The sequence below is a fragment of the Pollicipes pollicipes genome, unplaced genomic scaffold (assembly GCF_011947565.3).
Source record: "Pollicipes pollicipes isolate AB1234 unplaced genomic scaffold, Ppol_2.1 Scaffold_4002;HRSCAF=4701_pilon_pilon_pilon, whole genome shotgun sequence".
Lineage (NCBI taxonomy): Eukaryota > Metazoa > Arthropoda > Thecostraca > Pollicipedomorpha > Pollicipedidae > Pollicipes > Pollicipes pollicipes.
Genome location: NW_023596420.1, coordinates 36,468,145 through 36,538,476, shown reverse-complemented (window position 1 = coordinate 36,538,476; position 70,332 = coordinate 36,468,145). Strand labels below are relative to the sequence as shown.

General features: G+C 56.2%; 1 protein-coding gene and 1 long non-coding RNA gene across 2 annotated transcripts; both read right to left on the bottom strand.

Annotated features, from left to right (window-relative positions):
* Positions 1-27,698: 27,698 nt before the first annotated feature.
* On the bottom strand, positions 27,699-28,932 carry LOC119093863 (uncharacterized). Its single transcript, XR_005093689.1, has 3 exons — positions 28,871-28,932; positions 28,325-28,429; positions 27,699-27,931 (listed from the first exon to the last, which is right to left on the bottom strand). It is a non-coding gene; the product is annotated as an uncharacterized LOC119093863 (long non-coding RNA).
* A 6,109-nt stretch (positions 28,933-35,041) lies between these two features.
* On the bottom strand, positions 35,042-47,477 carry LOC119094434 (uncharacterized). Its single transcript, XM_037217493.1, has 4 exons — positions 47,413-47,477; positions 44,956-45,104; positions 35,561-35,744; positions 35,042-35,163 (listed from the first exon to the last, which is right to left on the bottom strand). The coding sequence occupies exons 2-4, from the start codon at positions 45,094-45,096 to the stop codon at positions 35,042-35,044; spliced, it is 447 nt and encodes a 148-aa protein (XP_037073388.1). The 5' UTR covers positions 45,097-45,104; positions 47,413-47,477.
* Between the last annotated feature and the right edge of the window lie 22,855 nt (positions 47,478-70,332).

Here is a 70,332-nt window from a genome sequence, read left to right as displayed (position 1 = left end):
CCGCTGCTCGGCGCCGCTCGCCGACCTCTTCCGACACGCCACGCTGCTCTCGCTGAGTCTGCAGAACGTGGAGAGCGCGGACAGCGGTCGACCGGCCGGCGGCAGCCTCCCAGCCGTGGAGGAGCTCGACCTGCACAACGCCTGGGGCGGCCGGCGCCGCATCGACGTGGCCGCTATCAACGCCTGCTTCCCGGCGCTGCGGCGGCTGACGCTGCGCTCCGACTACTACCGAGTGGTGCGCGGCGCGGAGGCGGTCGCCGCCGGCTGGTTTCCGCAGCTGCGGGAGCTGACGCTGGTCTCGCTGGCCGAGGAGTTCGCGCCGCCGGCGCCGCTGCTCAGCGAGCCGCTGCCGCGCCTGCGCCGGCTGGCAGTGCGCAGGCAGTGCCGGCTCTTCCCCGAGCTGATCGCCGCCGCGTGCCCGGCGCTGGAGACGCTCGACCTGCACTCGACGACGCCGGGCGCTGCCGGACCGCCGCTGGAGGGCGTGCGGCACCTGGTGGCTCGGCTGTGCGCGCCGGAGGCCATCAGCGCCGTCTGTCGGCAGCTGCCGGCGCTCGCCGCCGCCGAGATCCACCTGGGCTACCTGGACCACGCAGTCGCCGCCGAGTACCGGCGCGTCGTCGACGAACTCGCCGCGCGCGGCGTTGAAGTCACCGTGCTGGAGGAGTGAGCCGATGTCCGGGGCAGGGGACTGCGGTCCTCAGAGCGGATGTGGCGGTTTGAGGTGCAGCTCAGGTGATCACTGACTACGACAAAATGGAACATGGGTGAACGATCGTGATATAACCTAAACGCTTATCATGTGACATGTAAAGGCTTCCGTGGTTACGTGAATAGGTTGTTTCCACTAATATCGCATTAGTGTTCTGCTGTTTGTATTACTGGCCGGGCTCCAACCTCATCGAATGCGATTTGCCACATCGAAAATATAACAACACCAACGTGAATCTCGATCGCAAAATAGCCAGTTGTGTCTAATAGCCACAGAGTTAAACGATTGATTAAGATAAACATCAACATAATATAGTTACAAATAACTAGCAATATGATAGCTTCTCCAGCGAATATTCAGATGCCTAGCCTGCACCACCCGGCCGGAGTGGTGCCATTCTTCGGGACTGCTCTGCACCATCCAGCCGAAGTGGTGCCATTCTTCAGGACTGCTCTGCCACTCCCGGCTTCTATTACTGGACTCACCTCATTCGCATTCGACAAGCCCCCCAGCCGAGCAGGACCGGCTCTACCAAGGTCACCATGACACCTCAGAATCGCAGGGGTCATCAGCACCGATGCTGTTCAGGGACCACAACACAGCGGTGTGTGAGCTCGGGAGGCGCCCCGGGCCTCCCGAGCTGGCCCGTGTCTGGCGTCCTCGGTGACGTGGATCAAGGGAGAGGCACACCACAAGGTGACGTTACCCATTATTGCTGCCTTTTTATTACCAGTCTGGAAGTGTCCCGCCGTTCGCATTGGCTATTTTGGTGGTCTTGCCACTGCGGATTTTATGCACACGTGGCCCAAGCGGAGTGTCTACGCTGTAAGGGGAAGTTTCGGAGAGCTGACGCAAATAGAAAAGCTAATCCGACAGACTCCGTGGCAATTCTCTTGCGTCCACACGAAAACAGCAGTTCATGTGCGCCGTATCTAAATGACGAGAGACTCCGCCGACGTAGCCAAAAATCACGGGATCACCGAGTCCTCCGTGGCCAGAGTCCACTATTGTTAGAGTCCTCTGCGGCCGGAGTCCTCTGCAGCCGGAGTTCACTGTGGCTAGAGTCCTCTGCAGCCGGAGTCCTCTGTGACTAGAGTCCTCTGTGGCTAGAGTCCTCTGTGGCTAGAGTCCTCTGTGGCTACAGTCCTCTGCGGCCGGTTCCGCTGGGGCGAAGACAGTACTGCGAGCGATGGCCGGCCATCGCCCCGGCGCGGCACGACTGCCGGACATCGGTCTCCGTCAGTAATCGGTTGCAACGCACCCATGGCGAGGCCACCCGAACGGGTGAGCAATTGTGAGCAGTTGGGGCGGGGAAGTCGCGGCACGCCTTGCTCGCAGGCGCGCCGCGATCCCGTCACAGACAGGACCAAGAGTCGGCCTTCCAGTTGCCAGCGAAATCAGACGCTGAATTCTCCCCGTGCTTGCCCATCCTGTCGCGTTAAACACGGAGCATCGAGCAAACCAGGTCACGGCAATATTATTCAGCAAGAATATGGCAATAAAACAATGGCGAGCGGCACAGCCTGACTGGCCGGCGCGGGGAGAGACAGCTCTCTCAGACCCATCACTCGTCGGCGCTCCTCCAGCTCCCGCTTCCTCGCCGCCAGCCGGGACGCGCCGGCCGCCGGTCGCTTCCCTTGACTAGACTCCGGCTTGGAGAGGAGCGCGGGCCGCCTTGGTCTTCGCCCGGCGCGGCGACAGATGGCGCGTCATCGCCTTGCAGTCGCCGTTCTGCAGCGCCTGGCGGGCGGCCTCCGGGGCTTGGCCTTCCGCGGCTCGGCGGCGCGGCCGGCCGCGGCCCGCCCCGGCACTGAGCCACGACCGCTCGGCTTCCTCAGCCGGACGGCGCCGGCCGCCGAGCCGGCGGCGAGCAGCGTCCGGCCGCGGTCGCCGAAGCCGGCCGCCGGCGTTACCGTCCGGTCGCGGAATGTCTCGTCGCTGGCGCCTTGCTCGGGCGCGCGCGGCCGCGCGGTGAACGTGACCGGCACCGGCCACGGTACCCGTGGGGGTTACCAGCCTGAAGCCCGCCGCGGGCACGGCAGCCGCCACACCCGTCTTTTGCGAGGGCGCCGGCGCTGGAGACCCGCGCGCCGCCCACCTCGACGCCGCGAGGGAGCGCTTGTCAGCTGCAGCTTGCTTGCGCGGCCAGTCGGGTCCCCCTCCACAGCGACGCGCGTGACGTTGGCGCCCGACACTCGGACAGCACCGGGCAACCGCGAGCTGACTGTCGTGCCGGGCGGTCGCACTACACTCTGCGGCCCCGAGCCGGCATCCCGCGGCCGCCCACTCCGGAACTCCCCTGTCGCCACTCGTAACGCACCGGGCAGGAGTGAGCCGTCCGCACGGCCACGCGCAACGCGCCGGGCAGCGACGAGCCGTCGGCGCCGGAGACGCCAGCGCTGCTCGCGACCGACAGCCGAGTGGCGCCGGGTCCCGCCACCGCACCATCACGCCGCAGGGCGTCCGGCTCGGTCGCCGGCGCGCTGGCGACGGTGGAGTCCCGCGCCGGTCCCATGACGCGCACACGGAGCACGGAGCGCGGAGGAGCGCCAGCGTCGGCGCCGCCAGTGGCGGCCCCTGGCGGCCGGACGGCGCCATCCGCCCGGGGCTCGGCCGCGCCGGCAGGACACAGCCGACGGAGTTTCGCCGGCGGCGGGCGGTCGACGTGGTTGTTGTAGAGGACGCGCTGCGCCCGACCGTCGACCGCCCGCTGCACCAGCTTCACGGTAATCGGTGGCCCGCGTTGGCGTCGACAGCGACGCCGTGCGAGACTGGCCGGCCGCCGCGGCCGGGCGCGCCGCCGCCGTCCCGTTGCTGACCACGATCTTTCAGCCGGCGGGGCGGCTTGGCGGCCGCCGGCTCGGCCGCGCCGGCGCCCTCGGCCGCGCCGGCGCCCTCGACCGCGCCCCTCGCCGGCGCCGACGGCTCCGCGTCGCGGCCGGGCAGTCGCGGAGCCGTCCCCGCCGTCCCCGCCGGCCCGTTACTAACGGCGATCTTCAGCCGCCGGGCCGGTTTGGCGGCCGCCGCCTGACCTCGCGCTGGGGCTGGTGACTCGACATCAGACCCCAGCAGCAGCGGCGGCGGCGGCGGCGCCCTCTGCAGAGGCGGAGGTATCGGCCGCTCGGCGTTCGGCATGGCCGGCGCTCGCCGCAGCGGCGGAGGTCCTTTAGCGCGCGCGCCGGCCCCATCCAGCTGGCCGTCCGGTGAGACATCTGGCGACCAACAAACGAGCACAAGTTTCAACGACAACCGAAAACGAAACAAAACCCATCCCCCGCTTTAGTGAAGGCAGCGATCAGCACAGTCCCACCCGGTAAGTGAGGCTGCTGGCCCGCAAGCGTGAGGTAGCTTCAATCCCATGACAAATGCGAGTAAACGATCCAGCACAAGCTCCCTGCCCCCTGCAGAGTCCGCTGGTTCGCAAGCGTCGCCGACCAGCATACCCGGATAGCGGTGGTCCGACATCGGCCCCCACAGCAGCGGCGGCGGCCCCCAGTCGTCCTCCATCTCCACGGCGCCCGGGCCGGGCCAGTCGATGGTCCTTGACTTTTTGACGCCCTCCACCAGCGTGCGCTCGTACACCAGACGCAGGTAGTGGTGGCACTCCTGGCGACCGGGGCGGCGGACAGGTCAGGGGACAGCCGCCGGCCGCCGGCCGGGCACGAGGCGGCAAACCATCGCAGACAACTACCCGATCTGAGATACGTATGGTAAGCAGTCGGCCTTCTCCGCCTCGCCTCCTTCCAGCAGCACGTTGCGGCGGTGGGATCCCTGCAGCGGCCGGCCCGCCTCCCTCCCGCAGCATGTCGCAGCGGCGGGATCCCTGTGGCGGCCCGCCCGCCTCCCTCCCGCAGCATGTCACAGCGGCGGGATCCCTGTGGCGACCCGCCCGCCTCCCTCCAGCAGCATGTCACAGCGGCGGGATCCCTGCAGCGGCCTGCCCGCCTCCCTCCAGCAGCATGTCACAGCGGCGGGATCCCTGCAGCGGCCCGCCCGCTCACCAGGCAGATGAAGTCGCGCCGCTTGGCGGTCGCCTCCTCCAGGCCGACGCAGGCCGGGTGCCAGAGGCAGCGGCAGGCCAGGCAATGCGTGGTGGGCAGCACGGCCCGACCGCCGGCCGCCGTCAGGAAGCAGAACAGGCTGCACGGCGCCTCCGGCTGCACCTGGCTGCGGGCCGCGCGCAGCAGGCGGCCGTCAGCCAAACGTCCCCGCACCGCTGGCCGCGGCCACGTGCGAGGTGAGGGGTGACAGCGCACACCGCTGGCGTCGCTACTGGGCACGACGGCTCAAGTTGGCCCTATCCATCCACGGAAAGAACAGCCCATTTGGCGATATCACTTTTAACACAACAGACTTTTCACGAAAGTCTGCTGCAAGCAATGTTTCTGAGTGTTAAGAAAGGACCCTGCAGCGACAGTCGGTCATGGAGAAGCCGGTTGTATCATTTCTGGCTACAGGCAGGTGTCTCTAGTCGAAGGAACGCTCGCCCCGCGCCCGCCACCTCCCGCCTCGCGCCCCGCCGGCGGCGGCCGTGCTTACCCGACCATGAGCTGGCAGAAGGCGGCGGGCTTGGCGCCCAGCAGCGCCAGGTAAGCCTGGCAGAGATCACGGGCCGGACTGTCGCGCAGCTCGTGGCCGCCGTCCGGCCCCACCAGCGCCAGCCGCCAGGGCCGCAGCCGCCGCAACCACTCCTCAGCACCCCCCTCCCCACTGGTCTTGCCCTTCACCATGTACTGTAACAGACGGCGGCGGCGGGGGGGGGGGGGGAGATTAGTGTGGACTGAGACAGAGATCAGATGCCCGCCACCACGAACTGTGAGACAGGGCCTGGACACCGTTCGCCGCGTGCTGCAGCAGGGAACGAGATGAGCTCACACCACAGTGCATCAGATCTTGCGCGCCATTCTGGATGACCCTAGCCCCATACAGGCGTCAGAACCTCGGCCGGATCTGACACAGCTGCGGCCCAACCCGTCATAGTTCGTCAGGCCGCAGCAGCACAACCCCAGCAGCCGCCTGCGGGCGTGCAAAATACATGATGGCACCTCAAGAGAGTTTCCTTCGTCACGCGACACACCGACAGGGAGGCCCGCGCCTTTTCAGCCCAAACTAACTGTCCCGCAGCCTTTAACAACGCCTGGGCTCGCCATCACCCAACCCTCTACCACAGCCACACCCTACCCGACCGCACCCTCTCCCGCACCTTGAGGCGCGACTTCGACGGCCACTCCGTCGGCGTCTGCTCCGGTTCGGCTTCGGACAATACCGGCGGCTTCTCGCGACTTCCCTTCAGTCGCAACTTCCGGCTGCGCCGCTCCGGCGAGCCGACCTGCGCTGTCCGAACCGGCTTGCCCATGTGCTTGGATAAGACCACGCGCAGCACCGACCGCCTGGCCTGCTCTATCAGTCGCCGTCCCTTCTTCGCTTCGCGGAACGCTTCTCGGCGCTGAAAACGAAGAGCAGCGTCATTGCCCAAAACTGGGTGGGAGGCAAAGCCGTGCATAGTACTTGCTGGCCGCGGTTGCAGAAGAGTCGCTCCATTTAATCGGACCGCGTCCGACCCTGCCCTCTCCAGGTCAGGACAAATCCTGGATCCACGGGTGCTCTGGAAGGCCTTGATGTCACGCCTCCCATAAACGCAACACACGGCGTTTTAATGTATAAAACAGTCAATGCCATCTGCAAACTGCAAAAGACAGAATATGAGTGACCTCAAAAGATATCAAAATGGTGGGAATATCATTACATTGGACGGCCATTAAAGGAGACAAAATTCACTGGACGTGCTGGGGAGTTGGAACAGTTGCTAGCAGAACCCCATCAGTTGTGCCGCTTGCCAGAAGGTAGCAAAGTACGCTGCAGGCTCATGTCGCCTTAGGGCGGTGTATTTACCACCTCTGCTCACCACCCTCCCATCCCACCGCTAGTCACCCAGAGATCCCCTGCCTCCCTTCTCCAGCGACGCCGCGCCCGAGCGAGCACAGCTCTCCAGCGCGCCTCTCACCTTGCGGGCGGCCGCCTGGACAGAGTCCCGCGCCGTCGGCTGCCCCTCGCCGTCCAGCGGGCGGTGGCCTGACGGCGGCGGCTGGGAGCGCGCCTCGCGCTCCGTCTCCTCCGGCGGCCCGACGCCCAGCAGGCGCCGCTGCAGCGTGAAGCAGCTCGGCGGCAGCGCGGAGCCACTCTCTTCCACTGCGGACAGGGCGTGCGCCGTCAGAGCGGGGCGTGCGCCGTCAGAGCGGGGCGTGCGCCGTCAGGGCGGGGCGGCGCCGTCAGGGCGGGGCGGCGCCGTCAGGGGCGGGGCGGGCGCCGTCAGGGCTGGGCGTGCGCCGTCAGGGCGGGGCGGGCGCCGTCAGGCGGGGCGGGCGCCGTCAGGGCGGGGCGGGCGCCGTCATGGCTGGGCGTGCGCCGTCAGGGCGGGGCGGGCGCCGTCAGGGCGGGGCGGGCGCCGTCAGGCGGGGCGGGCACCGGAGTCAGGGCGGGGCGGGCGCCATCAGGGCGGGGCGGCGCCGCCCACGCGGACCGCACAGCCGGGCCGCGACGGCCGGCACGGGGGCAGGCCAGGCTTCCATTCCGAACCGAAGCCAGGCCGCGCCGCGGGACGGGGTAACACCGCAGACCACCACCGCCGTGACGCCCGCGCGGGTAACCGCCGAGGCGCTCTGGGCGACACGGATCTCCCGCCCGGCGGTCATCCCAGTGATGGCAGCGTCTCCCTGGCACGACGGTCGGGGAAGGGTGTTGCCCGGAGATCGCACATTAATTTCTGGCGGCACGCTGGGCCCGAGGATCGCCGAATGCTGGCAACTCCCGCCTCCCGGCAGCACCCACCATGGAGGCTGGCCTTGTGAACGACGTGAGCCCATGGATGCATTGGCTGCCTGCCCCCGAGTGTCCCGCGCTTCCCGTCCAGCACCACCCATGCCTGCCTTGAGGTCATTCGGGGAGCACCTCGAATGACTGCCGCTGGAGTTTATGAATGCCTGCTATGGGAGACAGAGTACTTCAAGCGCCTGCCCTTGTCCAGAGATAGCTACGGGTGCCGGTCTGGCATGAGTGCCCGGTGAAGCTGGGACTGGGAGCGCCTTTCCGAGAGCGCCACGTGCTGCCTGCCTGGGAGTGTCACGCGCTGCTGGCCCGGGAGAGTCACGCGCTGCTGGCCCGGGAGCGTCATGCGCTGCTGGCCCGGGAGTGTCACACGCTACTGGCGCGGGAGTGTCATGCGCTGCTGGCCCGGGAGTGTCACGCGCTGCTGGCCCGAGCGTGTCATGCGCTGCTAGCCCGGGAGTGCCATGCGCTGCTGGCCCGGGAGTGTCACGCGCTGCTGGGCCGGGAGTGCCATGCGCTGCTGGCCCGGGAGTGCCATACTCACAGAAGAGCTCGATCTCCTTCAGCGAGCGCAGCTTCTTGCCCTGCGGCGTGAAGTAGTAGCAGTCCATTCTGGGCCGGCTCCGGTCGCGGCGCCACGCGGCCGCCGAGGTGCGGTGGACCAGCTCGCGCCGCCAGCCTGGCCGGTCACCGCGCCAGGTCAGCTCAAACCAGTCCACTCGGGCGCGTCTTGCGCACCGACGAATGAAGACAGCGCTACGCCAGGTCTCGTCATGTCACAACATGTAACACTGGGCCGTGCTTCGCTATGACGGGGCCCATTACGTCGCGAAGAGAGTACGCGTGATCCCTAGCCCTAGCAGTCACAGCGCTGCATCCGTGCGAGTCAGGTCACGTCAGTCAAGACAAGGCAATACAAAAGTCACAGCGGCCCATAGCAATGTCTCCGCAACGGTCGACACTCAGTCTGCTCGAGTCCAACTCCGGGATATGTTAACCTCACATTAGGTGATCATACATTAGAAGCATGGCTGTATGCTTTGCTAATCAAGTGCCCAGCTTGACAAGTGGTACGGACGATGGCTCAACCTTCCATGAAATGAGACACAAAGCTCCAAACTTGCGTGCAACTCAATTTACGTGACCCTGGTGAGTGGGCGAGCTCAAAATCGGAGGGAAGCGATGCAGAATAGTAAGTAGCTTCAAACGAGTCCCACATAGGTGCTTATATTAATAGCGTTGACATTTCAAAGCGCAGTTATACCCTGAGGCCCCCTGAATTGATTTGATTATTTCGGGGCGGAACGGCAGCAGCGCAAATGATCTGGGCAGACACGCCGTATGAAAGTTGATCGACCGCCAGCACGTGATGCCGGCAGCAGACGGCAAAATGGAACTTTGTACTGGCCCTGGAGAGCTTCAGAAAACGCAGCAGCCTCACCTTCTTTAAATGGCTTCATGAACTCAGCTTTGTCCTCATCATCGGAAGCCCTATGCTGATCTTCTAGAACGTAAAAGGTATGCATTAGGCATGATTTGTGGCGATTCTACGCACTGCTCGTTGGATGTGATGAGAGTGTAAGATGTCATTGGCTATGGTGTCAGGTCCAAGTCTGCTCCTAAACTAAATACCGCAACCGTAACTTCCTTCAGACTACACGACCAACGACCAGCTAGGTGACCGCTATCCCACCGCCGGGAACTTTCTGAATTAGGCACATGACAGGAGTGGTCCAGCGCGCGTTATCACGCCCAGCTTTCTACCTGCTGTTGTGCATATCACATCCAATGCCCTATCCATCCTCAAGAACTGAACAACTCACATCTGAGAATGCTCCAAGGTTGAAATTAAAGCCAGGCATCTGTGACAATCACCGATCTTGCTCTTAACCTTGATTGTATTCAGAATTGGCTGCAAGATTCAGGCCTCAACATTCAGAATCCTTTATTTTGGTAAATGGTGATAGAAAATAAACTCTGAAAAATCAGCATGCACACACAAACAATGACTGACCTGTGGAACTCTTGAGAGTGTGATGAGCAGACATCTTGGAGTTTTCTCTTCAAATGTCTCAAATGGCACAGCAAACTATGCCCATAATCCACAGTTTGTCACAAACTCTGTCAGGACTTCATGCCAATGGTGTCATTCCCTGCTGTTTCTCCCAAGATTATTCAGCAACACTTGGTCGCAGTTTTCAAATCACGAGACACAGTGGATATTGGCACAGTTACTGCTGTTGCCACATACTAAAAAGTTTGATAATTACCTTATGAAATGACTAAAAACTTTGATATCCATTCAATACCAGTACAGCAACACCTGAAACATAACATCATTATCAAAACATAAAAGTGGCTACATGAAAGTCAACATTTAATAAGCTCACTGTGCACAAACTTCTTTGAAACTTTTTCCAATTAGCAATGATGCATACCACTGCTTGGCAAATCAACATGTAATGCTCAATGTGATATTCCAGGCACAGTCTGTGTCCCCACAAAGCATTCCATGACATAATGATATACTGGTAGCTTTGCCCTGCAACAATTTCCCCTGAAATGCCCTGACATCCACGCAAGTTTTGCAATCTCATCCAGCACCCAGCTGGAAGGGGATATTGCCACTGAGGCCCAAATGGATTGGTTATTTTACTTTTTGTACAAATTCATGGCATGCCAAAACTAATGCCAGCAGTAGGTGTCTCTTTTCCATGCAACATGTTCCTTCAATGACACTGCCAGCAATGGTAGAAATGACCCAGTAGCAGACCTAGTGACACCATAGTATCATCTTGATCTCACACTTGGATAAGCTCATGCGGCTACTACAACTTAAGGATGATGGAAGTGAAGCCGGTAAGCCCTGTTTGCACATTTCCTGTAAAGTTAGCTACCTGTAAATGCTACAAAAGTATTCCATGGGTAGCTCCTGCTTGGCCTTACTACAGGTCACAGCAAATATATGCCACATGTTTTGGTTGTTGTTGTTTATTGGCGTTCAGGAGCGCGCCAACTGTGGTGGTCATTTGGCGCCCAACCACATGTTTTGGGGGTTAGATCAACATGGCCCAGAAACACTTGATTCTGGGCTCTTACAGCTTTCTGAAAATGTCACATCAACTCTTTTAGTACTGACTGGAAACTAATAACCAAAAATGACTAGTGGCCCCTCAAGATGGGAAGTTTTTAGTGCCCCTGGAGTGATCTCCACTGTATTAACAATACATCACTGGCACACTAAACTTCCAGAGTACACAGGTTCAAAATAACACCTTACTGAAATGTTACACATTAAAATTAAAACACTTGCAGCTTAAGACACCTCATGAAACCAGAATAATTACTGCCATTTATTCTGATGCATCACAGAAGCAGTTTAGCTCAGCTTGAGCCCTTTTGTAGTCTTATTTTATTTAAACATCATGCAAGAATAGGTAATGACAAATCTTGCTTTGATAACATTCCAAACAATTGTTCACCCTCACCCAATATGCTCTGAATATGTGGCACATTCACAATTGGCTGCATGTACTGAATTGATCCAAATGTACATTTATTGCCTAATGTAAAAGTTGGCATCAAAGTATTACAATATAACCTCTTAATACACCTGCAACCTTTACAGCATACCTCTACCCAAAACCTGAGTGACCAGCAGATTTGGGGCTCACCTTTTATCCCAATCAATTTGGGACTCACCTTTGGTCCCAGCAGATATGGGACTCACCTTTGGTCCCAGCAGAGTTGGGACCCACCTTTGGTCCCAGCAGATTTGGGACCCACCTTTGGTCCCAGCAGATTAGGGACTCACCTTTGGTCCAGCAGATTTGGGACTCACCCTTGGATTCACCTATCCTTCAGTGAAAGCCTGTGTTGTCAACCACCCTGTACACCACAAAATTACATGAAAATAATACTCAATGGTACCATGCCATCACAAAGCAAATATATACTGAACTACATCCCTAAATTCAATGAGTGTAGTTCACCAAAGTTGTGTAATGCCAAAGGTACTGTAACAAGGACAGGAACAATCATATGCTGCTATAAAATCACAGAGCGATTGAATTACAAGAATAATAAGTACAAGTCTAGTCTAAGTCTTCTTGTCATTTTTCTAAGTTAAAGTTTTTTATAGACCATCATACTACCTCCTAACCTTAACCTAGCCTAACAGGAGTTATGCTAATGCAAGCCCTGCTGTATGAGCACAGGAGACTGTCCAGCATAACTGGCTCAGAGAAACTTCAATTTATTTTTTCCTATACACCAGCACAACCATAAGCTAAGATCTAACTATTAAAATACTGCATATTTGAGCCTATACATTTGTTCCAGCCCTAATGTGGCAGTTTTCATGCTCATGGCAATAAAGTTACAAAATGGGTTTTCCAAAAAGTGTTGGATAACCAATAACCTATAGAATGCTATCCTTAATGATAAACAATGCACTTGAGCCAGCAAAAACAAGTTTGTTGTTAGAGATATTTATGCTAATAGATCGGTTTTCAAAAGAGCGGCTAGGAGTACAAATTTTCAGCATTCACCATCATCAGATGGTGGGTCCTGGAGGGAGCCAGGAATTATAAGATAAAACATGACATGCCCACCCACTGCCAGTTGAGTGCCCAGCCATTCTCACTAATCCTGGCTACAGCTACAATTCTAATAAGCCTGCAACAGCAAAGAGGCCATTTTTGTTACAACCTGACATCATTTCTCCACCACCAGAGCCCTTGGCCCATTCCCATTTGTCACATGCCTGTGGGGTGGCCTGACAATCCAATATCGAAACTGCATTAGCTCCAGGAGTGTGTGGAGCCAGGACCAACACATTGGTTATCCATCTTCTAATTTTTAAGCACTTAAAAACACGCAAAAGGCCTTGTTTTAACCCATAGCAAGGCTCATTCAGCACGCCTTACCCCGAACCCCATCAAGGAAGCCCCCGCCCAACCGTGCGGTAATACAACGTGCAACTCTCACTTTGGTCGGCATGTAGCTATCATAGGAACAAAAAAAAAATAATATCAAAACACCACTTTTACATAGAACGCACCTACGCTCCCACTCTGGCCACCCTACTCACATCAGGGACGTCAACTGACCAGCACGGAACGACGGCACGAGACTGGAATAACAAACCACAAGGCAAACTTCAGCGCAAATAACACAAGAGCGCCATTTTTGCCCCAGGGGCCGCTACCATATTGTGCCTATCGTGAAAAGCTTATTGTTGACTGAAAAGTTTTTATTTGCACCAGGTGATGCGTGGCTGTGGCAATTTCGCATACTCCCTCCAAATCAGAAACTGTGGAGTACTATTGGCTCGTGCTGTTTATTAATGTCAAAACACAAAGACCGGGCAAACTTACACGCAGAATGAACACATGCCTCATTTCACTACAGCGAAATCGACATAACATGTCAGCAGCTCCACAATGAAGTCCACGTTTTTTCGTTCTCCACCAATCTACCGCATGGGGCATGAAGTTGACTCCAATTATGCGTCAGACCCTAGCTTTCCATTCTAGTTCTTGTTGAGCTGAAATTGACTACGGGTTTCCTGAATTAAAGGATCCAACACTGAGTCTACGCGGAGGCGATTTCTTCAAAACATTGCGTTAGCCAGGCAATCGGCCATAAGGTGGCACCATGTTTAACTCACCACGTGCTCAACTAAAAACCAAAATAGTGGTGGATCCAGAGGAGAGGGGGGCGGGGGGGTTCACGGGGCGATGCCACACCTCTGGGGCTCAACATTTCAGCTCAGGGCTCTATGTGTCCACTTACTGGGTTAATCTAATTGCTAATGAGCTTTCCACGTTGCCCTTGATCTGCTTACATTTGCTCCGAGGGCCCTACGCTGTTGTTGGGCCTTTTCTTCTGACATGCCAGGATACTCTAGATCGATCAGGGCCCCTCCATCGATTGCTCCAGTTCGCCTGAAATGCTTTATACGCCATTGCCAGGGCCCCATATGCTAACATGCCTGGGTACTCTCGGTTCCTCAGCGGTCCTGGACAATGGTCTCGGGTACTTTCCACTCGTTCGGAGGCCCTGTGTTATTGCTGGGTCCCATGTAAGTTTACACATCGAGGCTCTCAATGCCAAATGGCCTTGCCGCCAGAAGCCGGCTAACCGTAAATAACCCGTGACTCAAGTGTCAAACTTAATTTTTGTGGCATTTAGCGGTCGTCTTTAACTCATCTTGCCGTATCTTCTCCGAAAAACTTAGCGTTAAAATTACAGAATGCACCACGACCTTCGATGAATGTAGAGAGAGTAGGGAGAGAAAGGGAAGAGTATGGTCGGGGGAGTAGGGAAGAGGGAGTGCCATCTAGGGGAAAATCTAGGGGAGCCTAGGGGAGTCCTTCATACGCACCACACCGTTTGCTAGTGTTGCGTACAGGAACGTAATTTTCCGTATAAAATAGCACACCTTAGCACCTTAAAATGTAATGGCCGATATCCGAAACATTTAGAGGGTACCACAAACTACAGTGAGCGCACAATGTTACGTGCCCCCTTTGGCCATTCCTGGGTCCGCCACTGGACACGTGCTGCTTCAAAGTCCTCCGTTGAACTCTCCAATTACAGTTCGGGTATCCGCAAACAACCAGCCGCCGAGATCGGAAGATTTTTCTAACGTTCTCTCTAGGGGCGCCCTCCGTATTATGGCTGCCCACTTTCCACACAAGCGCATAGGAATATGCCCTCCTGAAATTTTAAGCGTTCGTCAAGCTCGTCTTTCATATATATATATATATATATATATATATATATATATATATATATATATATATATATATATATATATATGCATACATACATATATAACAGGGTCTTCTGAAACCATTGACAACATCGATGTTTCTGAAAAGTACGAAGTTTTCATTTGTTATAACTTCAGTCACATGATCGCTCGTGAATCATTCACTGCTACTATGCAGTGAATGATTCATTCACTGGCTACATTCACGGCTACCTACTATGCAATTCAAACCTCCGTTCCATTTCCGCATTTGTCCCGCCGGTGAGGGAGCTTAGACCGCGTGCAGCATTCTGTGCAAGAAATCCAAGAGCACTGTGCGCTGAGGCCCCTGCCAAGTTGTTGTAACTGTTAGCCTGTCGCCTCTCAAGTGCGCTCGAGGTTAAACCCATCGCCCAAAATAGCCTATATAGTCCAGGATATCAGACGGTATTGCCTCCGGCATTCTTGCAGAGCAGGGCTGCGCCGCAGAACTTACGCGCCGTGCAATGAGATGTGACGCAGCCGACCCAGGCCAGGCTGCATCAACATCATCCGTCTATCTTAGCATCGTGGCTCTTCGCAGGACAGCTTTCATATCGCGAATTCTTGTATGCGGATATCCGCACGCAAATATCCGCAGCCATAAAACTTTACACAAGGGATTTTTCGTATTCGCAATGCTTTGAATGCACAATTTTTGCATTGCACGTTGAAGTAAGCTCATTTTTTAGTGGCGCATTTATTCGATGCACGCATTTCTTCGTGCCTCATTTATTCGGGTGCACACATTTCCTTACGTCGCATCTTTTTTGGAAAGACCGCATAATCTATTCAGCCTGCGCGCCTTAAAACCCAAATCAGCTTATCATCATCATCACCATCATCATCATCGTCGTCGTCCGTCGTGTTGTCTTCATTTGAGCGCGGATTTCTTCTCATCGCGTTGTTCCGGGCGTGCATAATCTCAAGAATGGAGTGGGTGGCGTGGAGAGCTTAAATGCTTGGAGAGGAGAGCTTAAACTTTCAGGATCAGTTAATTCATTATCTTCGCTACATAAACATGTCACTTCGACATTATTTTTTCTTCAGAGGAAGATTTATGAATTGCGTGTGCACACAGACAGATGGCTCAGCTGATTCCGGCGTTTGTCAATGTGGCGGCTTCATTTACACTGTAGCATCATGCACGTACTGACATCGACATCTCACTAACATCATTGCATCCTAACATCCAGCATCTGACCGACTAGCTTTACTTTACGAAATTTCCGATGCCTGTAGAGATTTTTGTTAATTTTGATCAGCCTTAGTCATAGCTACCAGGTACATTCGGTTGTTTACAGTTGGGTAACGAGATCAATGATTTATAGGTATTGAGCAGAGGAAAAATCACATTACGTGGAACACAAAACAGGGATAAATCTTGCAGGTGGACTGTGAGCGATGTCCCACACTTGTGCTTGATGGTACATATTAGGTAGCATTATTCTGTCGATCTCATGTCGGTGGGGTCGGAATGAGTCAAGCTTGCTCGCGCAAAATCCAGGCGGAAGAGGGCATCACGTACATTATAACACTAAAAAGCTCGACTCGGCACCAAAAAGCCGGAGTCGTAAGAATTGCCATAGTATCGGCGGGAAAGCAGGGTGGAGCATGAAAACTGGGATACGATTAACTATGCGAGGAAATTCAATACAAGTTTCATGCATCTGGAAAGTAATGCGTAAACGCAATGCCCCAGTATAAATATTTGTGTCATTGAATAAATGCAATGCAACTAATCACGCTTGCCTGTCACTGTGCACATGGGTAAAGGAACAGGGGGGGGGGGGGGAGGGGAGACATAACCTCCCACTTTTCATGGGGGGGGGGCAGCAATGTCACCTAGCCCTCCTCCCACTTTTTCATATTTACTTGCGTTTAGCTTACTTTCGTACTTCTTTCAACATGTATGCTGATTTACCTAGTTCATCAGCCATCTTCCTCAAAAAGCGTCATATTTTCGTTTGCCCAATGGCCATCGGTCATTGTGACAAACGCGGGGCCGACACTGCGCGGTATCTTGAGACTGCAACGCCGGACGTCACGGCTGCTGCCAAGCTTTGCTAACGGGCTTGTTCAAAACCATGTTATACAATATTTTTCAGCAATCAGCTCTGACTGAATGCTGGACATTTCAAGACGAATATGGACTAGTTAGTCATGTCCATATAAATTTGGGACCCCATTTTGATCTACAATCCACGTTCAGGGGTCCCAATATCTCTGAAGGACACTCACACACAAAAACTAGAACTTGAGTCTATGTGACAATCATTGGACCCCCTGCGGCAATCAGGGATGTTGCTGCGTCAAAGAGGGTTCCTGTAATCAGTCAGAAGGCCTCCGGCGTCAGGTATGGGAACAGTGTGACGTGATGTATCTCTCTAAGGGTCTCCGGATCGACCAGGGGATCCCACCCGTGTCATCAATATGACAGCCGAAACACACCCCGCTTTGGGACAGAAGGGCCCTTCAGCCCTTGACCAGGAATGGTGATATGCCTTTAGTGTTCTACTCAAGGAGTCCTTTGCCCGATAGAAAATAAGGTGTCTTATTGTGAAAAAGACTGGATCGAAATCAGTTCAAATATGAATGCCCCATCCCATGTTTGCCTGAGATCGTTCATTCTGTTGCAGAATCGATTAGTAAAACGAGTAGTACGTTAAAATGCTTGAATATGCGCGCCCGCAATCTCGAGAACAAAGACAGCAATTTAGATGTCCTCCGGACGGATTAATAGTCACAGGAACACAAAAAATAGATATTCTACCTTCACTCTTCCAGTTCCATCACTAGATTCCAGCACCACTTTACGCTGCTGTGAGGGCCAATTCGTTCTTATCATCAATCCAAAAATTGTACAGGTGCAGTATATGCCCAGATTACCTCCTAAATATAAAATTGGATGTCCTAAAATTTTCAAAAGTACGTCATTCAGAAGCGTCATCATTTTCGCCCACCTGTTGGTCAAGACTCAGTGTTAGCCGCCGAGCCGACGCCGCGTGACCTGTGGAGACAGCGGCGTCTAACGCCAATATTTTTGTTGCTCTGATTTGCGATCGCGCGTGTTAAACACTACGTTGCATAATTTGTATAAGCAATCGATTAATGTGTTCAGAGATACTTCTTTCAGGAGCGCCATCATTTTCGTCCAACCGTTGGCTATGACCCAGCGTTAGCCGTTGGGTCGATGCTGCGCAGCCTATGGAGACTGCAACGTCTGGTGTCGAGGTTTTTGTTGCTGAAATTTGCCAGCGCGCATGTACAACACTACGCTACGTTGTTTGTATCACTCATCGATTCTCAATGAAAGTTGAATATTTCTAGGCAAACGTGGCGTGGCCACATTAATGCAAATTGTCGGCCCATTTCGAGTGTACAACCCAGATAAAAATTCTGACGAAGCTTCTGAACTTTATCGTTTCAGAAAGAGCCCACTGAACCCTGGTAAGATAAAGAGCGCCGGTAATTTATTCCATACCGGCGTCCGACACCTGATGTCTCCAGTTTATTGACTTCAAAATACAGGCAGAAATGATCTCGTGGCATGCAGAAAGGTGTAATGGTTGCAAGGTAAAGGTAACAACACAACGAAGAAAACGGTACCCCCTGTCAACCAGTAAGCTATATCCAGCGATGTTTTCTTTAAGCAGGGGGTCACCATCAGGGTTTTTTTTTGTCAACCCAGTGACCCCCTTGGCAAGGCTCTGGATACGCACCTGCCTACATACAAAAGCAGATCGAGTCGGCTTCGTTGAATGATGGGCAATTGAATGTCCGTTGGACCAATTCATGCACAAGGTGGGCAGCTTCCCGAAAGCTTTTTCTGCGGTGGTGAGGTGTGAGGGAAGATAACTCGGAAAAAGACTCTATTACAGGTGTCCAACATTTGTATTACACACCAATAAGTAGCAATGGTGATCCCGAGACAAGAAGCAAAGCATCCACACGATCAGTCCGTAATCAGCCATGCGGGGGACAGCCGGGCTAGGGCAGTGGCCGCCGACGGCGGACGGGAGAAGGGCTCAGATAAGAAATACATGACAGAAGAACCTTCATGTTGTGACTTGGTTCTTGGCAGGAGAACCTCCAGTTGGTTTTTCTAACAATGCTCTCAGCAGTTAGCATTTGAAGCTCCCGAATTAGTTTCCGCCTAAAATGCTGCGACAAATCTTACTCTTGAAAAGCAGCCAGCGAAATCTATGCGCATGAAAACTCTGGCGCACTATGGGCCATCGGCTTGCGTTCAAAATTCTGAGCAGCCTGTGTCCAGGTCGTATTTTGGCCCCTACCCTATGGGGGCAGATGCTTCCCCAGTGACCCAAAATGTCCACCCGCCCGTGGAATTTCGTCTCCCCCGGGAAAACAAGGTTGAAATGGACGTTGAATAATCGTAAGAAGCTAGATAGGCAATATATCATTACTTGCCGAATGGCATAGATAAGTCCAAAAGGCATGTTATGTACTAGTGAGAAACAGCTGTAGATGTATACCAAGCATGGTAGCGATGACATTGAATTATTTTCAAAACATGTTGCGTTAATTAAGCGCGGACAATAACCTCCATCTCTATCCCCCCCAGTCAACACGCCTGCTTCCCAGAGAAAGTTCCGAAGTAAACCCTTCGCCTGCCCCCCCCCCCTTCCTACTCTTTTAAACGTTCTTTCGCCTATGATTATGCATCTTAATAAATGGGTGACGAAGGTGAAGATGTGAGCGAGGCGAATAATTGCGAAGTCAAGGATTACGTATATATACTTGTTCTTTCCTAACAAGTATATATATATATATATATATATATATATATATATATATGTGTGTGTGTGTGTGTGTGTGTGTGTGTATGTGTGTATATACACGTAAGTATGCGTGCGCGTACACAAATTCATTGTACAACTTCGTATGCGATGTTGTGGGCAGGCGTAATTTTTCATTATAACGTTGCCTTAATAAAGTTTTGCGTTTACGAAGATTTGCGCTTAAGAATATTTTCGAGCCAAAATTATACCAAGATATACGATGCAAAGTGTTGCGTGCAAAGCTTCACATGCCTGATTTTGCGTCGGAAGAAACGTGAATCACAAACAACTTTCCTAACAAACGGCGTGTAGGAGCTAACGCATTAAGGCGCAAAATAGTCGGATCAATGTTAACACGCGCACGGGTGGCCGTTTGAATGCGACGCCCTCGGGTTGGGTTAGGTGGCAATTTTACTTGAGATCTCAAGGACCAAGAGACCTGAAGACAACAAATACTGCTGGGAGCGTGGCCATTGAAGGGACCCGAAGCGGCCAACTCTTCCTTCATGGATTGGGACCTCGGAGCTGTCAGCAATCCTAGCCCGCTTCCAAGATTTAGAGAATTACATATTTTTTTAATAATTACATAATTACATAATTACATAATTACATATTTACATAATTTAGAGAATTACATAAAGGAGTTTTGTAGGTAACAGCATGTTTGAATAGTCAGTCAGTTTTCGCTGCGCGGCGCCAGAGGCCGGACGCGCGCGGAGACCGCTCCTGCTCCGCTGTCCGCCGACTCCAGCGTCCAGTGTTACCACAGGAACCAACCGGCTGAGTGCTGGTGACCTCATCCGAACGAGTGCTTCTGATTGTGCGTGCATCAGGGTGATTTGAACGAGCGTGCATGGGTGAGAGTGACACCTGAGTCATCTCCACGGGCGACGCGATCGGCGGCGGGCGCGTGGCGGCGCTGGCCGGCCGTGATCGGCGGGGCGGTGAGCTCATCGTCCCCAGCTGCAGGCGTGCCGCGGCCCTTACTGTCCGTGTGTGCGATGCTCGGCGGTCATCCAGACCTCGAGTGAAGACGTGACGCTGCAGTCAGCATGCATCCTGAACTGTTGCGCTTTCTGATAGTGCTGGCGGTCGTTCGTCTGCTGGTGCTCGCCGCTGCGCCGGTCCCCGGCCTCGACACGCTGTACTGTGACTATAAGTCCCCATGACTGGTCACGTGCTCTAGTGCCGCTACCGGACTACCGACCTGCGCAGTGCGCACTGACGGCCAGATGCTGGCACAAACTGGAATTGACGGAGGCGGATCGACGTCTTCAAAATGTGGACTGGAGCCCAGTGTACGGCGGCATCGATCCCGGAGAGCAGTGGGACTATTTCCTTGCAGTGACTCGTCCTATCGTTGATGCTTTAGCACCGATGAGGCGTTTAAAAGTGTGCAATCCTACAGCACTACATGTCACGGAAGCTACTAAAGACCTGATGGCCCGGCGGCGTGCCGCACTCCGTGATTATGACCGCGAGACGTATAAGGATCTAAACCGGCAGGTCAGGTCGGCAGTGCGTCGTGACACGCGGGAGGAGATTGACAGGCGTGTACGGGAGTGTGGGCTGAAGCTCGATGAGGCGCAGTATGCAGCCTGTCGTCTCATCTAAGCAGCCAACCAGGTCCACGCCTGATGCGGACGCGGACGACATTAACCGGTACTTCGCCAGCATTGGTACCGCGACCGCCCGCCGGGTGGACTCCTCGGGGCCGGAACTGGCGGTACGCCTGCCGCACGTGGCCACCTGGCCGGTTCCAGGTATCACCCGTTACACCGGAGCAACTGTGACGCGTCATAGCCCGCATGCGTAACTAGTACATTGTGCGGTGCAGACGGATTGTGTATCTGGGTGTTCAAACTGTGTATAGACGCTATTTGTCCCGCGATCGCCCATATTGCCAATTCCAAGCCTGACAGCCCATGCAGTTCCCGACTCGTGGAAGCTAACAATAGTACATCCTATCCAAAAGACGCCAAATCCACTGATGTTTCTAATTACAGGCCTATCTCAATTTTACCGACTATCCGTTAAGGTCACCGAACATGTAGTTTACGAGAAGCTGTTTGCATACTTTACCTCTCACCACCTGTTCCCGTCTAGTCAACATGGTTTTAGATCATATCACTCCACTGACACGGTGCTTCTCACGGTAACCGACAAAGTTTTTGAGGCCATGGCTCAAAGGGAAATCACCTTGTTGTGCCTACTGGACCTATCCAAGTGCTTTGATGTTATCCCACATGATGGACTCCTTAGAAAGCTCCAGCTGTACAACGCTGATGTACGTTGGTTTGCGAGTTACCTCCAAAACCACTTTCAGCAGGTTCTCGTCCAGAACCCAGGTGGCGCTTCCTCTCTGTCCGCGGCATTGCACGACCCGATCGGAACCTACCAGGGCTCAGCGCTCGGCCCACTGCTGTACAGCATTTATGCTGATGATATGCCGCTGCATGCTCATAACGCGTGTATTGTGCAGTACGCGGACGACACGCAGGTTTTAGTGAGTGGGAGGCCCGGTGACATTGGTACGCTGATCACATCCATGGAGCAGCATCCTGCACACCTGTCCAAATGGTTTGGCAAAAACGGAATGAAAATTAACGCACAAAAAAAAAACACAGCTCATAGTCCTCGGCACGCGTCAAAATCTTCGAAACCTGCCGCCGACTAGCATCAAATTTATGGGCGCCACTGTAGCCAGCTCTCCTTCCGTTCGAAACCTGGGTGTTGTATTCGACCAGTGCATGACGTTCATTGCGCACACTGATGACGTTGTGCGGCGATGCAGTGACGTTCTTATCGGCCTCAGCCACAGCCGGCACAGTCTGCTCAGGCCACACTCAGTACTCTAGTCCAGGGTCTAGTCATCTCATTTATCCGTTACTGCATCTGTTTGTACAGAACATGTAATGCTACTCAAACATTACGACTGCAGAAGCTGCTGGTTTTACGAGATCTCGAGTGGATGTCTGCTGACAACATGTTCTTATATCATACACTGACACTTCTGAAACGCATCCTGGAAAGATCCCAGCCGGAGTCGCTATCTGATCACCTCATCCATAGACGCCATGTTCACCATCGCACAACGAAGCAGGAGGATATGTTACATGTGTCGGTGATCAGATCCGAATCGGGAAGGAGGCGTTTGTTTACTCCACCGTGACCGCCTACAACGCACTACCGCAGAATATTCGCGAGCTGAGCCTTCCACAATTCAAACGCGAGTTGCGTAGTCATATCCTGCAGCGGCGGATCAATAACGGATAGCGACGCCTACGTCAAATGACTTTAGCGAATGTGAGAGTGCGTTCTGCGTATGTGAGCCTGCGTGTGTACGTGTTTGCGCGAGCCTTCCCTGACCTAGTGTTTTATTTCCATGACACGGGCTCTGTAATAGCCACATTCTGAGTGGAGTGAACTTATGACGTGTAATAAATAAATGCATAGATAAATAAATAGGAAGTGTAGCGGACATAACTATGTGTACGAATTTTCGCGCACGAATGTTTGTGAAATAAAACGGAGATTCGCGTACGAAGTTTTCTTGTACGGAGACCCTCAGTTTTAAAATGTGTGTGTACGTAGTATTGCGTAGAAATGAATTCGGTACAAGTGAGTGAGGCGACTAAGTTATGTCCAATAACGCCCGCTTCGTGATCAAACATGTGTTATCTGCTGCAACCAGTAGCGAACCCATTCGTTGACGGCTTCTAATGAACGGTGCGTGTATGCATGGGATAGATCGGCGCCTGCAATTAATGATGTCTGCATCGGTGGGTCTCACAAAACTTTACGTCCTTGTCCACCTGCGAATATCCTTTCCAAACTTGCTCATGTGCATGCGCGATTCCCTGACACCGTCCGTAAAACTTATCAGGGCTGTCAAGCATCAATGCGACCGAGAAAGACACGCATATGTACTCAATGGAGCGTCGCGGTGACGCATACGTGGAGGACAAGGATGCACTCATGCGGCTGACTGGCTGAAACCATGCAGGTTGTCAGCACTGCGCGATCAAGGACATTCAGACTGTCAGCTGTAGAACAGCTGAAAGCGGCCCGCTTTTCATCGCCGTTCCACATGGGGCTGGGAACAGAAAGCCGGCACGGCATGTGAATTCCAGCGGGGGCAAACACGCAGACAAAACGCGTGCCACGCTATGGGCGGCGCTGATAAATTAATGATGAAGAGCTGTCTCTGGTGGCGGGCGCTTACGAGCACACGCTCGCAATGCGCTTCACGCCAGGCGGTCTGATGGATTGGGCTTACGAACGGAGGCACGCACCACCGGCGACGCGAAGGCGTGGCCTGAGTGGAAGACGTTCGTCAGTTGTGCCGCCGAGGTCATGGCAGTCCGACCTGCTCCGGAGACCTGAGAGGCGCTGAGAGCTGGTGTGCTGAGTGGTTTGATCACCTGGGTGACCGCCGACCTCCTGACTACCCGACCGGTCCCCGCTGCTAGCCTCCGCTAGGTCTCCAGCGGCTAGCCCCATTCGGAGCCCTCTCCTTTCCGCGAGCATTTACCATTCGCGAAGGTAGGGGACCACCCCCACCGGAGACTTCCGAGAGCCGCTCTGACCCGCTCCTTACCAGACACCCTCTCCCGCCGCTGACATCGCCACCTCTCCCCGCCAGCAGCGGCATGCGCCGCCTGCTGTCCGCCGGCACGGGGGAGTCGGCCGCCGTCGGCTGGGCCCGCTTCGCCGGCAAGGCGCTGCTGTACGTTGGCTGCCTGGTCGCCTGCCTCTACCTGGGCTGGCACTCGGTCAGCGTCTACCTCTCCCAGCCGGTGCGCTCCAGCACCCGCATGGTTGGCGCGGGCGCGCCGAACCTAACGGTGTGCCCCGGCTGGGGGCTGGCGGCGCCGGCAGCGGCGCTACGGCTCCGCTGGCGCGCAGGCAACATCAGCCAGGCGGCGTTCGTACGCGCGGCCGACCCTCCGCTGACGGCGGTTGTGGCGCGCTGCCACGCCGGCGGCCGCACCTGCTGCCAGCCGCGCTGCCAACCGGGCACTCTGGTGCTAGGCCGCTGGCGGCCGGTGCTGGTGATGGGCCAGGCGCGGCCGCTGCTCTGCCACAGACTGCAGCTGGACCGCGCCGCCGCCAAGCTCGTGCACCTCAACGGCGGCCTGGCGCTCGACTTCTACGTGCCGGCCGGCGCCACGCGCACCGGCAGCCTGTTCGAGGTGCTGGCGCACGACGGGCCGCGTCCAGTGCTGCGCTACGGCGTCGGCTCGCGCAGTCTGTCCACCTCGGCGGCACGCGACGCCGGCCGACCCAGCCACGTGGCCGTGCGCGTCGGCACCACGCACACGGAGAGCGTGTCGCGCCGGCGTCACCCGTGCAGCGTCGAGCCCGGCTACGACCAGCAGCGGTGCGAGATGGCGTGCGGTCACGCGGCGGCGGCGGCCGCCGCCGGCTGCCGCTCGCTCGGCGCCGGCGGGCCGCCGCCGGCAGCGCCCCCCTGCGGCAGCGAGGCGGCGCTGCGCCGACTGTACGACCTCATGTACCGCTCGCCAGAGGAGGAGGCGCTGCAATGCCGCTGCCCGCGCGCATGCCGCGTCACCGCCTACAGTGGCACGGAGGAGCGCCGCTTCTACGAGGGCGCGCTGCTGCCCACCGTCAACGTGGTGATGGAGCCGAGGGCGAGTCTGGTGCGGGAGCAGCTGGCCTCGTCGCTGCAGCAGCTGGTGTCCGAGCTGGGCGGCCAGCTGGGCCTGCTGCTCGGCTGCTCCGCCTGGACGCTGGTCGACCTGCTGTGGCGCGGCCTCGGCTGGCTGTGTCGCTCGAGCCGCGCGGCGGCGCCGCTGCTCTCTGCGCGCCTCTCCATGTCACCGCGCGCCGCGTTCGTCCGCTCCCGCCCCGCCGTCACCGTCCCGCCGCCGGCGGGCGACCAGGCAGCGCAGTTCCAGCATTGGCGCGAGGCGAAGCAGCCGTTCAGGAGCGGCGAGGAGCGGCCCGCCCAGAGAAGCCCCGGCGAGCGTCCGACCGTCACTATTATCCCGTGAGAGGGCGCTCCCTGCCAGTGCGCAGCGCCCTGTGCAGCAGACAGGCACGGAGCAAACGTGCCACACCCAGTCTCAAGCACAACTGCCGCTGCCAGTGCCAGACCGTGCCGAGAAAGCCGTAAGGACCACTGCACTACCCTGTATGTCATTTGCCGGTGGAATTAACATGGTATATACCAACTGGCATCTAGCAACTAGGACCAACTAGGCAAGGAATCTCTACCGGTCTAGGCTAGCCAGGATTTGCAGGGGACATCGCGTACAGATCAGTTGCTGCCTGTCGGCTAAGTGAAGAGCAGTCGTCTTTTTGCGGTTTAAGAACAGAAACCGACATGGTATGCAACATCATTTCACGACGTCTATAAAGCTGAGCCAGCACACCAAGGGCCTGACAACGCTTGCGCCATCACGATAACGACCAACGTGTCAGCTGCTAATCTTGGTCGTGGGAAAGAAATTGGCGGTGGTAGCCATACATGACATATATAACCGCGCTTAGACAGCAATGCAACCGTCGGGGGTCGTGTTGACAATCAAGAGCTTAAATGGCGCCACCGCAGCACCATCGTCCCTGCACAATGGTGTCGTGTCAACATGGTTGTTACAGACCACCGCCGCCGCGTTATATGATCCATATTGCACGGAACTAATCACCGCCGCTCACCACGTTCACATGAACCTGGACTCATACACAGACAGCACACGAGCGCACGTGAAGACTCAGCCTCACCTGAAGAGGCTCAAACGCAGCTGCATCTTGGGTTCTTTCATCTGCGACTCGCCGTGTAGTTCGGCCCTTATACGCACATTTCGTAGGTCTTGCTGCCCAGGACTAAAGCGATTTCGCAAGGCGCAGTCGACACAATACACTCTTTTAAGCTCAGGTGGCGATCGCGTGAACAGGAGCGATTAGTTGTAGGACGCTTTCAAATAGCACGTTCTTGCTTAGCACGACGGACGGCTGAGTGTTCTTGAAGTGTCCTGTCTGATGACGTCACGTGAGGAGCACTAGTTTCAATAAATGCTATACCGCAAGCACATACAGCCTTTTACCTGGACATGATGGGGAGCCGGCGGTGAAAAAGGAAGAGATGCACTCCCTGTCACCAACTTCAAACCGTTAAGTCACGGGGAGAAAGGGAATGTCTATAGACAAGGACCGCATAACTTCAAAGAATCGGCGCTTATGTTAGCGGCCAGATCAAATTTCAACCGTGACTTTTCGGAAGCCCATAAGCCGTAGCAAAACGAGTTCTGTTACCCATATGTTCATGGCAACTATCACCGTCAGCGACTATGCTTTAATGCTTGTTCCATTCCACGACTAAAACCATAAATAATGATGTTTCACCCAATACCGGTAGGTACTTGCTTCGATACACGTCGGCGATTTCAACGATCAAGTCGTAACTGGAACAATCCGCGACTGTTTCAGTGTAAAATTTATATCTAAGTAAAGGACAAAAAGGCGCCCGGATAGCACACCAAAGACAATCACCGAACAAAACGTTCATAGGGCGTCGTAGGTTCCTCAAGTATCCCAACGCACGTTGCAAACACATTCGTATCTATTCCGAAGATTGGTTTTGGCCTAAATGCACCACTGCTGCTCATGTCATAGCTTTGGTTTTATTCCATCGGTCCAATGGGGCATTTTAATGGCAGCCGATGCCCGCCGACAGACCGGTCACAAACTGCTTCAGCTGCCGCTGCGACTTCCTGACAGCATGCAGAAGCTGATACTGGATACTTACGCAACGTCAGCCAAACGCTCATGTCATCGCTGTCATTTATTCGTGTCAACTCCTCCACATATTTTAAAGCCGTCATCCCCCGCTAGAACGACCGTAGACTGTCCATGAAACGTAAAAAGAACGAGTCACGTGACCTGAGGTCCTCCGACCACACTGACTGCAGCCTACGTCATCATGACGTCACAGCTCTCACGTCACGCGGCCCGACACGCAGCGCTCCGTCCACGACTGACGTGGCCGTCACCATGACGTCACCGTCAGCTGGCGTCGAGCGTTGTTCACAGCAGTCTCGTTAGCGCCGTCGAATCGGTCAGCTACTGGCAGAACACAGCGCGCCTGCTACGCAGACAGGCGCGCAAGGGTGCGTGTGGGGGAGGGGGAGGGGGATGAAACGGGGCGGTGGTGCGCATGGCGGGCATGACGCGGAGGTGACGAGAGCGGCGACCTGCTTTCAGCGGCTCCGCGGCCCGCGCCAGCGGGACCGGGCGCATGGGAAAGCTCCGAAAAGGCCTGGACATCATGGGAGCGGGCACATCGCACGTGCATACACGCATACGCACACACCGGACAGCCGAAGAAGCAGTCGCAACACAATGAACACATGAGATTGCATATGTACCGATATCAGTATGAAAGGCACCCTCCCATAAGACACCAAGCTCAGTAGAATAGCCAACAACATGTTCACCACCGCTTCAATAAATAACAACACGCAGTCACTTCTGCCGCTGTCGCCACTTGCCGCTGCCGGCTGTCGGCTGTCGGCTGTCGGACCTGACCGACTAGCTCGGCTGCCGCCCTGCTCACTCGTCGCCGCACACTATCACAGAGCCGCCGCCGGGCCGACAGGTGCGTCATCTATTTGTACACAGTTCTGGTAAGTTCTGGTTGACGGCGCGGCCGACAGGTGTCGGTAGACACGCACGGTCCGCGGCGTGGCGGACCGCCTGGCTCGCGGAGGGCTCATTCCGCGTCTGGCTTGGACGAGTCCCGACCCGGGGTAGGCGACTCATCGCCGTTGGTGTCTGCAAAGGCAATGCGATATCCCAAACACGTTAGAAGGGGTGTGATATCACCTACATGTTTAAAGTGATAACGGTATGCCCCGATTACAGTGGTAAAGTGGCGAGCACACATGTAATGCCGAGTTCCCATTTCATACGAATGTTTTACAACGAGGCTTGAGGATCAGATGCCTCGATAAGCGAAACTTACTTTGAAGACGCCAACCATAACGTTCAAGGGAGGCAACTCTATTCCGCTGGTCAATTGTTGATCACTAGTTCGAAGGTGTCGCAGCATGGTTTCCGTGGTCGTAACTGGCATAGTAGTAGGGCAATCAGGCAAGAAAAAACTTGGTAACGACCCAAATCAGTCCTGTACTGGACACTCAGCGATAAACTATACAAAAAACTCACCGGGGTCGTCGTCCTTCTGTATGCGAACTATATCTTCCTTGCCTACTTTGCGCTTGCGGCTTCCTTTGCTGAGACCAGTTTCATCTTCCGGTGCCTTACTATCGGCTGAAAACAAAAAGACCGGTTACATGTGCATATAGCTTTATTGAACCCTTTCCCGGCATGCGGTATTCTGGAGCCACAGAAGACAAAACGTACAAACTCTTCTGAATTGCGTGTTAAAGGCTCTTACCGCTCTGGTCGCGTGGTGGCACCGGCAAAATATAGAACAATTCCTTGTCACACGAGCCACAGCATACAAGCAAAGCAAACGAACCGGCAAACCGGCGACTCCTAACCAACCGACCGAAAGTGAGCGCGTCCTTGCCAACGAGCCACAGTAGCGCCTGTCTGCCTGACGCGTTTCACCCTACTTCCGACTGGTCGCCCTCTCTCCTCGGGCCACCCCGCCGTTCCCGCTGGTTCCGGCAGCGGCTGCCTCGCCAGCCCACGTGCCGAGAACGGAGGGGGTGGTTTGGGGAGGGGGCTCGGTCGTGCCCTGCTCACCGGAGGTCAGGTCGGCCGGGGGACCGCGCTTCTTGCCCCGCCGCGGCGGTGACCCGCGGGCCAGCCCCGGCGACCCCGCCTTCACGCGGGCGCCGCTGCAACAGACAGACGCGCTCGGTCACGGTCACAGACGGGGTCAGCGCGGTGGCGCACGCCGAAAGCGGGGGGAGGGGGAGGGGCGCATAACGCCACGCGCATCAGTAAAGCGACTGATACAGCCTGACACAACTGACACGAAAACAGCCGCTAGGGCTGTGAATTGTCACGATGCAGGTGGTGTGAAAATCCATGTGAAGCTACACATCTCTGAGAGCCCTACCAGTGAATGCATTCGACATCTTAGGATGTTTATTTTTCGCGAGAGGTTACCAAACAGAAGTTCCCCGATGTAACCCTTGCGCGCATATTCCACAGATGGCGTTGACTGAGCATCGCTTGGCGTATATTTGGCTATGTTTGGCCGTTACGGTCGACGACATCGACGGCTTTGCGATAATTAACGGCTTTGATGCTATTCACAGTCTTAGCGGGCGCACCGACCGCGTGGCCGGTAGCTGCGATCAGAGCGTCGCAAACACAAATACTCAGGATGGACTCTGGTCACAAGGGACTACGCATGAGTACTTTCCATGGGCAGATCTCCCAAGGCCAATGTGCTGTGTTCGATACCCGGCCCGTATAAGGTGACCCTGGCCGCTTTCCTGTCGATTACTACGAGGCGGACACTTACGAGATCGTTCAGCGATTTGTACACGATACGTCGGCCTACAACGTGCGGTCGATTTCGTCTCTTTGCCTGCCCCAATTGGCGGGATCTGACATCGATCAATAAAAACGCCGCCGTTTGCGCTCGGCGGTCGTGACTGGCGGAGCACGCGGCCCTACTCTCGCCAGTGCGGCTGGCCGTCCTCCTGACAGTCTCTTGAAAAAACGTGCCGGTCTCTTGTGCCCCCCCCCCCCTCCACCCCACGACGCTAGGCCGTCGAGATCGGGGCTTGGTTTCAATCTGTGTCCTTTTTTGCACTGACCGATTTTTTCAGCTTCCAGCTTAATTGAGTGGGGATAGTGAAGGACGTTTCCCTGTTGCCGTAGTAGACGGAAGGATAGGACAGCGATTTGCCCACTACGTGAGGATAGCTTCAAACTGCGCTGTTGCATGAACACCATCCTGACCACACGTCTTGCCTTGCACGTGCCTGAAATCGCACACACCACAAATTCCAAAGACTACACTTTTTGCTGGAGACCCCATGCAACCGAGGCCGACAGTTGTAAAGATGCAATCATTTCTAAGGCGTGATGGCTGAGCCGAGCCGGGTCGTCCAAGTTAAAAACGTTCTCATAGTTGTAGTGAGACTTGCCCGGCCCGGGGCATCGCCAACAAACAGCCGATTTAATCGCATCGCGGCGAGTGGTTCTCAGGTTTACAGTCTCACGTCACAACTTACAGCGTTCCTAAGCCGCAGTGGAGCACGCGAGAGCAATCTGCACATGAATCTCGCCCGACGGCCGCGTCACGTGTAAATAAGCAGGCTTCAGCGCTGTGGGGAGCGCGTGACGACAGCAGCTGGTGTGCGTGATGGGACCAATGCGACTGCGAGGGACGGGTAGATGGCGGCCCGTCCATCCCCCCTCCCCTCCCCCCCCCCCGGCGCTGCCGAGCGATGACCGGACGGGTCGGACAGTACGATTCTTGCTCAGGGAGAGTTGGCCAGACGCCTCGTCAACCTCGTGTCCCTCCTCAAGCAACAGCTGGATCTGTCGGCCAATCGGAGACTCCGCAGCACAACCAAACGCCAGTGCGGTACCGCCGCCCGGCCCACCGGTCCACCGCGAGGCAGGCGCGCAGGGACCCTGAGGCGGGCACCGGGTCGGGCCGCCGACGGGTGATCTTACACAACGGCAGCGGCGGCGGCGGCGACGACGACGGCAGCGCCCGGTCGGTCCGCCGGCCTGCCGTCCGCGACGGCAGCAGTGGCGGCGGCGGCGGCGGCTGAGGCTGAGGCTGAGGCTGAGGCGGCGGCGGCAGCAGACGAGGTGACGGTGGCAGCCGGCGGCTCGACAGCTCTGGAAACGAGGGTCTCGTCAACACATCATCACCAGGAAGAAAACGACCCTAAAACTCCTTCTCCCTGAGACCTCGCACAGAAAGCGTCAGTGAGCGATTTCGCTAGGGCTGCCAACTTCGGCAGCCTGGCCAGCCGCTATCCCAGGGCCGGGACTGACTGCGGCACTTCGTCGATCTATCGGCCTCTGCTTGCCGAGGCCCTTGACCTAGTGCTACTGGCACCGCGCGTGGTAGTCCGCTGCACGCGAGATAAGCAGCGACCCAGAACACAGCGGCGCATGGAAGCCGCACGATGATAACGACTCGAAAGTTGTCTGAAAGCGCTCGTGAACGGCATTAGGTGCACGCCGCCGCTCTGCAAAACTTCGCCACAGACCCGATGCGCAGACCCAGAGTTGGGTCCCAAAGTCACGCCCTCACTATTGTTGCCTTTTGACTATTGAGCCCAATAGAACAACGATGATCCTAACGCATTTCTGTGTGGCACCGGAGCGCTAGCTAGTGCTATGGTGGAAATGAAGGCTTCCATTGTGTCCCCGAACAGATCTGCCATTTGGTAGGTAGGAACAGTCGCATTTTGGACGAAAACACCACCAAACAACCGAGTGCTTTTCAAACAACACACGCAAAAGCCTCCCAAAAAGGAGTTTTGGGTAACGCAGCGCCATACTGCTCACGTAGTGAGAAGCTTGAACGGGTGGTAACGAACTCTTCACATCGATTCACAACCAGGGCGGGTGGGAGCCGTGATAGCATGTCTATTCAGACCACTCTGCACTACACAACGGCTCCCCTCTCATTCGCCCGGCCGCAGTACGCGGCCCTCCCTCGCGTCGCTGCAGCCGCGTGGGTGGGATTTCCCCGGCCTGCCACGTCACGTGACCGGCCGCGGCGCGCGCCGCGGCCGTGTGGGACAACGGACGCTTTGTTGGTGCGGTCCGGACGGATCGTGTCGCCCTGGCTGAGTGGTGCTCGGTCGCCGGCGGGTGGCGAAGGTATTTGTCGGGGAAGGGTATCTGCCAGGGCAAGGTATCTGCCAGAGTGAAGTATCTGCCGGGGAGGGTATCTGCCAGAGTAGGATATCTGCCGGGTAAGGTGTCTGCCGGAGAAGGGTATCTGCCAGGGTGGGGGTATCTACCGGGTAAGGGTATCTGACGGGCAAGGGTATCTGCCAGGGCGGGGTATCTACCGGGTAAGGAATCTGCCAGGGAAGGGTATCTGCCGGGAGGGATATCAGCCAGGAAGGGTATCTGCCGGGGTAGGGTATCTGCCATATAGGGTATCTGCCGGGGAAGGGTATCTGCCAGGGCCGGTGAAGGGTATCAGCTGGATATCTGCCAAGGAAGGGTATCTGCCGGGTAAGGTATCTGCCAGGGAAGGATATCTGCCGGGAGGGATATCTGCCCGGGAAGGGTATCTGCCGGGCAAGGGTACCTGCGGGCAAGGGTACCTACCTGCCGGGTAGGGTATCTGCGGGGTAGGGTATCTGCCGGGGAAGAGTACCTGCCGGGTAGGGTATCTGCCAGGGAAGGGTTATCTGCCGTGGTGGGGTATCTGCCGTGGTGGGGCATCTGCCGGGTGGGTACTTGCCTGGTAGGGTATCTGCCAGGGAAGGGCATTCACCGGGGTAGGGTATTTGCCGAGTATCCACTGCGAAAGGGTTTTCATCTGGAGGGATATTCACCCGGTTAGGGTTTCCGCCAGCGTACGTAGAATATCCGGTTGGGGCGGGTACCCGCCGGGGTAGAATGCTCGCTTGGACAGGGTATCCGCCGGTGTAGAGTACCCCGCTGGAGCGGGTACCCGCCGGGGGTAGAGTACTCGCTTGGACAGGGTAGCCGTCGGGGTAGAGTATCCGGTTGGAGCGGGTACCCGCCGGGGGACAGTATCCGGTTGGAGCGGGTACCCGTCGGGGGTAGAGTACTTGCTCGGACAGGGTAGCCGCCGGGGTACAGTACTCGCTTGGACAGGGTAGCCGCCGGGGTAGGACATCGGTCGGAGTACGGTGCCCGCCGGGTAGGGTATTCTCTGTCGTCGATTCTGGGAGGCTAAAACAACACTATATTACGGGACGTGGATTCTTGAAACAAAGAAAGGTGCGGGGATAATGCTTGGGCCGGGATGCAGTGCGCGTGACTCAACGGATTCAACAAAGCAAAATCATCAACAACATCCCTTCTCTGGATAAGCACCAACTCTGAGCAATCAGGACTACAGCGCTCACCCCAGGCAAGGTCCAAAGATCCGGACAAACGGCAGACGACGAATGCCAATGGCGCAGGCATGAAGTACTGTCCGGCCTATTACATCCATCGTGAGAGGACGGGCGGACTGAGGCCGTTCCGCACCCGTTGACAAACAGGGACGGGGCAGACAGCAGGCTGAATCAGCTCAAGTGGCTCTCCATCAACAACGGACAATGCTAGACAAACCTTAGCAATGCTAGATAAACCACAGCACATAGCTCGGGTCACCAGAGCACTTCGTGGAGAAGAAATGAAAATATGAAGCCGTCGCCCGCCCCCCCCCCCCCCCCGAAGAAACGCTTGGCTATCACATTTTGCCCATCCTGTCTCGCGATCCAATCTCTAGCCAAACATCTGCGCTGCACTGACTAGCGGGGTCTTGTATCCACCGCGACACCACGTGCCGACAGGGCCCTTCGCTCGCGTGTGCCGCGCGCCGCCGGCTCACGCCAGGGTTCAGCGGCCTGGCCGCGGCCCGGCGTCCCCTCCCTGCGCTCTCTCCCCGGGTAAGCTCGGAGAGCGAGGAAGCGGAAAGGAGCAGGGTCCGGCCGCCGGACGGGTGCCGCCGGAGCCGGGCCCCAGAGGCGGCCGGCTGATGGGCTGAGGCACGGAGCAGCGCCCTCGGGGACTGGGAGGAGACCTGCCGACTCGGAGACGGCTGATGGGCTGAGGTACGGAGCAGCACCCTCGGGAACAGGAACCTGCCGACAAGGAGACGGCTGATGGGCTGAGGTACGGAACAGCACCCTCGGGGACAGGGAGGAAACCTACCAACCCAGGGTCGGCTGATGGGCTGAGGCACGGAGCAGCGCCCTCGGGGACAGGGAGGAGACCTGCCGACCCAGGTACGGGTGATGGGCTGAGGTACGGAGCAGCGCCCTCGGGGACAGGGAGGAGACCTGCCGACCCCAGGACGGGTGATGGGATGGGATACGGAGCAGCGTCCTCGGGGACTGGGAGGAGACCTACCAACCCAGGACGGCAGATGGGCTGAGGTACGGAGCAGCGCCCTCGGGGACAGGGACCTGCCGACCCGGAGACAGCTGATGGGTTGGGGCACGGAGCAGAACACTCGGGAGTGGGGTTGGAAAGGGGGGGGGGTCATCTGTCAGCATCGCGACTCCGGAAGGGGTGGCATCACGAGTCATCGCAACCAACGAGTCAGATCCAGTCACGCCAGTCACGAGTCAACACGAAAGCAAGTGATGAAGACCACATTTTTTTTTTGTAGAGAATACGGTCTCCAGAAGGCCATGGCAGAGCCAGCAAGAGCCAAGGGACCAAGCAAGGACAGCCAGGAACAGCACAGTCCAGTTCGTGTTCAACAACCGAAACCGAAAGGATGAAACGGCGCGGTGCAAAGGGTCATGCCGAAGATGATGCGTTGCTGGTGTACCGGACCGGCGAAGCACCACTGCACTGGGAGAACAACGGGCGAAGTTTTTAGGAAGAATGCCGAAAACACCCCTTAGAGACGTCTGAAACGAGAGTGTCGCCGTGCGCTTCTCCTGGGCACATCGATCTATCAAATCAGCCACTGGGGCGACCGTCAGTGCTCACCACGTTCAAGTAGCTATCCTGATAATGGAATTTCACAAATCAGCTCCATTTCACATGCTTTCTATTGAAAATCCCTGTAAAGGCTAATATTTACCTTCGCAGCGATCCTTGTGACCAGCTCCGTCTAGTCCCGACATTCTTTCATCCTAATATAAACACTCAAACGGGCTGCAAAACGTCTGCTGGATTTACACCACGCTCAAGTCAAGACACCCCAAACATTGCAGTCTGAACGGCGCCGAGCCGACCCACGACATCACGCCCCGATCGCCTCCGATCAGACGTCCACGGCTCGACTCACCCGCGCGCTGCTGGCGGCGGCCGCAGCTCGGGCGACGCTGGCCTCCGAGCGTCCATCTCCTGGCGCAGACCCTCGCGACGGGCGGCACCCCCGTCCGCATCACTGTCCATCACCACCACTGCCGGCCGGAGCGGCACCGGCGGCGGCGGCGGCGGCGGCGGCACCGGCGGCGGCGGCGGCGGCGCCGACGGCGGGGAGCGCCGGCCGTGCGCGCCGGCGCCGCGCCGCTCGGCGTCCTCCTGCCGGTACACACTGTCGATGACGCGGCTGATCGTCTCGGACATGCCGATGGTGACCTCGACCACGCCGCTCCCGGCGGCGGCGTCCCCGGCGGCGGCCGGCTGCGCGGCCGGCGGCGGCTCGGCGCCGGCCAGCCGCGGGCTGGCGCTCTGCGGCCGCGCGCCCGGCGGGCCGTCGGGGCGCTGGCTCCTCTCGAACTGGTTGGTGAACCAGAGCCGCAGCGGGTCGCCCTGCCGGCCGCTGTCGCCTTGCGCCTTGGTCAGCATCTTCTCCACCACGTTGTCCGACGATGCGCGAGAGCCGCACCTCGGTGGTGGGAGACGTGGTCAGGTTGAGCGGCTCCATGTCGTCGGTTTGTCGGTGGCGGGCGCCGTTGAAGCCGTTGGCGGCCGGCGGCGCCGAGTCGCCGGTCCGCGGCAGCGCACGATTCGTGAGGTCGCCGGCAGGCGGCGCGGACACCTGCCGGAGGCGGGGGACTCGTGAGCCGGCTGCGCAGACCGTGAGACGTGCTGTACGGCTCAGTCACGCCGGCGGTGCGATCGGGAGGCACAGATTGGTCAGCCATCGACGGGTGCGTGCGGTGAAGGGAAATTGCGACGCGTGTTACGCGAGTTGAGCATCGTTGTGGCATGCCAATGCAGAACAAAAACATAAAAAACAGCTGTTTGAAAGCCACGGACAGAAACGCTACCGCGTTTACACATCCAACAAACTAGGAGTTTTCATGTGCCGCACCACCTAAGCAGCTGTTGCAGCACAAGCAACCAATAAAATACCCCGGGATCAGCCTTCGCTGTTGTGGGTGGGCGAGCACACCACACACCCTGTGAAGTGCGGTGGGCGAGCACACCACACACTACGTGTAGTGTGCTGGATTAGCACAGCACACTCTGTGTAGTGTGCTGGACGGGCACACCACACACTCCGTGTAGTGTGCTGGACGAGCACACCACACACTCCGTGTAGTGTGCTGGACGAGCACACCACACTCCGTGTAGTGTGCTGGACGAGCACACCACACACCCGCGCAGTATGCCGGACGAGCGCACCACGCACCCCGTGTAGTGTGCTGAACGAGCACACCACACACTCCGTGTAGTGTCCTGGACGAGCGCACCGCGCACCCCGTTTAGTGTGCCGGACGAGCACACCGCACGGCCAGCTCGCGCTCCCGGCCGCGGCGGCGCGGGCAGGTCAGCCGGCGGTCAGTTCGGGGCACGAGGACGGCAACCCCTACCTCGGAATCCTTCCTGAACTGGGATCGGATTGAGGTTAAAATCTGGCGGCCGGCTGGGGGCGCTCGATCTATCCGCATTCGCCCAAGCGGCCGTCTGCCGACGGCCCACATTCCTGGCGGCACCAGGCTCTGCCGGCCGTAGTACCGTTCCGCGGGAATAAGCGCTGGTCTAACCGGTCCATTCCGGTCGTTTTCCGGCGTTTCTCGCCGTCCCGCGGGCAACGGTTCGCGGCGGGACGGCTGCATTGGAGCGTGTGGCGGAGGGCAATAGTGGTCACTGCCGGTGCCGGCGACCTGTACCGCACCGAGGCGACCAGCACCCGTTTCGGGGGCGCGCAAACTGCGGTGCCTCTTCCGTCGTTGCGGCACATGGCCGGGCGCCAGCTAACAACAGGGGACAGCTTGTTGCTGCATCGTGTTATGGGCGGCCACGGCGGGTGCCGCGCGGCCTCGGCCTGCAGATGCGCACCATCACAGATATGGCAGCTCGGTAATGTGCGTAACGACGCAGTGTCGCTCGAAATTGCAAAGCTCCCAACGAAGCTTACGAGCGCTTGACGGCAAGTTGTACGCTGTTAGCCTGAGTCACAAGAAAGCGTTACAAGAGATAAGAAGCAAAAACTTGTTGGGATTTGAAATCGGGAAGACAAATGTGCGTCGCTTGCCGAAGACAGTATCTGTGCGACAGCTGGTGACTTCTACAACCTCATAGAGGTTGTAGAAGTCACCGGTTGTATGGGGTATGAGGTTGTAGTCGCCGGTTGTATAAGTATGAGGTTGTGGTAGTAGATCCCGGTGACTTCTACAACCTGAGGCTGTAGAAGTCACAGGGTTCAACACATTCAACATCTGGAGGCGACTTCAACACCTCTAACGGACACCACGGCGTCTCAAATGATATCGGCAAAGCAGGTAAACAACGCCATACCAACTTAAAAGCGCTGACAAGACCACAAGATAGAGATCACATCCACTGAAAATCGCATTTCCGCGGGAAATGGCTGATCGCCGGTATAGCCCAGCCTCAGCCTGAGCACGGGTCAGGCACGCCCGTCCCTGCGCCGGTCATCTCGGCCGTGCACCCACTCCAGTCTTCCGGGGTTTGTGCGCGCTCTGTCGGTCTTCCAGCCGACGCCAGCCGGCGATCGATACAAGGCGAGCCCGCGGCGTGCAAAACACGGCAGGCACTGATCCCGAGGCACCCGGAGCCGGGACAGCGGTGGGGCAACGGCAGGTCAGCAGGCCCGCATCAGGGGTGACGGCAGGTCCGACGCTGTGCCCCCGGAACCGGGACAGCGGTGGGGACAACGGCGGGTCAGCAGGCCCGCATCAGGGGTGACGCTGCGCCCCCGGAGCCGGGACAGCGGTGGGGACAACGGCGGGTCAGCAGGCCCGCATCAGGGGGTGACGCTGCGCCCCCGGAGCCGGGACAGCGGTGGGGACAACGGCGGGTCAGCAGGGCCCGCATCAGGGGTGACGCTGCGCCCCCGGAGCCGGGACAGCGGTGGGGACAACGGCGGGTCAGCAGGACCGCATCAGGGGTGACGCTGCGCCCCCGGAGCCGGGACAGCGGTGGGGACAACGGCCGGACGGCAGGCCCGCATCAGGGGCAGCGGTAGGGCTGACGCTGTGCCCCCGGAACAGGGACGCGGCGTGGTCACTACATCCCCTGCTAGGAGTCGCCGCCAGGTCTACATGGATTGGTAGGAGGTTCGAATAGATGGTGGCAAGACCCGGATAACAGCTGCAGTGCCAGGACAACGCTTCAGAAAGTTCTGAGAATAGAAGAGCCCCATCAAATATGGGGGAATAAGATAGGAACACACGCGGGCAGGCTCGAGGTGAGCACGGAAAGGTCCGGACGAAGGGTCGAGGGGTCCAGACCACTACACTTACGGGCGGAGAGGCCTGAAAATGCGCTGTGGCCCTACGAAAACACAGGATATGCGCGAAATACATGCGTCAACTCGTGAGCTTGAGTCCAATTCAAAATATGAGTAATGTTGTCTTCTATCTCAACTACCCGTGAATTCTACACCAAACCATCTAATTGACAATATATGGTAAGCTACCTAAAAACAACATTTAAAGTTGAACTTGAATGAAAAACGCAGAGTTCAGTTTAAGCTCCGGTTTATTAAACGTTTAAGTCCAGTTTAAAACTGCTTGTGTCTACTTGCTCTCGTGTCCAACTTGAGTTCGAGTATGAGTAAGAGTGGTGACAGTGGTGAAAGCGGTGAGAGAGGGGGCCCCATTCGCCTGTAAGATACGTCGTCGTGGGTCTGAAGCTGAACCAGATCCTGGACGCACACTGAACTATGCTTGACGACGAGAGGACACTGACGGGATGGCGATGACGAGAAGACGAGGACGAGGGCAAGGACGAGAGGATGACAACGAGAACGAGAACGAGAACGAGAGGACAAAATCGAGAACGAAAGGAAGAGAAAACGAGATAACGAGATAACGGGAGGACGAACACAGGGACAAGAATGAGATGACTAGAACGAGAGGTCGAGGACGAGGGCGAGGACGAGGACGAAGACGAGAAGGACCAGAACGAGGGGGCGAGAACGAGAGGACGAGAACGAGAGGACGAGAACAAGAGGACGAGAACAAGAGGACGAGAACGAGAAGACCAGAACGAGGGGACGAGAATGAGAGGATAAGAACGAGACGACGGGAACGAGAGGACAAGGACGAGCCCGAGAGGGCGAGAATGAGAGGACGAAAACGAGAGGACAAAGACGAGAACAAAAGGATGAGAACAAAAGGACGAGAACGAGAGGACGAGAACGAGAGGACGAGGACGAGAGGACGAGGACGAGAGAACGAGAATGAGAGGACGAGAACGAGAGGACGAGAACGAGGGGATGAGAACGAGAGGAAGCAAATGAGGGGACGAAAACGAGAGCAATAGCGGGCAAGAACATCGCATATCTATAATAATAATACAAAATGGTGGTAAACGGTTACAATGTCACAGTCAGCACTTCGGCGCCAATAAGTTAAGTCTAGATAGAGTGTTGGGGTCAAGAGATACTGCAACAGACAGGTCAGGCCCTGATACCAATGGTCCGAGACTCCGGGCACCGCCAAACAGAAGGGCGCGCGCTCTACCGTCTGAGCAGGGGCAGCGCAGATCACGGCCACCAGCCGGCACACCTGCTGGCACGGCCGCTGGGCTGCGTCTGGCCGCCCCCGCCGAGCTCTGTTCGCTCCGCGCCGGTGCACTGCGGTCCACGCAGGGGCGTTGAGTGGACAGCCAGCGGTGGGGAACAGTCATGGGATGGGGCAGCACATGAGTAACCGTGCTTAACTGTGAGCGCATCATCCGTTTTCTGCTGTCGTTGGCAAGACGTCAGCCTCCGAGTCAGCGCACAGCGACGCCGACGAGATGCCACAGGACTCGGCTGCAATGACTGCTGGTCAGGCGGCTCAGGGCGAATGTCGGTTGATGCGTAAGAGGCGGCACGCAATAGAGACGATGCCCCCTGGCAATCAAATGTAAAAAAAACCTATAAGTTCACCAAAGTTCGGTAAATCCGACCTTTTGGCTGAAATAAGTTTTTCCAATAATCAAAGAAAGCCACGCCCCATCGAATTATGAAAAAAACAGGACAGCAAACTAGAAAAGTAGGAAACCAGAAAATAAAAGCTGCAGAGCGAAGTTTTCAAAACGCAAATGTGGATACCCGCCCTGAACGTCGGGCGGCTGATGGCGCATCGAGGTCCCTGGGGAGACCAATCAGAAGACCAGCAGCGACACAGCGCTCGGCAAGCCTAGTCTTGACGAGTGAAGCGCTAGGCAAAGACGACCAGGGGGAGGACACTGAAGCAGCGGCCACCGAGGTGCTTAAGATCAGCTTGCCTGATTTTGACCTGGGAAAGTCAGATGTCACTATGATTCGCCATTTGCCGCGGAAAGATTCGTTGATTCGAGCATTCGCTCACAAACAGAACATGAGAAATTGACTACGTTCCTGAGCGATCCGCTCGCGGAGGCTGAAGGCGAGACCTAAGCAAAGCTGCTCGCGTAAAAGAAAACCGAAATATCTGGTCCGGCCGAGGCCGTAACAGGATTCCTGAGTTCAAGCGGGCGAGGGGCCCGCCCCCGGTCAGGGCGTTCTGCGTGGACCATATGCGCCGGCTCACGCGAGCTGGAGCCGCCTCTGCGTCCGCCCCGAGGCCTGAGGTGACCGGCGGGAAGATGGACGGCGCAGGCACCGGTTCTCCAGCGGCTGCCGGCCCCCGCCCCTCTCCGCGGCCGCCCGACGGCCCTTGGCCCACACGGGAGGGGAGCTGCACCTGCCGGCGGGGCGGCGGCGGCCGCCCCGCCGGCCTCCAGGTCAAGGTCGGCCGAGGTCACGCCGGTTAACATGTCAAGGTCGGTCAGGTCAGACCTGAGGCGCGAGCAGCGACACCTGAACTGCTCACCCTCCGACAGCACGTCAGCCAGTGTCAACGTCAGTCTTCGTGCGGCTCGGAGGACAATGTCAGTCTCCAGGGCGGTGGACTGCATTTCTGTCACTGCCCATACAATGGACTTTTTCAAAGTTTTCTTTCCTTTTTGAAGACCAGCAGAAGTTTTCGACGCGATGAGAAGGCGTGGTTCCGGAGCTCAGCTAAATATGTGGGTTAATTTTGCCTAGTCGTAGCGGCAGCCATACCCAAGAAGTCAACTCCATTTTTCCGACACAAAGCTAGATCAAAGTCGAGTACAGTAAAAGAAAATCGTGACAAAAAAGGAAGAAAACCTTGCAGGCCGCTGTTTTCTGTCCCAGGCTCCGCCCCGGCGTTGAGCGTTTGATACTGAGCTTCTTTCATCCTGCTGCACGTGTTTACGTAGCTTTCCTTTTGAGCCTGTGCGCGTTCTACTTTGATTGTTTACTTACGTCTGCTATTTGCTCTCATGTGCGGTACGGAGTGTGATGAGCTACAGATTAGGCCACGTAGATGATATTGTCGATACTCACAAAAAACATGCATAGATACGCATTATGTGTTGCTTTGGTGTAAAAATCATGATCATTGCCCGATGCTTACCATCATCATGCTGAGCATTGACGACGCAATGGGCAGCAACGACGGGCAGCAATGATGGGCAGCAACGACGGGCGGAGCTGGTTCCGAAAAACTGAGGCTTTTACGTGATTGAAGGCCCATCATTGCGATATGGCCTTATTTGCAGGCGGTCCACTGCACTGGTTCCGTACGGCATACCCTTCCACGGGAATAGGGAAGAGTCTGTTATTTTTGTAACGGTACCAACAACAATAAAATCTGCATTCTTTTTAACGGGGACTGGATTTAAAAGTGAAGGAAATTTCCAAGGATGAAGGCAGGCAGCTATTTTGAGCACTGTCACTGCAGCCAACTCAATTCTTGAAGGTTTATATTTATAGCTGTGAATCTTATTTATCCACGTAATGGCCGCAGAAGGCGATCCTTCACACCTAGATTAGGGAGAAAAAAACAGTTCACCATAAATAAGCTTGTTATGGACTATTTGCTGCCCTAGCAGACATGAGATTCAGTAGTGATACGCATGGATGCCGATTAGCGATGGTTTATGCGAAAATACAGACCTAGGACATAATTTTGGCCGGTGACTTTAATGTGTTTAACAAAAAACACAGATCAAAACCGAGACTGGCAAGTCAGAGGGAAGTACGTAACTACTGTAAACGTAGAAGCGAGGCGTTAAAGGAAAACTTAGAACTCATTTGCAGGATGTGTGACAACTATGACCCCAAAAAGGAAATGATCAGAGGCACGTTGAAAACTTTAACCTATTAGCCTTCTGCCTGTAACCAATAAAATTATGGCAGGCAATGGCTTTACGGTTTAAAAAGCTGGAAACAGTTTGATCCATTCAGACGAGACTGGTGTCCTCAAAGATCGATGCATTGATAAAAACATCAAATTTGCTCTGGAGCGACTGGAGTGCAGAGAGCGCAGTAAAACAAAACCATTTCTTGCTCGATGCAATTTGTTTAAAGCTGCACAAGCTGGATGTGTGCGAACATGATTTTCAGAGCATCAGGTCTCGGGCCCTTACTTCCGACGATTGCTGTCTGTTTTTTACCCTCCTCGAGCGCACAGCGCGTGAATGTATTCCGATAATTTCATGCTCCGGAGCTCCAGATCCAAGGCGGAACACGACAAGGATGCCCACCAAACTGTCTGACTTGGACACAAGAAGGATGCCCACCAAGCTGTCTGACTTGGACACTACGCATTGAGCCGCTGCTGAGAAAAATTGGGACAGAGACGCTATCCGGGTTGTTTCCGTTTTTTTCAGAGACGCTATGTTTTCCGATGCTTAGATCAATTCATCAGCCTATGCTAATGACTTGACGGTGATTTTAGACGGGTCGAAGGACACGATGACAAATGCGGTAACCGTGCTGAATGAGCTTCAAGCAGAAGCTGGACCCAAGCTAAACTTTGCAGAAACTGCCAGTGCGTGAATCTGTTGTTTTTGGATCGTCGGATCGGTTGATTGTTTTTGTTGACGGCCAAGCCGTTCAGAGGAAAATAAAGGAAAAATTAGAGCGACAGGCATTTACGTGTGCGAGTTGGGTGACAAAGCAGAGAACGCAACAAAGGCGCGGGCGCTGGGTGCTCGCGCCCGTCTCCGCCACGGTTCGCCGGCGTACCACCGGCGGACCACTGACGGACCACCGGCGGACCACCGGCGGACCACCGGCTGATCACTAGCGGACCACCGGCGGATCACCGGCGGATCACCGGCTGATCACTGGCGGATCCTGGCGGACCACCAGCGAACCACTGACGGACCACCAACGGACCACTGGCGAACCACTGACGAACCACCAGCGGATCACCGGCGGACCACCGGCCGATCACTGGCGGATCCTGGCGGACCGCAGGCGAACCACTGGCGGACCATCGGTGGGCCACTGACGGACCACCGGCGGACCACCGGCGGACCACCGACTGATCACTGGCGGATCCTGGTGGACCGCAGGTGAACCACTGACGGACCATCGACGAACCACTGACGGACCACTGACGGACTACCGGCGGACCACCAGCGGATCACCGGCGAACCACCGGCCGATCACTGGCGGATCTTGGCGGACCGCAAGCGAGCCACTGACGGACCACCGGCGGACCACCGGCGGACCACCGGTGGATCCTGGCGGACCGCAGGCGAACCACTGACGGACCACCGGTAAGCCACTGACGGACCACCGGCGGACCACCGGCGGATCCTGGGGGAACGCAGGCGAACCACTGACGGACCACCGGCGGACCCTAGCGGACCACCGGCGGCCCACCCACCTCCCGCGGCGCTAGGGCTGCCGCCACTGGGCGCGTCTCGCGCGGCCCTGACTCTGCCCCTCCCCCCACCGCCGGGGGTGCCGACAGAGCCTCGGGGGCGCTGGGCGCAGGTCGGCGGCCGGTGGCGTAACCCGCGGGGCTGCCAGCGCCGGCCGGAACGGCGTGTCGCCGCCTTGATCACGTCAACCCGCCGGGGGTCGTGAGGTCCGCACGGGGATCAACACCGGTGACCTTCGTTCCAGGGAGATCTGTTGGAAACTTGGCCGCCGATTGAGATATGTGAGCGCTAATTGCTGACATCACTGCGATAGTTTAAGCCGTGGTGGAAAAAGTCGCGAATCTGTTCGATCATTGCCGGCTCAATCGATCGCCTTCCCCAAAATTCACGGGCCCGCAGTCTCGAGCATTCTCACGGTGGGAAAGCTAGCCTCTTCGACGCACGCCGTCCCTCCCACCCGGATCCGACCCCATCGCGCCACGCACGGACCACGCTCGGACCAATCACCGCGCCGCCCGTCCGACGAAAACAGAGCCGTCCCCGTCCGCCGGCCACCAGCCGAGGCGCACCGCGCGGCGGCGGCAATGCACACCGCCGTCTTTGTCCGCGGCTTCCAGAGGACGCCGGGGCATAGGTGCGACGGGCGGCCGGCGGCCGGCGGGGCGCTGACCGGGCCGAATACGGTCCGGCCAAGGCCGCCGCATCCCGAGCAGCACGTCGGGCCGTGTGCCGGGTCGCGCCGGCCGCGTCGCACCCGGCACACCCTGCGGCTCCGGCCGGCCGTCGCAGCTACGGTCGCGCGTGACGTTACAGTTACCGGTGCGGCATTTGATGCGGCCGGCCAGTCGAAGCCCGCTTCGGCGGCCGCAGCCGCCGCGCCTCGAGCCACCGCCGCCTCGAGCCACCGTCACCTCAGCAACACCGCACCTCCGAAATGGCAGTGCTTCCGGTTCAACGGGGGCAAGTGCTCGAGTTGATTGCACATCACTGGCAGGCCAGGGGTTTCTCTGAACAGGATTTTGTGCAGGCCAACGGGTAAGAGCAGAACGGGCGCAATCAAGACAGCTAGCGCCGGCCTTGGCCTGTCGACCGGAGGTCGGCCGGCGCTCTTGCCGGGGTCTTACCTCTGTCAGCCCCCCGAGTCGGGGCGGATTCTCCATAAGGTAGCGCTTCTTGGGCGGCCGCGGCGGCAGAGGCGACATAGTGGCCACGGGCTGGACGGCGGCGGCCGGACGGCTGCTGACCACAACTCCCTGCCGGCCCATCGGAGCATCTGCCCGACACACACAGCAGATGTTAGAGACGAACCAGGGACCGCTGCTGACCACGACTCCCTGCCAGCCCATCGGAGCATCTGCCCGACACACACACAACATATGTTAGAGACGGACCAGGGAGCGCTCCTAACCACAACTCCCTGCCGGCCCATCGGAGCATCTGCCCGACACACACACAACAGATGCTAGAGACGACCAGAGACGGCTGCTGACCACAACTCCCCGCCGGCCCATCGGAGCATCTGCCAACACAACACCACAACAGATGTTAGAGACGGACCAGGGACGGTGCTGACCACAACTTCCCGCCGGCCATAGAGCATCTGCCCGACACACACACAGCACATGTACGAGACGGACCAGGGACGGCTGACCACAACTCCCTGCCGGCCCATCGAGTATCTGCCCGACACACACACAGCAGATGTAGAGACGACCAGGGACGGCTGCTGACACAACTCCCCGCCGGCCCATGGAGCATCTGCCCGACACACACACAGCACATGTACGAGACGGACCAGGGACGGCTGCTGACCACAACTTCCTGCCGGCCCATTGGAGCATCTGCCCGACACACACACAGCACATGTAGAGACGGACCAGGGACGGTGCTGACCACAACTCCCCGCCGGCCCATCGGAGCATCTGCCCGACACACACACAGCACATGTACGAGACGGACCAGGGACGGCTGCTGACCACAACTCCCTGTCGGCCATCAGAGCATCTGCCCAACACACACGCCACATGTCAGATGGATCACACAATCGTGAGAGCAAGATGGGACACCACATGGTAACACGGATATCCACATGGTAATACGGATGAACGCAGCGTGACACGGCACCAAAGCACACAGCACACATCAGACCAGTGGGGCGCGGGTGCGGAACACGGCACATCGCAGCGACGCAGTGAACAGCGGGTGCCAGATGTCAGGACCTGATCACAGAAAGGGCAACACAGTAGGACGAGCCACAGCACACGCACGTGAGTCGACCGTGATGCTACGCGGGGCCTTGGGACGGGCCGATTGCGCTGGTTATGCGGCGCCCAGGAGCGTGTCAGAAGTGCCGGATCAACACCAGACAGGGACACAGCGCTTCACACAGCGCATCGCAGGGGGGAGGGGACACAGCGCATCACAGTGCACAGCAGGCTTGCCAGAAAGCAGTCCGATTGGCAGCAAGGAGACAGCACAGACATCGGAAGAAAACAAAACAGTCGGATGTACAACGTGCAGATAGAGCGGGCGCAGTGCTCTGCGGAATCAAGAGCGGTTCAAAATAGCATCGCGTCCGAAATTTCGCTCAAAGGTTTTATGCAGGCTTTTCACCCGCTCAGTCCAAAAACAATGAATTTGGACACGACGGATGAGTGGATGCCAAAACTACTAACTGTGACTAAGACACATGTTCAGTGGGTTGGCTTATGATGACATAATGCCTTCTGTTTCTGATAAAAGCTTCGCTCCAGTCGTCACGTACACAAACACTCAACGAACTGTTTTACACCAACGCAGCGCAATAACACTGGAAGTGCTCTAAAGTGTTCCAGTTGCCCTCAAATCAGTGAATCTATTTGGAGCGCCATGCACTGCACGAGTGGATATTACCCAGTGATTGGCTCACTGTGAGTACCGTTTTAGAGCTGCTACTCATGCAAACAGCCCATTAAAATAGCTTTGCTGAACGATGGGGAGGCTCGCAGCAGAGGGCCGCGACCAACGCCGCTGACACGGTCCAGCGGCGGCGACCCGCTGGCGGACGCGCACCCACCAGAGGGCTGACCTGCGCCTCTCGCCACCCCCGCTCCCCTGGTGGCGGGGCTGGCGCGCCCAGCCACCGCGTCCGGTCGCGCCCACAGGTCGAGGGTGATTGGGTCAGAGATGTCTGGCGGATCAGAGCGATGCGTCAGAGCAGCCCAAAGGTCAGGCTGGTCACGGGAAGGGCTTTGAGGGGTCGGAATGATCAGTGGGTCAGGGTGATTATGATGACCAGTGTGGCTGCAGCCGCCCGAGCGGCTACAGACGTAAGCTAGGTTAGAAGGTCAAAGGGCTCGCGCGTGCCAGAATGGCGAGTGAGATCAAAGGGGGTCGAGGCGTCAGAGTGACCTGAAAGGACGGAATCGTCAGAGGGACGGTCGGAAGGCCACGGGGCCGGAGAGGTCCGCACGGCAGGCGAGGATCAGACGTGTCAGCAGACCAGCGACCAGGGGGACATGAGAGCCCGACCGGGGGGCCCTTACGCCCCCCCTGGCCGGGCCCTCCCCGCCCACCGGCCCCCGTCGGCGGCCCGCTCTCACCAGCTGAGGGGCGAGACGAGTCTCTGTCAGCCGGGGCGGCCAGCAGGGCAGGCGCAGCGGCGGCAGCGGCGGCGGCGGCGGCGGCGGCGGCGGCGCCCGGCGGCAGGCCCCTCGCAGCCGAGCCGTGGCGCGCTGGAACGAGGCGCGCCGTCAGCTGAGTGTCGAGCGGCGCCGCTTCCGGCGACGCGCGCCGTTCCCACGCACCGCGCCCGAGCCCGGACCCGGGCCCGGGCACTGCACGCCACCGGCCAGACGGGTCGGTCCGCGAGGCGCCGGATCGGCCACGGACGGCGCGCTTTCCCGGCACGATCGCGGCGGTGATTTCGGACTGGTGTACAGGTTACAGTTTAGATGTGGCGATAGGGTCCGGTGTCGTGTGCCGGCAACGTGCGAGCAGACGCCTTGCCGACCGTGTGATGACGGGAAAGGACTAGCAATCAGCTGATTGCCAGCATCGTGACCCAGCGGATTTGTCAGCGGCGGACGTACAGACCGACGTCGCAGGCTGACTCGACTGCCGTGCTGAGAAGCCCCACAGGTAAAGCCCATGACACGTGGCGTAGCGCCAACACCGGTCCCCCTGTCTGACCCGGCGGTTTGGGGCTGCTTCACCAGGGGACCCCTGCCGGCTTCCGGTTCCGAGCGGGCCCCGCCGCCGCGGCGCCGGCTGCCGGCCGCCCCGCCGCACTGACCGGTGACGTCAGCGAACGGCGGGCGCCGTCCGGTGGCCGGCGCCGAAGCCAGAGCCGGCCGCGCGCGCCGGCGAAACAGGAAGCGGCCGGCGGGCGGCCGGGCGGCGCGGCATGCTGTGCAACATGAGGCCCGGCCGGCGCAGACGGCCGCCGGTTGCGGTCACGCACCGGGATGATGGCCAGCAACGGGCGCGAGCCGCCACGCGGTCGCAGCAAGACCGTGCGGTGGTTAGGGAGGCCAGGCCCGGAGTCAGCCGTCGGGAATGCGGGTGTGAAATCGGATGGTAATTGTACGCTTATTTATCAGCGCCTGTAATTGCCGAGGTCATTAGCGCGTGAGGTACGGAGGGAGTGTGCTGTTGGTGGTCAAATGCTTATAAGCATGCACCCCTGTCGTTATAGACTAAACGGATCGGTCATGTCGTTCGGTACACGGCAGAGGCCATTTTCAGCGAGTCTACTGCGTGAGTGTGGGGTGGAGCGATCTGGTAGCTACAGGAACCGGTTCATCCCTACTGCACCCATTGGAATTCAAAAACGTGTAACGGAATAATAAATGCTCCCAAATAATGCATACAGAAATGGTGCCGAAGCATGCCGGGCCCACCAAGGACACACTCCGCAACTTGTTCATGGTTGGTATTCCTGGGTGCTTCCTGACCGACTGCATAACAGCTCTAGCAGCGGCGGCGACACCAACTCTCTCCGCAGTCTAATTTTTAATACGTTGCTATCGGGAATGCTCGCTCCCGGCAGCCCGGCCACATCAGTACGATCTATCCGCTCTCGACAGGCGTGTCTGCATTCCGAACAAGAGGTCAATTTCCATCGGTTTGCCCATACATCTGACGCAAGATACTCTCATACTGCATGGGTTAGGGACGCCGCATTAAAAGGCGGCTGATAAACAAATGTGTTAAGCAGTGTAGCTTTTATACTGCAGTACGGTATGAGAGGTCAAAGAAAATTGTTCGATAACAATTTCGAACTACAATGAGTTAAACAAACTTATTCGGCGGAAGCGGAACTGACTTCGACTCCGACTCGGAGCAGCCAAGAGCAATTATGAGTTCACTCTGATGGAGCCGATTCCAATGACGACAGCTTGGGTCTGACGAATTCTATGAGCTCCATTAAGCATACAAAATATAAGCATTTCACAAATAAGACATAATGTTTGTGTGTGGGGGCTTGTGTGCGCGTAGTACATTGTTCTACACACAAAAGCCGCGAGAATGAGGATACATGTCGTCTTTTCCTTCCAATCTCACTCAACCCATGATGAATCCAGTTGACTCGGCTCTTCACCTCCGCTCGCTCTAACGTATACACTTTGAACTGAATCGATTTCACCGAGACTCAACACCAGTCTGATTTATTTGGAACCGGCCCCGGCCCTAGCTGTGGTCCAGCTTCAGCTGGATTGCACTGCAGGACAAGACGGGTTGCGGCCCCGACCTGCGGTTACAGATGTGTTCTGCACGGTCAGTAACAGGCAGACGCCGTGGTTCAAACCACCAAGATGTTCGCGTTTTTCCGCGGAAAGGTAACTATGCAGGGCGCTTACGAAAGAGGAAAAACTCACTCGTAGCATTTTACCATAGGGACATGAAACCACCTTGATATTTCCAACTGTTGCCACTCGCTTATAATAACAGACAGGAGCTACGCTGGAACGCATTTGGGTAATCTGCATGTAAAAAGCAAACGCGAAAATGCGCTAGTCCACACGTGCAAACTCCTTATCATTTAAACAGCAATATGTGTGAATGCAAAGAGGCTGGTACACGACGTCTCTGCCATACTTTGGACTTCCGTTAAAAATACCGTCAATACGCTGCAGCTTTTTCTATTCGATTGGGGAGGTGGGATGGAGTCCTACAAAACTGAAAGAAAGGTGGGCAAAAATCCGGGTGAAAACAGTTGTTTCTTGTGCTTTGAATGCATTTTAGTCATCCTTCCCTGTCAACCCTCCCCCTCCTCCACACTCATTATGCGAACTTCCCCTGCGTCAAGTCAATCTTAACAAGAATCCTTAAACACTACGCCCGCGTACCAGCACGCTTCACCACATAGCTGGTGGACAGCAGAACTGAAAGCCGCTTCAACAATGGCATGTAGAAACATCTTTCCGTTCGCAAAACATCTCATCACGCACTCGTAACATAATGTCACAGAGCGTTCTGTCGCATGGGGCGCGCCGTGCCCAACTAACCGTACATTGACACACGCCTACAAACACCAAGCGCCACACACCACACTATCGCACGGCGTGCGGTCATGCTGGTCATGCGATCGTGCTTGCACTAATCGTGCGATCAAACTCACTAATCATGCGGCGGCGGCCACATTGCATAATGCAGGCCGCTGCCGACACGCTCCGGTGCTGGCGGCAACAATGACAGTCTGTTCATCCGAGGACACCGTCTCCACTGCGGGACACGTGGGACGTGCCGTGCGTTCCGCTGGCTGGTCAGCAAACTGGGCGGCGCAGGGCACAAAAGGCGGGCCCAATATTTGTCCAACGAGCCACCGCGGGCTGTGACGTAACATCACCGCTTTGCCAAGCATGACTGCACTTCGCACATATAATTATCTCGCAAAGGCAAGGCAACGCTTCAGGAGCGAGACACTGTAATAACTAATGGGACGCGTAAAGTGCCGTCTAAAAATGACGCACCCGTATAAAGTAGCTCTGTTCTAGACGTTCAGTTGTCTCCGCTTGAGTCCCCGCCACCAACTCTCGTTTGTCACATCCGTAGTGTCTTAGACAGGTACGCATTTGAGCGAACAATGGCTTCACAAGACGACGCTGCTAACAAAGGGCAACCGCCCGCCGCCATGACTGAAGGCAAAAGTTCTGCTTTATTCCTAGCACTGACGACCAATTCAACACAACATTCAAGTTTTGTAAAAGTTCTACTTTACTTGTGCTTTAAAACTGTGACGACATCACGCGACCATGTCTAAGCCATCGACAACCCTGCACAGTACGTTATTCACCGCTAGAATCAAAATCGTGGAAAGACGTTGTCAAAGTCACCGTGAGCCGTTCCTTCCCAATTTCACGCGTTCTCCTTCCTGTGGATACAATGCGCAGACAGCACCCACCCAACGCGAGACCCGCCGCCAACATGAGGCCGCGTACCGCAACCGAGCCCCGCAGGTCGTCCGGCCGTGGTTCCGGCCGGGCGGACGCCGGTCGGCTGATGCCACCACGCTCTCGCCGCGCCACGGATGAGACCAGCCCACCAGCTATTCTGCACAGCTCAAGCGCCGCCAAACACGTTGCGAAACCGGCGCGCAGCATGGCGCAATCCTCCCACCGCCGGTGCGGGGTTTGGTAGGGGACGGGCGCAGCCCCCCCCCCCTCCCCTCTGCGGTTCCCTGCTGCACGCATTGCCGCCAGAGGCAGGGGCGAGGCCAGGATACGGACACAGGCAGGCTTACGCGGCCGAGGAAATGCACAGCAAGTTTACTTGGTACAGAACACACACACACACACACACCACACACACACCACACACACACACACACACACCACACACAACAACACACACACACCACACACACAGCACACACACGCACGCACGCACGCACGCACGCACGCACGCACGCACCGCCGCACGCACGCACGCACGCACGCACGCACGCGCAACGCGCACCCCCCCCCCCCCCAGCGCACGCGCATACGCACACACACACACACACACACACCACACACACACACACACACACACACACACACACACACCACACACACACACCAACACACACACACCACACACACACACACACACACACACACACACACACACACACACACAACACCACACACACACACACAACACCTGAGGCGGTAGATGGCCGCCGACTTTTGGAGCTTGCGGCATTGGCGTGTGAAGAAAAAGCCCCGCTGCAACGTCCCCTTATGACCTTAATTACCAAGTACCGTTCGCGCTCGCAGCACAAATAGAATCATGCCGCGCAGAAAAGATTCTGACAATGGCTTCCTTTATCAGAATATGCTAACTTGCATAATTTCGTCCAGGGCCTACCAGCTGACCTCGTTCACGATGGTAGTGACCGTGGATAATTGCGCCTTCTCCAACGGTAATGGGTCCGGGCAAAAAAAACTGTTTTTTCTTGTAAAACTGTGCACTGTGATTACAGTTTTTTAAGCCTAAAAATCCTCGAACAACGAAATATCGTCACTTTCAACGCTGACATCAATAACAGAACATCCATCATTGCACTGTTCAGTTTATTGTGTTAGGGCTGATTAATGCTTTTCATTGGGCTCACACATACCCTCATTTGAAAGGTACAAATGCGTCTCTGATGGCAAAGTAAGCTACCAGAAAGACAGAAGACAAAAAACAGATCGTTGCCCGCGCAAAGGCACGCAACTGCGTGTTGTGCGCCTTTCCAATAACATCCTTTAATTTCTCCAAAAAATCTGTAGTGGCTTGGCCATCAATTCGCCACTGAAAGAACTCGGTCCTCAACTTATACCCTCATTCACTGCCCTGATTGCGATTCACAAGCCGTTTGCCTTTCTTGTTAACAATGAATGCTCGAGCTAAGGCAACTAGCACACTTTCGAAAACGCCTCGGGCATACCCGATCCTGTCTTCACATTCACACCTTCACACGGCGGTTAGGCGCCCAGCCAGCTTGTTCGGCCCGCACCGCAGACGTCATGTTGGGTGGCAGCGACGTCGGGACACCGACACTGCAGCTCTTAGGCTGAAACTCAACGATGCTGTTTAAAACTATACAGAGAGCAGAATGGCCTACATTCAGGCAGGCGCAGTCCTGCTGATCTCATAGAAGATTCGTAGACTTCAAAGTCAGGCAAATTACGTATTCAGTGACGAACAGAAACTTCAAACATAGCAGGTACAATGGTGCTTAGCATTGGTGCTTAGTCGATAGAAAACATTGTCATTTATCCGGTCGAGTGAAGTCGCTCCATTGCTCGTGGGCGACTATCAAACTTTGAAAATAATACCAGAACTAAGAAAATAGGAGGTGAAAATGGAGAGATCATTGGAAAAAGAAAGGAGTTGTGAAGTGTGCATGCGGCAGGAGTCCATTTTGTACCGGCAGTGGCCTAAAATCGCTTTTGAGCAAGGGCGGGGAGTGAAATTTGCATTGCAAAACGACCATACAGGATGTGAAAAATTTCATTCACAAAGATGGAACCTATGGGTTGGTGAGAGATGCTCCGGCAAACACGGGCATACATTTCAGGTTGGCACAGGACATATTGCCATACACATGATTTTTCTTTTGTTCATATGTTACGTTAGTACACTGAGATAGAATACATTAACAATAGTAATTTCATAATAGTGTGATAAGGACGAAAAACTATGTAACACCAATGTTTTGGTGCTGTATTTGCACTTCCCTTCCACAGGTTCTTTTAAACACAAAACAAACAAAGGATTTCACCAAAAACAAAAACAATTCAACACACATGAGGCGCTCAAATAAGAAGTATTAGACTCCTGCACATCAACACACAACTAAATCAAAGAGACAACGGACATGCTTTTTGGGTTTTGTTAAGATGGGATCAGGGTTTACAAATCTTATGTCCCTGTTTCTTGCAAAACATTTATATCTTTCCATGAAAGTAACCTAAACCTAACTCAAATAAACTTCACCTCACGTCATCCTGTCTGACTAATTCGTATCACAGCGGCATTTGTGAGTCACTGATTCTGGCGAAAACCCAACTGCTATTTACCATGTAAGTAACCAGCTTAACCTTACTTAAAGTACCCCCATCTGTTGAACATCATCTCAACTCACTTCGCCTGTGCCTTGACAGGAGCAGTTATGATAGAAACATGACAACGCTTATTTTTGGATGGTTTCAACATTTGTTTTGGTTCAATTCATTTGTGTCAGCTTGTTGACACTCACGTTGACAACACACCAACCAAAACCCAGAAGGCCAATTGAGAGGACAGGATTATCCATTAACTATTTAAATCGCTTTTAACAACTTATTCTAACTGGCTTAGCCTCTGTCAATAACAACAGTGGGTATGCTCCACACACAAATCTCTCTCTCCTCCAAACGTAACAAGACTTATGGATAGCCACACAACCAGTTTTGCCGCTTGCCTTTTCAGTTGGAACGAAGATATCCACTTAGGTTTGGTCTTCGTATGCATTGACTTAAAGTTTAAGATGTTGGCTTCACATTAAAATGGGGTGGTTCACTATTCGCTGAATACTATATCTACTTCATATTCTAATTCCTATGCAGCTTAGAGTGTTCCTGTATTAGAAATATAGGGCACACCTCCAGCACAGTCATTTGCCAGTAGTGAGGCGTGATGATGATTTGGGCTTTGTGGCGCACTAACTACGTTAGCCAAATGGCGCCCATCAAGCCATGTTAACCATGGACAACATCTTGTTAAACAGACAAGAGGGACCACTCGAACAAATGACCAAAAGTATGCAACAAAATAGCTTAATTATATGTCCTGTGACATCCTAACTTGCCTTATGAGCAAAATTTGATGGGTGAAAACAGAAAACGCTGCCAAATCTGGTAAAATCACGTTCTGAAAGCAGGTAAGGTTAGCAATGATGTGTCTTACAGGGTAAAATTACTAACTTTTTGAGGGAAGCCTTCTTTCCGCTCCCCCACACAGTACCAAATCGGATCTTTCGCATGGTATGCTGACAGACAGGAACACCCGGCCCACCCACAAAACACAAACATCAATCGTGCACACCAATCTTCAAGATGAAAATGTGAAACAACTAAGAGGAGCTCTGCATGAGAAGACATTTCCGAATCGCAAAATTTCGCTACCTAGCACTCCTGTATTAGCTGCGCCAGGTCTGTTCCAAAGCTAGGTGGGGCAGGATGATGTAACGTGGTGCGGAGGTGAAACTGAAATAACTTAGATTTATCATCATTGAGCCGGGCCTTGAACAAAAAAGGCTAACTAAAGAGGTTCAACAACGCGAAAACGGCGATAAAAATTTATCCCTGTTTGCTTTAATCCCTGCCTTAAATTGTCTTCTTCGTTCCATATGAATTGTTCCTGCTGGCTGCGTATCAAACATGTTTGGGTGGCTGACGAATCAATCCGATATACGTATCAAGTATGTGCAAATTTGCAGTTGAAACGCTTTGCAGAGAAACTGGCCAATACTTTAGGCCATATATATACTTTTTGAAGAATATCGAAAGGAAGGAAAAATGAATTTGTATCACATCTGTATAAGAAGAAGGAAACAAAAGTACATAATTAAACATAAAAACTTATTGAATTTAGGGTCAACTTGTGTACTCAAATCATAGACATTTCTTCGATTTTCTCTCTCCTTTATTTCGGGAGAGGTGCAATTTAGTGATCAAGTTTCTTCGGGAAGACTAAATATGTGGAGTAGTAAAACTCTCCATCAGGCTTTGCTGGTGATTTTTAGCGGGCTTTACTTTGCTGGTGTGGTTTTCGCCTGGTGTGACTCCAAAAATTGGGATGCGTAAAAAACCTTGTATTTGGCACACGGCTGTAGATTGTTAGTATTTGTAAAGAAACCAAAATTAATGCATGCAAGCGGCCGGAGTCTCGAGGGCTCTCGGGCGTGAAGGTACCTAGTGCCCTCGCTCTGTGGATGCATAGGCATGATTCAGATGTAGGTGAGGCAGAACAAAGCCCTAGGCGTACAGGTTCTGTGGAGCCTTGTTTATGCTTAGTGGTTTCAAGTGAGCTCTGATTTGGATAACATCTTAAAATCTCTGGAAGGGTTAAAATATGGTTAAGAATGTATGGTAAGACATCAGGTAAGATTGAAGAAATGACCAAAATATACGGATAAGGAGCGAAAAATTACCTCCACATAGGGTGTTACTGTACATCCAAAGTCGGCAATTCTAGGACACTCGTTATATCTAACCTATCGCTCTTCTCCCAAAGGCGCAAGAACGTAACAAATAATTGAAAATAAATTAAAATCCCGAGCTCATAAAGCCGAGCCAGTGCTTCCAGGCGCCCTTTCATGACGTTGTTCTAAGTTGAGAGGGAAGCAGAAATCTGTTCACGCCGCAGACTACTTTTCCCTGTACAGACCTCCCCACGTTTTGTTTCAATGTCAGAGCTTTGAATTGCATGTCATTAGCACACCTGCTGCGTGCAACAGCTGTGCCTGCAATGCATTGCAGGCTTCAGGAAGTCACGTCCTTTGTTCGCTCTAGCATACGCTGTCGTCATCTGTGCGAACTTAAGTGATGTGCCAGACAATCGCGCGCTATATTATTCCACCCAAGGCAGCTAATTAAGAATTTCGCTCCACCAATCCATGCTGAGACGCTCTGATTCCTTTTCATATGCTGCCGAGTCTTGAAGTCGCAACTTCCGGGTGTTGCATAGTGGGATCAGTACGACGCTCTTTGGAGCCTGTACAAGGAGACTGCTGGTTCTATTTCAACGCGAGTTAACGGATCTACCGTCGGAAACCCTTGCAGCAGGCTGCTGACAAACTGATAAAAAATAAATAGAGCCCAATACCAGGTAACCCCTTTTACTAAACCGGATCTCTCAGGTTTAGTGGAGACAAACTCCTAGACTACGCGCGTGCCGCAGTGCATTCAAGAGCGTCCCGAGAGGTGCGTGATACAAGTGCGTGTAAAGACCACGTTCCGCAGTGAAGACACCGGCAAATCGACCACTATGAACGCCCGCTCAGGGCCTGACAATCTATCACTATACACGAGAGCCCAGGGCCTCACATCGTCGGCGCAGTCGATTGGAACGCGTGCGTTTGTCAGCCCTGGATCCTTCGAGCGGCGCACCGCCGGGCGATCTGGAGCTCCCCATTCATTAACTTCAGCGGGCCGTCCGCCGGCCGGACGACGTGGGGACTCCTGACGCGGCCGTGTCAGGGCCGCGTCAGAACTCCTAAACAGAACTCTTCCGCTGTGTGACTGAGTCCACAGCACAGGACTCCGCTGTGTGACAGAGTCCACAGCACAGCACTCCTTCCTCCGCTGTGTGACAGAGTCCACAGCACAGGGGTCCTCCGCTGTGTGACAGAGTCTACGCACAGGAACTCCTCCGCTGTGTGGCGGATAGGTGATGATGATTTGAACTTCAGGGCACGCCAACTAAAATAGTCATATGACACCACATGTGTGGCAGAGAGTCCATAGCTCAGATGACTCCCGTCAGCTGACTAGAGTCAGCGGCCCTCGCTTGGCAGCCGGGTGGCTGTCGGGGCCATACGAGCATGCTGCCCACAGAGCTGATGCACAAAAGCCGCCCCTCGCGGCGGTCGGACCGCGAACCATCCGCGCATCACGATCGGTTCATTCGTGTTCGGGTGAGGCTCGGGATCGGATCACACCTGCACCTGTCCCCACGGTGGAGAGTGACACGAGCGCTACCGTGGTGTGTGACGCTGGCCTACAGCACCGACCTAGCGTCACATACTGGCGACACGAAGGGCTGCCCTGGGTGTGTCCGGATGGGCGATGACCGCTTCTAACGGACGGGGCGGGACCAAACCGTCCCTACGACTGGCGTTTGACTACCAACAAACTGGTGATAATCGGCCAGAGCCCACGCTAGACCACGCAGGCATCCCCGCCCGCCTCGGCGCGGTCTCCTCGCTCGTATCGAGCGTTTGCAGAAGGTCCCAGCGCACCTCCCGCCGCCGCAATCGTGCGCGGCAGGCGAGCCCGCGCGCTTGAGAAAGCCGCGCAGGCCGGCGGCTAATCGAATCCCCCCCCCCCCCAGCACACTCACACCGGCGGCGCAGCCACATCAGCACGCGGTGCGCGCGCCCACCGCCGCTCCTCGGCGGTCTTTGATGGTGGGTGCTCGAGGGCCGGCCACTCCGCCAAACCGGGACGAATCTGGACCGTCGGAAGAGGCGGCGGCTCGCAGGGGCAGCCTTTCATTTCCGACTCTGCTCCCAGGCCGGGATCAGACCGAGCCGCGGGCCCGTCTGGGCCGGTGATGACCGCAGATGCAGCGACTGACGCTGGGTGGGGGGGGGGGGGGGGGGAGGATGCCCAAGACACGGGCACAGGAGCCAAACGCAGCGAGGGAGCCGGTGGGAGAGAGAAGACCCGCCAGCATCCGTCGCAAACCGCGATGGTCGTGACGGGAGACTGATCAGGACGGGGAACTCTTGGCAGAGAACCAAAAACCCGTGATGGTCGCAACGAGAGACTGATCGAAACGGGGAAGCTCTTTGCAGAGAGCCAAAAACCCGTGATGGTCGCAACGGGAGACTTTGATCGGGACGGGGAACTCTTGGCACGGAGCCAACAGCCGTTCCCTTCGCGGTAGGGGTCCAGTTTCGTCATACATCTTGAGTTGGAGCTGCTACCAACCATAGTTCAGCAAGGCTGATCAAAACAGGATGTCGCACAGGCAGAATTTTGCGCACTTTGGCTACAACGGAGCGTCCGCTGATCGCGTCAGCATCAGGATTCTGGTCGCGTGAGCTCTCACCTATGTGGCCACTGCACAAAGGCGGCAACGAAATTTCAAGCAGCTGAGAAGCACGATCAGTCCGGGGCAATACATCGCCACCTGATCCAAATGGGGGAGAGCACGAGCGGTGGCCATGAGGACGCGGGGTCGGGCAGCTCCCCGAGCTGTTCGTGACCGGGTCTGCGGACCCTTCCAAGAAATCGCGTGTGGTTCTTGGCACCCGCGCTACAACCCAAGTGGCCCTGTCACGGGCGGCGGCCTAACAAGGACCGTGCACTGGCCGACCCCGCCGAGGGTCGGGGACATGATCACTGTCGCAACTCGCAGCAGGAGGAAGGATGGAGGCTGGGAAGGGGTTAATGGTAGGATCACAGTTGGGAGGATGAAGTCGGAGTGCGGTCGCAGTTGCATGCATGCATGAGCATCATCGCTGACACATCCTCAACTTGGGTGCGCGTGGGGTAGTTAACAACGCGGTCTACGGGTCATGTTCCCACTTCTCCAGAAGTTTTTTTTAAATAAAATTTTACTCGCAAATCGTCACATACCAGTAACAAAACAGACAAGACGTCCGGCTGCCCCCTCACACCCACATACTGCCACCCCAAACATCCAGTGCGTGGCTTCACCCACGACAGACGGGAACGGATCCGAGTTACGGCGAAGGTCACAGTTAAGATCACGGAGGCGACGCGCGTAGACGCGGCGCGCCGTCAGACACGGGCAAACTCTTTCCCAGTCGGGGGGGGGGGGGGGGGGGGGGGGGCGGTGGTGTACGCACCGGTCAGCTCGTCACGGTGAATAGATCGCTGCACCTTCAGCCACCTGGACAGCGGCTCTGTGGAAGAAAAGAAACGCCGTTAGCTATTGCACATTACGTACAGCCGCAATTGCCCGAGCCACAGCGCCGTCACGAACGGCACAAATTAGAGACCGAGATAGTATCAGTGTTTTGCGGTGCTCCTTCCCGGATACACGACCTCTGCGCCCCAATCCCGTTACAGATGTGACTGATTAGACGGGCCGCTCAGCAATGCCACACGCAGAGAGTTCCACACAATTGGCTCAGCACCACAGGCAGATGCATTCCGATGACGGCGAGTTAACGTTTTTCAAAATGCGTTTCACAAGAACAGAAGAGGCGAGTGTTTTGAACACGCCGCACGCATAGATTGGTTTAATGAACTACAATCGACTCCATGAACCGCAACGGATAAGTAGCCTATCCAAAAGCAGTACGCTAAAAGGCCATGTCGGCTGAGCGAAAAAAGATCGCGCCGACCCTAAGCCTTTCCGCACATGGCTGTCCGATGGCGCGTGTGTAACTGTGCAGGCGGCACCGTTTCCTGCAAGATCCCGTTCGATCGCCGAGCTGAACCTGCACCCTTGTGCCGTGTGAACCCGCCGCTGTTGCAGAGGCTCATGCATCGGCCCAGTCTTCCGCAGAAGAAGCGGAGCCGCGCCGCGGAGTAACGGGGCAGCTTGTCGACGAAATGAAGCGCAACGTGCCGCCTCATGTTTCGGTGGTCACCGGTGCCGGCGGACGCCGAGGAAAGCCGTCAAAACCGCCGCCGGAGACGTGACGGCGGAGACAGCCGTCACACGACGACAAGGGCCGCTGCCACATCCATTTCGATCGGGACTATTTTGGTCCCGACTCTGCAGGCAGGCGCGCGACACATCAGCTCGGTCCATCACTTCCGCATTGTGTAGTGACAGCCCAGAGCTGGGCGGTCCCACGCGCGGCATTTCTCACCAAAACCGGAGAGAGCGTCAGAAGAGTCTGGCCATGTGCGTGGGAGCTGACGGCGCCGTGCAATGCGTCGTCGCCCAGGCGGACCCGTGCGTGTTTACGAGCTCTGCGTTCCAATCTAGCGCTACCGTTACACGCCTACACACTGTCAGCCGGCGTAGTCTGGCTCGGTTGGATTTAGCCCGTAATCCCCTGTCCTTTCTGCTAGCAGCAGTGCAGCCGGACCGTCATCGAGGCTTAACACAACCGTGGTACAGGTCCCTCCTTGTTCCGCCAGGTCCGGATCAGACCCCGCAAGCCATGTCCCGGGGTGTGAGAACTGGCTCGCATGACATCCGATCTGACGTGACATGCCCAGATCGGACCGTTTGTACAATGACACCACTGAGCCCGTCCCCGACCGCAGCGTGGGACGCGCTCTCTCCAAGCCCCTGTGTCACCGTTGCGGAGAAACCGAACGGCACCGCAGATTTTGCGATGCCGGAAGACCACTTGGCCTCTTCACTTCGCCCTCCCATAGCCAACCTGCAATGACGCCACCCCAGCGCATCCAGTCACTGCGACGGCGCGAGCATGCCGGCCGTGGCAGGGCCGCAGGAGCTTGCTTTGGTCATAACGTACCGGCGCCTAAGCCTGGACGATGTCGTGTCCGCGGCACGCGACCCGCGTCCTACCTCACGCTCCCCCTCCCCCGTGTGTGCGGCTCAGCACGCGCTGATGCCGCCGGCGCTCCCCCAGCCTTCGCGCTCGTCCCCGCGCGCCGGTCGGTACGCGGTTCGTTAGTGAGCCGTGAGTGGCGGCCGGACAAAAACCGGGCGCAACGAGCGCGCGGGCCGCCGGCGACGCGCGCTGCGCCGGGCTCGCCGCCACCGCCGCTGCGCCGGGCTCGCCACCGGGGGGGGGGGGGGGGGGACGGGTGACTGGCCGGGCGCGGCGGAAGGAGTCGAGGAAAATCGCCTGTCGGGCGGGCGCGCCGGCCGACGGAAGCGGCCCGGCGTGGCGTGCGTGGCTCAACGGGCCCTATGCCACGGCAGCACGCCACGCGGCGGGACGTGCCACGGCGCCGCTCCGACCACCGGCTGTGTCGTAACAGCAACATCGTCCGGCATGGCCGCATTGGTGACGCTTGGCCTCGGCTTCGATTGTTGCGTTGGCCGTGGGAAGGTAAACTTCGACTATATCGTTTTCTCTTGAAATACTAAGCAGTAGTAATGACGTAGCTATGCATGTAACGGGTGAATAGTGTGCTTTCGGAAAGAGCTTGAATCTATGATACGAAGGTTACCTTCATTGGCAACGTCATAATTTTGTCACGCGGATTTGTTGGATGCATTTGTTCCCAACAGGTTGCGCACATCCGTTTTTAGTGTCACCCTGCTGTGAAAACAGTGAATCCACAGGTGGTTTACGACATTGTCGCGAGCTAGCAGATGGCAATAACGATCATTAAAAAAAGGATGCCAGAGGACATACCGTCACAACGGGAAAGGTCAGAAGGTGGCAAAGACGCCCGACGAGCGCGAGCCCATATCGTCAGAGCTGTAACGAGAAAAAGGGTACATGCCAGCGCACAGCAATCCTCGCCCAAGGGCAGGTTCGCATACCACAGCCAAATGTGCCAAAAATGTTTGGAGAGACGGGGATGGAGGAACGACGATTTGACCAGCATGACGGAGAAACTTAAGGAGAAGGGGATGAAGTAGGGGAACAAGCCATCGGAGTCCACCGCCTCCAGGCAAGCCAACAGAACACCCGAATTCGCATCTGATCCTGGGACCGATGTCCTGCGGAGAGCGAGAGAACATCACTTGGATGACGCGTCCCAGCGCACGTACAGCGGCGCACGAATGCCTCGCATGTCACACTCCACGCACGTTGGAGGTGTCCCCTCTGAGGACAGGATACTGGGGAGAGCGCCCGGTCCGCGCTCCCCGCATACTGCTGGTACGGCCGGTTACCTGCTCGCGCAGTGTCACCCGGCTGGTGAGCATGCCTTGCAGAAGCAAACCGGTAGGTGTCTGAGGGAGATATCCTCCCGTGCCTGCAGGCTCACCACCGAGACGGTCAGCACGTCCTCTGTCCAGATCACTCGAGCACACAGTACGTAGCGTGAGGCCCGAGAACCGCTTGAGGAGGTCAGCGAGTCCGCCGAACAACGCGACACGAGCTCTCCGCGTGCCCAGGCTGCGCCCCATTGAGAACATGGGAGACTGATCCAGCAAAATACGCAAGCACGGGGGCGCGACCAGCAAACTCAGAACGCCAGCTCTATGGCAGGATCCGCCCGATAATCCGTGAAATTGACCCGAGGTGCCGCGTATGGTGACGGCTCACCTGCGCCCCCGAGCCCGGCTGACAACAGCGAAGCCGAAGCTATGAGCCACTACATATACCACCACTCTGCAACGTCTGAATCACACCGTGGTGTCTGATGCATGCAGTTATGCAGTCCGCGTATCATGGCTTTCGCATATATATATATATATATATATATATATGTGTGTGTGTGGTGTGTGTGTATGTGTGTACACAACAAATCGCAAGTTGAACCATTCTGCGAAAACCAGCGACGGATGACTACCGAAGCTGCTCTGCCGACAGCGAAGCCGTTGTTCATGGTGACTATGAAGGCACTAGTTCATTAAGCTGCCGTCACATAACGTGGCTGCAAACACCACAGTTCTGCACCGCAGGGCCGGGCCACACCTACCCTTGCATGCCGAGTAAAACGTGGACCGCTACCATTGTTTTCGCATTTTATGGGCACCAGACACATTCAATAAGCATTCCAGGCAATTATATAAACATCAAAACATGCGGTGGACAGGGCGCACTGGTGGGAATCACCGCTGTACGTGACTGACGCATGGGGTGGGACGGCGATACAGGACGGTACACATGATCGGGGAGAGGAAGGCAAATGAAGCGAGGCTATGTGACGCCGCGTCTGGCACAGCCCGTCGCCGAACGCAGCGTTTGCGTCCCTTCGGCCGGCAACCACCCGCGCCAGTACGTCGACGGCAAGACCCGGCCGACGCCCGCGGCCGTCGCCAGCGGCTCACGCCCCGTCAGTTCAGAGGTGTCGGCCCCGCACGGGCAACTCAGACGGCCATTCCGACGGCGTGTGCGGCGGCGGCGGTCAGGTGTTGCAACGGCTCTCCGCCCGCACTCGATCGGGGTGTGATCGATGCCTGCGTCACCATCGCCGCTCTACGTCAGGTGCGGCAAACAGGCGCCCGCCGGCCGGCGCCGGCGGCGCCACCTCCGCCTGGAGCGGGCGGCCCACGTCTGCTCCGATTCGGGCTGCGACCCCCCCGCCCCCCGCCCACTCCACGGCCGCCCGTGACCCCAGCGCGCCGACTGCAGACTGCAGCCGAGCTGGTATGCGCCGGATTGTGCGTGACGTGGTGAGCCAACCCAGCGCCACCGGGGACACCCGACGCCGCCAGTGGCGGCTCCAGGGCGCCTGGCGACTCGGCGCCGCATGTCGGTGTGGTCGTGCGCCTACGCGCTGCCACTCTATTAAGGTGACTCAGTACGGATTGTGCGTATTCTCCCAACTGACCTTTTACTTCGTCTTGCTGTTTATTTTGAGGCAGACGGGCAGAGCTGAAGTTTACGGTATTTGCCACGGCGGCTTCTGGAGAAGACTGGCCCGACACACAGAGCCAGGCGTGGTCGGCAGCGGGGTCGCTTGTCGGTGCGCGGTTGCATGGCATTCAATATGATTTGCTGGTGTACGTTTGCATGGCTGTAAACGTGATGCCGACACTGCAGGCAGCGGCCCTCTCGGCCCGGCCGGCTGACTTAGCGACAGTGGATGGCACCACACCGGCGCTTGGAGAGGCGCGGTCTGCCGGAGAGCACGCTGGGATGCCCGCCGTGCTCAGAGCGGTTGCGCGAAGGGTAATCCAATGCTAGCCCGCGCCCAGTCTTCCTGGTCACAGCAACATCTGCGACCCAGTCGTCAGCAGTCCAGCCTGGCAGCGAGCGCGGATGCGACCGAACGCGCCGCTCGGTGACGCCGCCTCCGCGCGACCCCGGTGACCTTCAGCGGCAGGGCCGGCCGCGGTCGCGCCGGCCGGGCGGAGCCCACACGCACCGCGCGTCAGTCGGACACCACCGGCTGCCGGCGGCAGCCCCGCCAGGCAGCGGGCTCGACCCCGGGCCCCACCGCAGCCCGCGGCCGCAGTGCCGGCCGCAGCGCCGCCCGCTGATTGGCGGGGGGGCCCAGCATCGCGGCGGCCATTGGTTCGTCCCTGTCAGCGTGCCGTCGCGTTGCTGCCTGGCGCGCTGCAGCCGCGACCCTGGCTGTCGCTGCCGGGTGAGTGACCCGGTCTCGGCCTGCGCGAGGGGAGGGGTAGTCCGGGGAAGGGGTGACGGGGGGGCCACCTGTGCGGCGCTGTTGCATCACAGCAGCTGGCGGGTAATTACGACGATGTCCTGACTTTGTCCCGTTCGCCTGCTGCCTGACAGCCTGCGGGCCAGCGAGTTCGCACGTCGGACGCAGTTTGGCGGGCGCGTGCGACAGACAACGCCACCCCATCCGTCACAGTTGGCGGACAGGTTGAGGTAAGGCCCGTCCGTGCGTCCCAGTCGGACGGGAACGGGGGGACGAGACCGGCGCATCCGACAAACCGCCGGCCGGCTCGTTTGAAGAGCGAAGAACAATGGAGACGGGCACCGGGCCGCTGCCCCCCCCCCCCCCTCACCCGTCAGTCGCCTGTCTTGACCGGCACCGCCCCGGGCCATGGACAGACAACCGGCAGGCCCCTGCACATTCGAGATCCTTAAACGATTTCGTTCGACTAAGTCCTTGATGGCCCGAGTGGGCCGAGCCATCCGTGAGCAGCGCGATAAGCTCCGCCGGCTGTCGGAGGTCAATGGTGCTGGCCGCAGCGGAGCCGGCGAAGCTGCACGTTAATCTCGCAGGTGATGACGCCGGCGCGCCTCTCGATCCGCCGCCGCCGCCGAACAAACAGGCGCACCTCCCACCTCTGCCCATGTCTCGGGACAGGTCCGTCATTGGTGAAGTCCCGCAGCCGCTCCCCCTGCCTTTGGTTGGATGGGGTGGTCAGCTGTCCTGACAGACATTTGGGAGGACTGGCCCCATGTGGGTGGGGATAGGTGGGGGGGGGGGGGGGGGATGCTGCGTGACCAGACGGTCGCGAACTTCTCAGAGTAGTAGTGACCACCCCTTCTGCGCCTTACGAGGAAGTGATAAATTCCTTTCGTCAATTATCCACCCCTTCAATAGCCGAGGTCATCAACGTTGCAGCATTTACAGCAACAAGTATGTTTCGGCCGGTAAAATATGTTGCCTGCACCCGACGCTGTTAGATTTGGCCATTCAAATTTAACATACTTACGTAATGCGATTGCATGTGTATGCATCACTGAACATGGCATAAAGGTGCACCCGTGTCAGGCCATCGCCACCAGCGAACTGCACAACAACTACATATGTATTCGGTGCTGCACCAGATTCAGTCGTATGCATGGCGTGCAGTTGGTTGAAACAATCACAGGTGCACCCAAACAACAGAGATCATATCTGTTGGGACATAGCGCCAAGGAAAGGTTAAAGAGCGCTTTTCATCAACGTTTGGGAATGCTCCAGTCATGGCAGAGCTACGAATTATTGCTCGGGCCGGCCAGACAAAGGGCTTGTCGACGGCGGACGGGCAAAAAACGGCACTCCTCCACAGCGGAATAAAAAGCGGCAGCTTGGCAAAGATGATTGAATGACAGCGGAAGCCCGTCTCAATCACAGCGATGTCTCATTCCAACCTGTTAAAAACGACACGACGTTTCAAAGCTTGCGCCACAGCGACGTCTCAATCTGACCTGCGATACGACACGAACGCTTCTTCAAAGCCTGCGCCACAGAGACGACTCAATTCCGCCTGCGATAACGACACGAGCGCTTCGAAGCCTGCGTCACAGCGACGCTCAAGCCGGCCTGCGATACGACACGAGCGCTTCAAAGTCTGCGCTAAACAGCGACGACTCAATCCCGCCTGCAATACGACACGAGCGCTTCCAAGCCATGCGCCATAGCGACGTCTCATCCGGCCTGCGGCGCCGACACAAGCGCTTCAAAGCGATGCAGTCCGCCACCCCCATCGCCCGGTGAAAAACGTCCAACACCGAGCCAACGGCGCCAAGCGGCACGCTATGTGACCTGGAGGTCATGCTCCGACCCACGTCTGCATCTGGGGAGCACGGGTCATTACCCGCCGATTTGGACAGAGCGCTTGTAGCAGTGCACCTTTTGCACACCAGAGCACGCAGAGGGAGATATTGATACCTCAAGATGATAGTAAAGTTCTCTTACTCATACCCGCCTCGTATTCCCTGGTCTGAGCGGGAAGACGTAAGCATGATCATCCCACTTAGTGAGCAGCCAGGTGATTGTTTTCAATCATCTGGGACAGCATCATGATGGGCTGTGCTCGTCGGGCGATTTGCAGACGGCTCAGCATCGGAGTCGTTTTTTTCCGCCGCGAAGGCTGCGGTTTCACGTAGTAAGCCGCATGCAGTCAGGGACGGAGCGGTGGCTTTGCAGAAAACAGTTTCATTCATTGCGTGACGCACGCTGCCGGATCCAGCCCTCGGTTTTGTGGAGGGGTGACAACACGTGACACTTTTCAAAGGCGTCCCATCATAAAAAACCCACATTTCACTCCGCATTTCATTTTGTGTTGATGTTCGTATTAGTGTGTGTTTTGTGTGTATACTTTTACTGGTCATCAAAATGAAAACGCACTTCCCAACTTAAACACCGGCTCTCTTATACAATGATCATTCAAATTACGAGCATACCCAAATCAAAACCAAAGTCTCAACCTTAAAGTCAAAGTCGCTTTGTCACCAAGTTATATGAACACAGGCATAATTAGGCCCGTCAGCCTTTCCTCCGTTATGTGCAACCTCCGTAAGCTGCCTCGCACGTCCGGGGATTCGAAAGGACTGAAAAAGGCTGACACAGCCCTCATGCGAAGATATACGCCTGAAACAGACTTAGCTTGCGAAGTGAACTACGCCTGTGTGGGCTAAATCTGTGTGTGTTCGTGTTATGCAAGTACGCTTGGTTTGTGTGTGTTATGCTTGTGTGCGTTTGAGTGCGCTTGATGCACTAGGTTGCGTGTGTGCTAGCAATTACCGAGGTCGATCTCGGAATTTATGTGAGTCCATTTGACTTTGTTCTGACCACCCGCCTGTACACATCAACCAAACACACTGTTACTTACTTCTGACACCATGACATGCACGCGTGCACACACGTATTATCAGAAATGAGATCACATTCAGACAGTCATACACCAAATATGGACATTCGTTTCCATTCAGCATTCCCTACGTCCAAGCAGCAAAATATTGACCTTACGCACATCGCCGCATTGCAAGTTGTGTACGAGAATGCCTTATATCACGGCCCATGTACGAGACTCTGATTTCAAACAGGACTGAGCCTGTTCTCAGAAGATCCGTAATGCATGTACCGAACGTGCTGCCCCCTTAGATGAGCGGGGGGGTTGTCATGTATTTGCCAGACTCATTTTTCTTCTCGACTTACGCGGCGACGGCAAGTTCATGCGGATTCAGTAGCCCAAGTTAGCTTGATTGCTCTCTTGCTCCCCTCCTATCTGCCATCTAGCCTTGGTTTACAGTGAATGCAAGCTGCAACATGAGCTGCTTGTGCACTATGACCAAATCTACATTGATCCAACAACTAATTTCATTTGAGTATCCAACACTCCACAGACGACCTGTCCGGGACGACCTGTATGGGACGACCTGTCTGGGGACGACCTGTCTGGGACGACCAGTCTGGGACGACCAGTCTGGGACGACCTGTTTGGGACGACCTGTCTGGGACCTGTCTGGGACGACCTGTCTGGGACGACCAGCCTGGGACGACCTGTCTGGGACGACCAGTCTGGGACGACCAGTGTGGGACGACCTGTCTGGGACGACTTGCCTGGGACAACCTGTCTACGATGGCCTGTCTCGGACGACCTGTCTGGGACGACTTGCCTGGGACGACCTGTCTACGATGGCCTGCCTTGGACGACCAGTCTCGAGCCACCTATCCAGTAAACCTGTCTGAGACAATACGCATGAACCTAGCTGGGACAGCCTGTCTACTGTAAACTGCCACCTCAGAACGGAACCAGAAGAACAGCTGCTATAACTGACCCGGCTGATGACGCATACAAGCCAATCTCAGAACACGCACTCCATGATCTCGGGTCTTTAGCGGCATCCTTGGCGGGTGTCGTTCCTGCCGGTTGGCTGGCCGGGTTTGTGCCTACGTGTAATATGTGGGCGTACGTCTCCGGCCTATGTATTGCGGCGCTCTCCGCTTCCAAGTTGGCTGTGACGCGCTGCCTAGCAGAAGCATCCGGGTCCCCCTGGACATACCGGTCCTGGTCAGGGACTGAGCGTCACTGGGCATTCGGCAAATTGCTTTCAATCATTAGCTTGCAAATCGGAATGCAAAACGTGGACCGGTTTTGCCAGGCGAAGATCGATGATTTTCTGGAATGTGGAGTATGGAATCCGGATGGTGTTCAGCACCACGAACGCGGAAACATATTGCGAAAAAAACTAAGCGTTGATGATGTCAAATAACGTTCACAATGTGGTCAGGATGGATCATGTCTCAGGCAAGTAAATCTGAAATCCCTTAGTAATGGGACGAACAACATAACAACGTAGCACTGAAACTGCTGGAAATGAGCCACGCGAGAAGCGGTCGACGGGAAATGATTCTGTAACGATCAATGACCCAGCGGACCGTACATGAATCTGCGAGTGAAGTTTATTTCAGCGACAGCTGAAGTTTGTGAGCGAGCGGCCTGCAAGTACTACGACGAAACCTAATAACAGGACCCATTTTTGGCTGTCAAAGGGACACTTCGCTCGATATAAGTCACGGGGTCTCCTTTCAGACCAGGACCCAAACCGTTCCAAAGCATCACAACAGCTTCGCTCTAAGATGCCCTTTCTCGCACGCTGACGTCCCTTGGTCTGTAAGAACCGTTTACAGAACACAGACCTCTTTTCAGGTCGGCAAACCCAGCCAATAGGTCCAAAGACCTTCTCAGAGGTCCACGAACCTCCCGCTGTGGGCCACGTCACGCTACGGGCCGCAGGCAGTGTTGTAAAAAAGAACACCATTGACGTTCCTTTTTTTTACTTTTATATCACCGAGCATCATAAAACGTCTGGCAAAAAAGAACGGCACGGAAAATGCGTCACGAAAAAGCAGACGGCGGGGTCGTTTAAGTATTATGACACTCTTTGAGAGACAATCTGTGGCGCAGCACTATCCCATAGCAGTAAAGAGACGGCAAATTTGCGTCAGATAAAACGCCACCCTACCCCAACGCTTTTGTCAACTTCGGCATGACACTCGGGCATTTCGAGTGGAACTTCAGCAATCTGAGATGGAAAATGAAGCCAAGAATGTTCTAATATTGTTCCAACCATGTTTTTATACCGTCTCTTGTACCTCGTGTTTCTTATGTTCCGTTGCGAGGAAAACATTGGTGAGACCACCTGCCTTACTGTGCACATTATTAGGACGTGCGTCCATGTACGGAGGGCCCAGCAGTTGAACACGAAATGCAAGCCAATTCTTATTGTCATACAGTGCACCCTTTTGTCTGCCCCAGTTTCAGAGCTGTGTTCGTATAATACTGTCTACATATAAATGAACCGATGTAAATGCAGATGATAAACAATAAGCTAACTTTCAGAACTGTGTTCGTATAATACTGTCAACATATAAATGAGCTGATGCAATGCAAATTATAACAAAAAACTAACATTTAATCGTGAGTTTCCCTCAAAAAACACAGCCTCGACGGGGGAGCGGGGGGGGGGGGTCATAGAAATGCGACTCAAGATATTTGACTTCTAAGACAAAATTATGTTCTTAAGATTGATATTTATCATACAATATGTGTTAGATATTTAGTATATACAT

What these genes read in the sequence shown, in the direction of transcription:
- LOC119094434 (XM_037217493.1), bottom strand. Translation starts at nt 45,096, where the DNA reads ATGGGCCGGCAGGGAGTTGTGGTCAGCAGCCGTCCGGCCGCCGCCGTC. An exon ending in GACTCGGGGGGCTGACAGAG is followed by an intron (nt 35,745 to 44,955) that starts GTAAGACCCCGG and finishes CGCCTCCGGCAG; the next exon opens with GTGTCCGCGCCGCCTGCCGG. An exon ending in GCGCATCGTCGGACAACGTG is followed by an intron (nt 35,164 to 35,560) that starts GTGGAGAAGATG and finishes TCCGGCCGGCAG; the next exon opens with TGGTGGTGATGGACAGTGAT.